At 34.5% G+C, this 72,089-nt stretch overlaps 1 protein-coding gene across 3 annotated transcripts; it reads left to right on the top strand.

Annotated features, from left to right (window-relative positions):
• The first annotated feature begins 40,066 nt into the window (after positions 1-40,066).
• On the top strand, positions 40,067-52,885 carry LOC149544897 (delta-1-pyrroline-5-carboxylate synthase-like). Of its 3 annotated transcripts, none has more exons than XM_089795451.1 (20): positions 40,067-40,256; positions 43,069-43,140; positions 43,242-43,345; positions 43,656-43,758; positions 44,006-44,167; positions 46,643-46,920; positions 47,599-47,749; positions 48,120-48,284; positions 48,813-48,890; positions 49,250-49,339; positions 49,527-49,613; positions 49,757-49,843; positions 49,937-50,033; positions 50,167-50,270; positions 50,377-50,452; positions 51,288-51,438; positions 51,654-51,722; positions 51,863-51,929; positions 52,033-52,103; positions 52,290-52,885. In XM_089795451.1, exons 1-20 carry the CDS (start codon positions 40,206-40,208, stop codon positions 52,462-52,464), a joined length of 2,238 nt encoding a protein of 745 aa, XP_089651577.1. In that variant the 5' UTR covers positions 40,067-40,205; the 3' UTR covers positions 52,465-52,885. The 3 variants fall into 3 exon arrangements, with proteins under 3 accessions (XP_089651577.1, XP_089651579.1, XP_089651578.1); XM_089795453.1 differs by lacking the exon at positions 40,067-40,256 and adding an exon at positions 41,376-41,463; XM_089795452.1 differs by lacking the exon at positions 40,067-40,256 and adding an exon at positions 41,633-41,872.
• The last annotated feature ends 19,204 nt before the right edge of the window (positions 52,886-72,089 follow it).

The following is a 72,089-nucleotide window of genomic DNA, read 5'->3' as shown; positions in this document are numbered from 1 at the left end:
GTTTCACAAACTTCAAATCATTGAAGTTTGAAACAAGAACATAACATGAGAAAATGCAGATTGAGGAACTGGTATTGAGTAAAATAGGAAAATGGAAATACTCTCCAGAAAAGATTGCCTCTCAGATCCCTAAAGAGCTATTGGAGAGGTTGCAACCAAGATGGAAAATTGCAATCAAGACTGTCAAGGATATCTTTGAGCAAACCCTAAAAAATCTCCTGTCGAGTCTCACTGATGCAGAAGTGAAGAAATCATTGAAAGATCATGAAGGTAATATGATGATTAGATTCCACACTTGTTTGATACTAATCAAAGACATTGAGCATGTTGTAAATGATGCAACAAACATGTGGAAACATATCTATCATCTACATAAATCCAGTGAGGATATTGTTGAAATCAAGGACAATGACAGCAGTGATGATGATGATATTGAAGATATTCTAGGGGAATTGCATTCAATGATGATAAATGTTGAGGAAGAAGACAAGGAAGATGAAATGGAAGCTGAACAAGCTAAGGAAGAAGATGATCCTGTAAAAATTGCAGCCAAAGTCATTGCATCTCTTCCTCACTCTCCACCTAAAGTAGCCACATCAACTATGGAGATAGCTTCTACTGGTGAGATTGTGTGCACAATAGCTTCATCAATTGCTCAATCTTCACCTGTCTCCTCTCATATCCAGGTACCATCTATGCAAGTGTCTACCACTTCATTAATCGAGCTGCAACCATCTTCATTGACCGAGTCATCATCAGCTACAGTAGTAAGTTCATCAAGCATATCAACTTCTACTACAGAGTTTACAGTAAGTGTACCCACTGGTACTTCAATTTTGACAATTTCATCTGCTCTAATTTTTGCATCTGTTAGTTCTCCCATTCCAACTTGTACATCAATCTTGGGAGGAACATCAATTTTTGATACTGTTAGCACTTCTCTCAGTCTTCCTCTAGTCAGTCCTATTCCAGTTTTGTCAGCCAGTCCAGCCTCATCAACTATTGTTTCAGTTTCAAAGGGAAAAGGTGAAGTCACTACAGGAAAAGCAAAGAGATACATGTTTTCCAGCAAGGCAGTGGATGAGGAAATAGACTTGGATAAGGACATTTTCATTCCTAAGATAGATCTAGATAATGCATCAGTCGATGAAATGAGATTGATCAGCCAACTATTAGATCAGAAGGAAAGGCAAAAGCAACTGAGGCATGAAAGAGACCAAGAATATAGTATTATTGAAAGTGCTAAGAATATTCTAACAAAGGCTATAGGTGTTGAAGTAGATTCTACTCAACACATTTTGATTCAGTTAGAAGAGGCTGTACATAAATTCAATGAGGATACCTCCAACCAAGAAAAATTGATTGAGAAGGCAGAGAAGAAATTTGACAATAAGGTGCTTGAGCACATTGCTCAGCATATTGCATTGAAACGGGTAGAATTGTCTACAATTTTGAGTGATTTTGAACATTCTTTTAACAATGTAACTTCACTTTTTGGAAAACTTTGTGATGTTACCGAATATACTAAGGAAATCAAAGAAAAGTTGAATAAAATTGATGAGGATATGAAGGTCAGTGCCCAAATGTTGCAGCTTGACCACAATTCAAGTTCATCCCATCATCTTAGAATAATATTTTTGTCAGAAAAATAGGCAGAATTGTTGAGAGAGGAAGCAAGGATCAGGAGTACTCTGATTGACATCCAAAATATGATCCTTCCTATCATGGACACAATGCAGAAGCATATTGCCCATTCCAAAACATTGATTCATGACAAAAACTTCTCAATTGTAGATCATATGATTGAACTCTCTGCAAAAGTTCAAATAGCACTCTTCACCAGCAAACTTTTGCAAGAAAATTGGGATAAGACATTGGCTCTTATTCTCAAGGTACATTCTGAGTTTGGAATCTCTATGTAAATATGTATTGTTTAATTTGGCATTATTGTCAAAAAAGGGGAGATAGAACATTCCAAGAGATAATTGTGCAAGAAATATGTATAATGACTTGTAAATACTATGCATATTGTATGGGGGAGATACATGTAAGAAAGATATGTGTAATAAGACTTGCAAAGATCAATTTTGAAAATTCAAAACTATATGTCAATTTTTGCACATAAACTTTGAACCATAATTATTTTTGTCACTAATGTCAATGGGTAGATTGTTGGCATAAAGTTATTTGCCATTAGTGACAACACTCATCTCACAGTTCTAACTGAGCACTGAAGACACAGTTCAAATCGAGCATCGAAGATACAGTCCAAACCGAGTGAAGAAGCACTTAGTGTTAACCGAGTGAAGATGCACTTAGTGTTAACCGAGTGAAGATGCACTTAGCATTAACCGAGTGAGGAAGCACTCAGTGATGACCGAGTGAGGAAGGACTCAGTGATAACCGAGCTCAGGAGGTTAACGAAGAAGTTAGTTTCTACCAAGTGACACTATATCTACCGAGTCACCAATGGTTACCGAGTTCCAGGCAATGTTGTATGACTAGTATGAACCGAGCCCCTACCTCTACCGAGTGCATGACAATGCCGAGTAACGTAGTGGATGCTGCATATCAGAAGGTCATCAAGTCTGTCTGAAGAACCCAAGTTTATTTTACTATTTGGCCGACTCAGTTATATTTTGTTTAGTTATGTTTGGCCGACCTTGCATGGATAATTATTGGAATGGTATATATATGTAATGTATTATATCATTCAATAGATAGATACAAGAAAGATATACAAGATATAGAATATTGCACAAAAGAGGGACATAAGATATGATATGCGAATTCATCAGTAGTAAAGAATACTCAGCAAGGTCTATAAGAAGCAAAAATGATTTCATCAATCACATAAGGTGATCTACAATAAAGAATCCAGTCAAGTTGTAAGTTGATCTATTGGTTCATCCTAATAGGTGAATCATTCTTGTAAATCCTTTAATAGGGTAGACTTAACCGTCTTTATTCAAATCTCCTAACAGAGTGCATACTTGTAAAGTATGTTTGTAAATCCTCTAACAAGGTGGATCTAGCAATCCTCTGTGCTCCTAACAGGGCAGATCACCAAAAGTGATCATTGTAAGCCTTAACCGGCCAACTTCATAGTGCAGTAACGAAGCTTTGTGGGTATCATCCCCACCCCAGTTTTACTTTCTATCTTGGAAGGTTTCTGGGTCACCAAATCTCTGTGCATATATGGTTTAAATGTTTAATAGTTCTTTTATGCAACAGGCTAGATGAGTGAATGTTGTATATGGTTATTCTAAATTGACTTAAAAGTTTTATTGTTATTGATTCACCCCTCCCCTCTTAGTAACCTATTATATCTTGAATATTTCCAACCGAACTTAATATTTTAATTAGCATATAATATTACATATTGACTATTGATGCCAAATACAATCACCTAAAGAACCATCACTATGATATTATGCAACCTTAAGACAATATACAACCCCTCCCAATCTCTAGAAAAAATAAAAAGTTGTTATGTTGTCATTATCCTTTATGTTAGACTTTAGAATTCTCTCCCCTGCGTTATTTTTCTCTCTACAAATGAAATCCTTATAGTAATATTTGATCTTCCTACCTAGAGAGCTCATCTATATTGTATTACAAAAATCTCCATTAGTTTAAAACATAGCAACTTAATTACTAAAACTACCTTGCAAAGTAAATACCAATATTCAATATAAGTAATTTTCCCATTATAAAATTTTACAAGATGATGGAAATTGTTTCATACACACACATAATATATTTTTTACTATTTATCATATAAATGATTACATAAAGCTAGAATTCCTACCAGTAGCTTGTGATAATCTCATGACTAAGGATTACAATCAATAACTAGTTGCTATAATATAATAAAAAGTCACAACTCCAAGACCGCTCAATCTATTTGGTAATACCTATTTAAAAATTATTGTTCAATATTACAAAAAAGGTCACCATCACCCTTCCATTAACAAACATATATACTACTTTCCTATAATATACTATAACAAACTAAGTGATAAAAAATCTCAAACTTCATTAATTGCTATGATAGGGCCTCTTATTTCTGAAGAGCTATTTAAGTGGTATTATCTAAAGGAAAACTTCTCACATTACTCTAAAAGGATTTAGTCCCCAAATTTGCATTCCTTATGCCAATGAGGGTTCACATCAGTTGGAGAAGATGAATTGCCTCCTCCATTGTTGCAATAAGTTTGCCTTGCCCTTCCCCTTCTCTTCTCACATTAGGGTTTGATTCTTTAGCAACCTTGCTTCATTTCCTTGTGGTTCTTTCCTCCCTAATTATTACCAAAGGGAGGACTTGTATATTTTCCACCTCTAAGATTAAAAATGTCACAAAAGATCCAAAGAATTATTCAGCAAGGTAGTTCTCCCACAGTCATTTCCTAAGGTATCTTTCAAATGAAACTATTTCAATTAAAATTTGATGTTTCTAACAATATTTGTCTTATGTTCCTCAGCTACCCTAGTGCTTTAAATTATCGAAATTGAAGGTTTAGCAACTCCCTCCTTAATTTTGAGCTCCTCCCTAGGCCTTTTTAGATCTTGATAATATTCTAAGTAGGGTATCATAGAATTTCATCCATATTCTTGATCCAAGTATGCTTAAATTCTTCATAAGTTCTTTACATTGAAGATCCTTCTACATAGTTGTTCAACTTAAAAGTTTGAAAATCCTACAACCAACATAATAGAAATAATTAGTTTATATTAAATATTAATATTATACGATTAATATTAATATTATATATATATATATATATATATATATATATATATATATATATATATATATATATATATATATATATATATATATATATATATATATATATATATATATATATATTACAATACATCTTAAGCCAAAATATTATATTCAATGCCAAATTATCTAACTCTAATCCTAAAATACCCACTTATAAATTTCAATATAATGCATTTATAATGAAGACATTTAAGAAACCTTATCTTTTTATATTGAAAAATTAAAAAAATAAAATATTATTTATTATAGTACTAATATTATATTTTGATTATGTTAGTTACATTATGTCATACTATTTTATTATTATTTTGGTTTGTAAAAGTTTTAAGTTATTAATGTTAAACATATATCAAGGTTGACTTGGCCTAGGGGTAGTTATATCTAATGAACCAACTTCCCTGAATATTACATCAAAAAGACTCATTAACATGTTGATATGCATGAAAGTCTATGCCACATAGAGTAAGGCTATCTAGATCAAGATTTACCAACAACGTCATCTTTGATCTTATTACTTGTTGCTCCCATCATTTGAGAATGGAGGATCATGTCAAATGACTCCTTCCTTACTTTGTTCTTGTTTTCCCTTTTCACCTGATGCTAACCATCTTCCATCCTTGCAAGATCATTTTGATAACCCAAATATTGGACCTATGCTATCTTTTATTAATCAATTGAACAACACTCCACATGTTGAGGTTCTCCATCCACATAAATAAGATCCACATCCCCATCTTGAAACCACATTGATCTATTTTTCTCCCATCCAACCCTTTGAGTCTCAATCACTATCAACACTAGAAATATTGACAAGCATCAAATTTTGAATCAAAACCTCATATTCTCGTTGTACACCATCCCCAATTAGAACCTTAAAATAGTTCTTTTTATACTTGAAACCTTCTTCTTCATTGTATACTAAAGATTAAAAAAATCTTTCCATCATGAAGCCTTCTCTTTCAACATGTGTTCAACAAACCGAGAAGCCATATTCCATGTTTGAAGATAAAATCTACATCTACAAGCAACTCCATTATAGTACAAGGGTTGTACCCAACAACCTTTGGAAGTCTTAATCAAAATATCTTTTGGGAGGCCTTTAAAAATGTCCACTTCCACCAAAATCTAAGTAAATGTTGAGTGAAGGAGGTTTGAAGATTCTTTATTGATCATCAAAAGACACCTATAGAATTCTCAATTATCTCAAAGCATGAATCAAAATAGAAAATTAAAGGAAGGTTAGGTGACCCAACCCAAAGTAGGATTTTATAAAAATCTTCAATAGTAGGGCTAAACTTAGGACATGAGGACTTTAGGATTAGGGAAAATTTGTCCTCCCTATTTTAATTGAAATCACAAAGTATATTTTTCCTATTCTAAATGTTATAAAAAAACCATAATGAAGAAATCTCTAGCAACCAAATAAACTTGGATCACCTATAGAATTCCCAATTACCTCAAAGCATGAATCAAACCAAAAACTTAAAAGAAGGTTAGGTGATCCAACCCAAAGCAAGATTTTATCAAAGTCATCAATAGTAGGGCTAAACTTATGACATGAGGACTTTAGCATTAGGGAAAAACTATCCTCCCAATTTCAATGAAAATCACAAAGTATCTTTTTCCTATTCTAAATGTTATAAAAAAATCATAATGAAGAAACCTCTAGCAATCGAATAAACTTGGGCACACCCATCTCAGACAAGCTCTTGGTTCTTTATTACCAACTTGTAAAGATCCCATAAAATCAACAACCAGCTCCTAAATGACCAATCAAACCTATCTATGAGAAAACAAAGAAATTATAAGAAACTTCCTTCTCTACCTCCTTTAAATCCATGGAAATAACTCTCCTAAAGGTTAAAGAAAAACCACACAAAACTTCCCTCTTCTCTTGTTAAAACCCTAAGCCCTGCTTGGTTATGGGTGTAGAAACTCATGCGGACTCAATCAAATCTCATCATTAATCTCATCATCCACCATTGACCCTCCCTTACACCTTACAACATGTAGTGTTGACCCCACGTGCACCCTTGGCATGAAGAATGAAAGAAACATTATGTGTTGTCACTGATGGTCAAAAGTATATGATTGGAAAAATGTGTGGCAACCATTCAAAGGAAGAAGAAAAAGGAATCCCATAGTTACCAGTCACAAGACTCAATGACATACATTCTGGCACACTAATGCAGAGGGCTTAGGATCCTATCCAATAACCACTCCTAATTAGGATTTTAACCTTGAATCATCAATTGATTCTTGTTTCTTGTCTTTCCACCAATCCAAGCCTCCAATAATTTTCCTCCAACTTACCTCCTACATATAGTTGGTTTGGTGTAGACCTAATCTCCTTTCTAGGCACTAGTCCTACTAGTCCTTCTTTGCCTAGAACCCTAACCCTCACTTAGGATCTTGTAATTCCTCTATCTTGGAGTCTACTAATGATGTAGATACCCTTCATAACCTTCCTGACCTCATTCAATACTTTTGGTCACAACAAAACCCAAAGAAAGCTCAATTTCTTCACTTATGGCTAATTAGGCCTAATGGCTTCTAGGTCTAATAACCTTGTTTTGATCCCATTCTCAAAATTATTCTAAATAACCACTAGAAAAAACTTAGGAATCTAGTATCTATCTCCTATCACACCAAGATTCCATATTTTTAGAGCTTCAAGACACCCATAACCCTATTTACTCTTAAGCCCTAATTCCTAGCCTTTGTTTCAGGCCTACGGTCCAATTAGCAATCAAAAATCTCCCAAGCTCCATAAAATTAAATTAAAACCTCCATCCCAATTGCACATTCAAACTAACATCCTAGGGCTTCTAGGAACTCCATTTTTTAGACCCAACATGATAATGGGTGTGCTCTAGAACATCTCTTACAAAATTGTCCAGGCTCACATACTCCTAGTAGTCAGCCTAGGGCATCACCTCATGGATTGGAAACTAACCATAAAAGTGAGAAAAAAAGAAAAAATGCTATGTCCACAATCTAACCTATCACCCCACCCAATTTCATGCATTTTCCACCATGGATGATTAGGTTAGAGGCATTTTTGTACAAATACCCTGTGGAGGCAATGTTCAGGCCAACCAACAAGAAAATGTTGTAACTGAAGAACCTAATGACTTCAACACAAAATTGAATATAGAAAAGAACCAGGAAAGACTAATCTAACAAAAACATAAACTTATTCTACTGTGCCAATCTGCACACTGTCATACTACACCATAAAACCATGGAAAACTCTACAAAAATGTCCATACAATAGTCCCACACGTGCATAAACTGATGGTAATTCTTCCAAACTTTCAAAATATGATCTACCATGATCATATACAATAGCATGGGTAGTTACAACCTCCAAAACTACTAATTCTAGTTTCTTGCAAAAATTGTGAAAATTGCCCAAGCAACTTTTGAGCAACTTTGCAACTTTTGCTCATTGGCCCTTTTGGTCAAATGGGTTCACCTAGAACCTTTCTAGGACCCTATATAAGAAATATAGGACCTATATAGACCATAAAATCCCTTATTTTCCCATCCATAATCTCATTTTACCTATTGAGAAACTTTTGGCTCAATGAGCAACTTTTGAGCAACCTAAGACCTAGTGAGCAACTTGGCTCTTACATTTGGATGAGTTGCACTCCAAGGACTCTTGGAGATTATTTAACACATTCACACACATAAATAACCTATAATAACACCAAAAATAAAAATTATGAAGGTTCCCTTCACCATACTCCCCTAGGACAAAGAACTCAAGTCCCTTGAGTTAAAAGGTCTTCAATGGTGATCCCATGCTCCAGTATGTCTGCTTTAGTCATCCAAGTGGCCTTAGAATCTGGTATTCCTTTCCACTTCACCAAGTAGGTCTTGTAGGTACCCTTCCTAGTCCTCTTGATCACCTTAGAATCCATAATTATATCTAGTTGTAAAGGTTGGGGTGTTGGAAAATCTTGTACCCAATCAAGTCCTTCCAAATCTGCAAGATGTGGTGTTCAACATCAACATGAGTACCCTTGTAAGGAAACAAGTCACACACATTGAAAATAGGTGATATGCCTAAGTTAGGAGGAAGTTAAAATTCATAGGCATTGTTTCCATATTTGTGTAGGATTTTCAAAGGTCCTATCTTCTTCATCAACAACTTGGTTGGATGTCCTTTTAGTAGCCTATCTTTCCTAAGATAGGCAAGTACTAGATCTCCCATTTTGAACTGTAAGTCTCTCCTTGTCTTATTTGCCTTGGTCTTATACCTTTCCACCTAACTCTATAATGTCTTCCTAACTTTCTCATGCAACTCCTTCATCTATTCTACAAATGACTCTCTTTGTGAACTCCTTTTGTCATGTAGGCTGAGATCCCTCAACTCCAAGATCCCCCTAGGATGAGTCTCATACACAATTTTAAATGGGCTCTTTCCAGTGCTCCTATCAATGGAGTCATTATAATAAAACTTTGCCTTCCCTATTATATTATCCCATGATTGACCATGTTGCTTGGTCAAACACCTCAATAAGTTGCCCAAAGATTTGTTCACTACCTCTATTTGTCCATTAGATTGAGGATGGTAAGATTAATAAAAGGACAAATTAGTTCCCAACATCTTCCAAAGGGTCCTCCAAAAGTGTCCTATGAACTTAGTGTCCCTATCACTCACAATGTTGAGTGGAAAACCATGGATCCTTACTATATCCTTGAAGAATAGACCTACTATATGTGAAGCACCCTTTGTTTGTTTGCATGGGATGAAATGTGTCATCTTGCCAAAACAATCTATAACCAAAAACACACTATCATGCCCTCTAGTTGTTTTAGGAAGTCCCAAAACAAAGTCCATACTCAAGCACTCCCATGGCCTTTGTGGTATGGTGAGTGGTTGGTATAAACCTACATTACTACTATGTCCTTTAGCCCTCTGAAATACATGATTTTTCTCCACAAACTTCCTTACATCAGTCTGCAATATAGGCCAATGATAGTACCTAGAAACTTTATCAAGTGTTTCGTCTACCCCAAAATATCCTCCCAAGATGCCTTGATGCTTCTCCTTGATGATGTTCTCTCTCATGGAACATTGGGGAATGCAAAATAGATGTCCCTTAAATAAAAAACCCTCTTGCAGCATATACTCAGTGTAATCAGTTTTAAAACCTGGGTAAAATTTTACACATATCTCATAGGCTTCTTTGACATCTTTGTCCTCCTTGTAGAGGTCTCTCAGGTCCCCTATTCTGACACTTTGTAATTTGATCTCTTGTATGGCTAGAACTCTTCTATTGAGAGCATCAACAACTTTATTGCTCGCACCTTTCTTGTGCTTGATCACAAAGGTGAATGCATACAAATATTCCACCCACTTGAGGTGTCTTTGATTTAATTTATCCTACCCATTCAAAAAACTAAGGGCATGGTTGTCTGTATAAACCAAAAATTCTTAGGAGGTAATGCCTTCATTTCTTCAAGGCTTGCACCATTGCATACAACTCCAAATCATAGGTGGAGTACTTTTGTTTGGCTGAATTTAGCTTCTCTGAAAAGAATGCCACAGGATGTCCTTATTGGCTTAGTACTGCTCCAATAGCTAGCTTACTAGCATCACACTCCACCACAAATAATTGATTAAAGCTAGGAATCCTAAGGGTAGGAAATTATTCTATCCTCTTCTTCAACATTTCAAATCCCCAATGTGTTGCATCTATCCATTTGAACTAACATTTCACCCCTCCTTTGATGGTGTTTAGTATAGGTGCACATATATGATTGAAACCTCTTACAAACTTCCTACAATAGGATGCCAACCCATGAAAACTTCTAACATCCTCTATAAATTTTGGAGTTTTCTACTCTAATATGGATTTGACCTTATCAGGATCCATCTTGATACATCCATTGGCAACAACAAAACCAAGGTACACTAGTTCAGTTTTTAGGAACTCATATTTTCCTTGATTAATCATCAACTTCTCCTAATGTAGCCTCCTCAATACCATCTCCAAGTGGTTCATATGCTCCTCTTTGGACTTGCTAAAGATTAAAATTTCCTCCAAATACACAATAAAAAACTTACCTATGAAATCTGCTAGCACCTCATTCATTAGTCTCATGAAGGTACTTGGGGCATTTGTTAAGCAAAAGGGCATTACCAGCCATTCATGCAACCCTTCATTTGTCTTGGAGGTTTTCTTCCATTCATCACCAAGCCTCACTCTAATTTGATGATACCCTGACTTTAAATTCACCTTGGAGAAGTAGTAAGAGCCTCCCAAATTATCTAGCAAATATTTGATCCTTGGCATAGGGAACCTATATTTTATGGTGATCTTATTGATTTTCCTAGAGTTTGTACACATCCTCCATTTTCCATCTTTCTTAGGTGCAAGGAATGTAGGGACTACACAAGGACTCAAACTTTTCCTTATGAGTCCTTTCTCCAAAAATCTTGAATGTGCTTTTCTATCTCTACATTTTGGCTTGGTGTCATTTTGTAGGCTACTTTATTAGGTAGGTTCTCCCCTGGTATTAGATCTATCTGATGACACCTTGTATGGTGTGGTGTGGGGTATTCTTCCAAGCTTCAACTTGTTCACCATTTCAATTGAGACTATGTTTTGAGTGGAGCCATAATTCACTATCACCTTGAAAATCTTTCCATATGACCTACAAGTAGTCCTAAATAGGCTCTTTCTCTAAGGTGCCTCTACCACATTTGGCATATTCAATAAGGTCCTTCTTAACATGAAGTTCTCACCATCTAGTACTGGCCCTACTTTTGAAATGGGTGATGTGACACTTTGAGTGTCATCTTCTTGCACTAATTGGGTTCTCCTTTCTCCCATAGATGAAGAGGAAACCCTCTTAGGACATCTGCCCATAGTATGGCCCACTTGGTTACAATTGTAACATCTTCTAGTGAAAATAGTGTTGCCCCTTCCTTGTGACTAAAATCTTCCTCTAGGTGGTCCCCTACCCCTGAATCCTCCTCTTTGAGATGACTCCCTATATTGATTATTTCCACTATTGTCAACAAACTGAGCTTCATCAGTCTTATTAGGACGTTTTCCTCTTCCAAAGATACCTCTACCTATAAACCCTCTATTATTTCATCTTCCTCTTTGGTATAACTCATTCTTCCTTTTAGCTTTATCCTCTACTCTCAATGCCATTTGAAAGATTTATGCATATTTTCAGGAGCCATCATGATGATCTTATCTTGGATCCCTTGTCTTAGGCCATTAAAGTACCTTGCTGCCTTTTCCATCTCTTCTTCTTGTCTTCTAGCTTTGGGACTCAATCTATTAAACTCTTTAGTATAGGCACTTATCATCAGGTCTCTTTGTCTTAGATTCTGCACCTTTTAATACAACTAGATCTCATATTCAGTGGGCAAGAATTGTACCTTTATTCTGATTTTCATTCTTTCCCATGATACTATCTTCTTCTTCACTACTACTACCCTATCATCTTGCATCATGTTCCACCATACTAGGGTTGATCCCTTAAGCCTAGCTTTAGCATAGCTAACTCTATTCTCCTCTTATACCTCCTTGTAATCAAACTAGTTATTAATGGCTTCCAACCAATCTAGCAATTCCTCCCCATTCAAACTACCACTATAGTAAGGAATATGCTCCATATTATCTTTTTTAAGAGACTTGAATGCATCCAAAATCACCTTCTTATCCTGATCCACCTTAGGATCCTTACTGTCAGATGTCTCCCCTGTGAGGCTTTCATCTTCCTCATCACCCTCATCTCCCCATTTTGTGATTTTCTTCTTGATTTGTGTGTTTGCCTGATTGGATTTGGCCAATAGATCCTTGACCAAATTCACTATGGCACCCTTTCTCATTGCCTTGGGTGGCATATTGTTAACATCTTGGCTTCCTTCCTTGTTGTCTAATAGAAAACCAAACTGAAAGTAGGCTCTCATACCACTCTAACGTAGAGGGATTAGGATCCTATCCAAAAACCACTCCTAATTAGAGTTTTAACCTTGAATCTTTCAATGATTCTTGTTTCTTTTATTTCCACCAATCCAAACCTCCAAGACTTTTCCTCAAACTTACCTCCTAGGTATAGTTGGTCTAGTGTAGATCTAATCTCCTTTCTAGGCACTAGTCCTACTAGAACCCTAACCCTCACTTAGGATCTTGTACTTCCTCTACCTTTGAGTCTTTTGATGATGTAGATGCCCTCCATAACCTTCTTGACATCATTCAACGCTTTTGGTCACAAAAAAACCCAAAGAAAGTTCAATTTCTTCACTTAGGGCTTACTAGGCCTAATGGCTTCTAGGTCTACTAACCCTATTTTTCTCCCATTCTCCAAATTCTTCTAAAAAACCCATAGAAAAAACTTAGGAATATAGTATCTATCTCCTAGCATACCTAAATTCTAGATTTTCAGAGCTTCAAGATACTCATAACCCTATTAACTCTTAAGCCCTAGTTCCTAGCCTTTGTTTTAGGCCTCTAGTCTAGTTAGCAATCAAAAATCTCCCAAGCTCTGAAAAATTCAAGTCAAACCTCCATCCCACTTTAAAATTCAAACTAACATCCTAAGATTTCTAGGAACTCCATTTGTTAGACCCAACATGATCATGGGTGTGCTTTGCAACATCTCTTACAAAATTGTCCAGGCTCACATACTCCTAGCAATAAACCTAGGGCATCACCTCATGTATTGAAAACTAAACATAAAATTGAAAAAAAAAGAAAAAAACTATGTACATAATCTAACCTATCATGCTACTTCATTTCATGCATTTTCCACCATGGGTGATTAGGTTAGAATCATTTTTGTACAAACAACCCTGTGAAGGCAATGTTCAAGCTAGTCAGCAAGAATATTTTGTAACTAAAGAACCTAATAACTTCAACAAAAAATTGAATATGGAAAATAATTAGGAAATAATAATCTAAAATTATATAAATTTATTCTACTATGCCAATTTGTACACTATCGTACTACACCATAAAACCATGGAAAACTCTGCAAAAATGTTTGTACAATAGTCCCACACATGCATAAACTTATGGTAATTCTTCCAACCCTTCAAAATATAGTCTACCATGCTCATATACCCAAGTATGGGTAGTTAGAACCTCCAAAACTACTAATTGCAATTTCTTGCAAAAATTGCAAAAGTTGCTCAAGCAACTTTTGAGCAACTTTTTCTCTTTGGCCCTTTTGGTCAAATGGGTTCACCTAAAACCATTTTAGGACCCTAGATAAGAAACTTAGGACCTATTTGTACCTTAAAAATCCTTATTTTTCCATCCCTAATCTCACTTGACCTATTGAGCAACTTTTGGCTCAATGAGCAACTTTTGAGCAACCTAAGACCTAGTGAGCAACTTGGCTCTTACATTTGGATGAGTTGCACTCCAAGGACTCTTGGAGATTATTTAACACACTTAGACACCTAAATAACCTCTAATTACACCAAAAATAAAAATTAGGGAGATTTCCTATGCCACACACCCATGTTGACACAGGAATTTGGATGTGGACAACAGTTGATCTAAGTCATCAACATGATAAATCACCATCAATGTCACATAAGGTTAAAGAAAAACTACACCAGAAGGAAAGGATGATAGTCTACCATTGGCTCAAAAAAGGAACGACAATGGTACAAGTCTAGATCCTAGGAGTAGGGTTCACGAGTCTTCTATGAATGAACCAAGCAAGAAATTTAAAATTTGAATCCAAGAAGGCGTTATTCAGTCATGGGTAACTATGCCCTAACATTGATAGAAGAATTTAAAAAAAGAAAAAAGAAAAAAAGGATATATGAGTGAGAGTTGTTGATATAGTCACAACTGTAGAAGGAGAGAACCAAGAGAAAAAAGGAGAGAGGAATATAAGAGAAGCAAGTGTAATAGAGTGAAGAGAGAACAAGTACAGGTTGTTGGAGACAACCAAGGGAAATGTGAGAACATAGCACTCACCAAGTAAGAGGAAATATTAGAGTATCTTCAAGGAATAGAACAAAGATCTACATGGAAAGACAATGGTACTCTTGAATGCCAAAACACTTAGAATTCTTTTTTAACATTGCATCTATTTGTAATCTCTTAACAGGGACAACTTCATTAGGAATATTATTGTATAAATCCTTTAACAAGGAGTCTCTCAAGGCTTGTAAATCCTCTAACTAGGTAGCTTTCACAAGATTTTGGAACCTTAATAGGTTGCAGGCATTCCTAATAGGATTCATTTTCAGAAGAAGCATTCGTAGCTTTTAACTAGGCACTTCTTTACATGCATTATAAGGGCTAGTTGGTATGTTATCCCCACTATGGTTTTCATCCTTACATCAAGGATTTCCATGTGTTAGGATTAATGAGACATAAATAATCATTACATGCAAATATAACCAGTATCAAAAGAAAAAAATCACACAAATGATAACACAAGACACAAATGTTTAACTTGGTTCACCCAATCCCTTGGCCACATCCCCCAAAAAGGGAGTCCAAATTTCTTATTATCTAGTTATTACAACCTAATTGTAATCCACAATCCCTTAAAACTCAATACTATTGCAAGAAGCTACAATCTCATCATACATTATGAAATCCGTAACCCTAAGTCATTTTATACAAGATTTTTGCCGCTTACAAAATTAGGGCTAGAATAAGTTGTCAGATTGAAAAATAACAGTTGGTGCCTTTTATAATAATAAAGTTGGTCAAGCTTTTGGGGGAGCTTTCCCCAAAAACCCTTGTGGGGCCTCGACCCCACCCTATATTGTGATAGGGAATGCACTTGGGACTCTGCCCTATGACCCTGCAAAGGGGTGTTTCTCATTAACCCTGTCCTAGGGATGCTTCTCCCAAGCCCCTAGAGTAAAATCTAGGGGGAAACTGCACCAAATAAAGCGGGGAAAAAATTAACCTCTGAGTCTGATTAGGCTCCACATCACAACACCACATACAAAATACTTGTGTTATTTGGATGAGTTCTTTTGTATGTGAGCTTACTTATTTTTATGTTGCTACATTTATCATAATATTAGTTGACAAGTGTGTAGTAGCAAGGTTAGTTGAGAAGGTTAGAAGAGTAAACAAGTTTTGTGGGTGGTATTGATTCATCCCCCCTCTTAGTACTTGTTGTGACCAACAATTGGTATCATAGTACATATTCCTATTGCAACAAGTCTAACATCTTGAGGGATGATCTAATGGCATTAGTATGAAGACAACTAGAGGAAGCCTTGGAAACCATTGAGGACTTGAAAGAAAAGAGAAGAAAATCCTTGGCTAAGAGAAATAAGATGATGTTGAAGCTTAGAAAAACTCAATAAGTCATTGAATGACAACATAGTGGCTCTAAAGAGTCAAAGGAAGCCATCTCTAACTTAATAACTGAAATAGGATAGCTAAAAGAAATTTTCACTTAGCTAAGCAAGGAGAAATATGAGCTAATGAGAGAAGTTACCAAAGCTCAGGTTTAATGAGATGCTACCATCGTAACAAGAGATGAAGCCATTGTAGCATCAAGAAGGGTAGGTGAGCTGAAAATTAAGGAGAGTAGTCATCCCAATATGGACCAACTTATTGAAATAATTGAGGAAGCGCTCAAGCTTACTAAAGAATTAAGAAGTACAAATGAATGAAATGGAAAGTTGAGGAGACTCATTAAGAAATTCGAGAAGATTGATGAGCAACTAAAAGCTTAAAGAAGGAACAAAAGTACAACCAATCTTGGTTACCTAGGTGAAAACAAAACTAAGGCAAGAGATACTTCTACAGTGAAGAACTCAAATAGTGGAAGATCAAGAAGCATGTATCCAAAAGGTAAGGGTATTGCTAAACTAACCTAGGGTACTACTAAACTAACCTATAGTTTTTGTGGTAAGAAAGGACACACATCTAGCATGTGCTAGTTTAAGAAGATTAAACATGTTCATTTGTGTACCCATGAAGGGTCCTGCAACAATTTTCATCTCAGTTTCCATAAAACACAACTTATTTATCATTTTAATGAGAAAAGAATAGATGGATGTTGATATTATTGCAACAAGTATGAGCATAGGGAAGAAGATTGCAAAACAAGAGCCCAAGGCAACCAATGGTCTCCAAAGGCACTGAGTCTCATTGGAAGGGATTGGTTTCCCCTACTAGTCTATACAACCTATGAAAACGAAGTTCATCTTAAAACTCAATAAAAGTTGAGGATGAATGAAAGGAACAATACTAGATCATGGAAAGGAACATGAATGACTTTTTATATCTGCCACAAAACATGTCATCTTGTAAGGGACTGTAGATGTAGTAGAAGACAAGGGAGCAAGTCCTTGGTCAGAAAGGAGAAGGTCATTATCACAGAATAGTTGAAAAGCCACCAAATGGAAGAAGAAGAACAAAGTGCCTAAAACAAAAACATAATAGGTTGAAATCTCATTGGCCAGTGGTGAGACCTCAAAAAATGACTAAGCCCACAAATCTTAGGGGGGTTAGATGATAAAGAAAATAATAAGAAATAAGTCCCCTAATTTAAAACAATAGTCATACAAATGAAAAGAAAAGTTGTTGATGCTAAAAAGAAGTTTAACCTATTGATGGAAGGACAAGACAGTGATAAGTAACCATTGTGAATGACTCGAAGAATTAATGATATGTCACTAGGTAGGTGAAAAATTTTAGTTGACCATTATAACTCTAATATTACAATCTTGTGACATAAATATAAGGATGCGAATCATTCAACACTTTCCCTTGCGAAATCACTTGTGCCCTCATATTACAAAGCCCTGAGAGCTCAAAACTGAACTTTGCGAGAATATCCTCTGCGAGAAAAATCCCTCACAATGATCATCAAAGAATCTTAAAATGAGAAAAAGAAATGGTAGAAGAGATCAACAAGGTGTTCCTATTTGAAAATAGGCAAAATAGTCATCCAGAGTATCAAGAAATCATAACAAAAGAGAAGGATGTTGAAGAAGAAATTACACTATCATCTTTGCATGATGATGTCTTGCTCACAGAAGATGTGATGTCTTGCTCATAGAAGAAGTGAGTGCATACCTGGAAATTGAGATACAATATATCAATGACAAAGAGATAAGAGACATTTATGATACATATTTCTCAAAAGGAGCCCTAAAAGAAGAGCACAGAGATCTGGTGGATTCTACATTATGCAGAATGGTGAAGATACCCAACTTCTTCCATAAGGAATGGGAAATATTTGTTCTTTGTAGAATTAATGAATAATTTGTATGGTTGGACAAATTGTACAAGATTAAAAAATTCCTAATTAATAAGATAACTAGGCTCAATGCATCCACCATTGATTTTTCAATTTATGTTGTCTCAGCAAGGCAAGAAACTTCATTGACTATAGGAAAGATAACACGTGATGGAATGAATTGCACTATAAGTGGCATTCCAAGCCCTAAATTGAGGTTCACGATCATGGTGTTATGTTGTCAAATGTGATACACTAGTAAGAACAACAATGTTCTAGGTAAAACTTCTTATAGAGTAGTTTAGATCATCCACAAAAAATCAATGGTTGATCTCTATGAATACCTACATAGGTAGATAATGGAGAATATTGGGAAGATAATGAATGGTCATAAAAATAAGACTTTGAGGTTTGGATTCCTACTTGCATGTACCTTTTTCCATCTAAGGGGAGAATTCTCTAGATCACCAAGCATCAAGTGGAGCAAAGACTGATCGATCACAACTCAGACTAGAGAATTATACAAGAGGTTAGAAGGAAAAGGAAATGCTATGTTGTGGGAATACTTAAAAAGATTCCAATAGGAAATTAACTAGAGCAAGAGAATATTGACAATTCTGGTGGAAAGATACAAGGACAAAGTCTACTTTTTAGAAAGCACAAACAAGTGGATTGTGTGCTCAGCTCAACCAAAAGATTTATGGTTGACACCTTTCAAGTATGAAGTAAATGATGAGGAGGCCAAATGCTACATAGAAAAACTATTAGCCTCTGATGAAATATCAATCCTACCAAGGTTTGGTACTTGTACATAAATAAGAAAAAGGTTAATTTTGGAACAAAAGGCACAACAAAAGATCACTTTACATAGAGTAACCTGGAGTTAGGAACACAAGCCATTTAAAGTAGTGTTATCCAAGACAATGGAAAACAAGGTTATGAAAGAATAATTGGGAACAAGTCCCCCTCACACAAATCAAGCATCAAAGAGGAGAGAATCATCCCCAAATCAACTCGAGGCTGAGGAAATAGATTATGAAGATGATGATGCTGGAGCAACAATGGTCATAGAAGCCATTAAGGAAGAAGGAACATAACCATCACTAGCAATTAAGAAAGTTAAGAAGAAGTCTAAACCAATTCACATCAGTGAGATTGTTAATTCCATTGTAAAGAATAGTGATTATACTATTCTTAAGAATAGATTTACAAAACTCACAAAGGAAAATAAGATAAAAGAAATCAATTTTGTGTTAACTAGTTTAAGGACAAAAAAAAATGACTATATGATGTTGGGTTACAACTACCCAAATATTTGACAAAGATACTAAATGATAAATGGAGTATTGGAGTAAAAGACTATGAGAAAATGATGGCAGATCTCTTAATCAAGAATAGACCAAATATGAATGAGCCTAAAAAGAAAGTACTAATAGAAGCTTACAAAGGAAGATACAACAACACAACAGGCATAATAGACCTCATAACTGGTCAAATGAACCAAGCGAGAGAAAGCATTAGTAAACATCTAAAAGAGTTGACTCTAGACATTGATGTCTACTTGAAGAGGAATTAGATACCAGGAAGTGGAATAAAACCAACCAGTCTAAAGAATATAGGAATAGAAAAATTTAAGCCATAGGAGGCATAGGCCAAATAAATACTTGAATAAATAGGAAGAAAAGAGGAAGGGAGATAGGAAACTCCTAGTCCTCAAAGGGAGGAAGATGTATTAGAAGGAGACAAACCAAAAATGATCAAAGTAACTCAAGAGAAGTCAACTACACCTAAGAGAATTGACACAAACATGACTAAAGAAAAGAAAGATGATCAAGCAAGTTTAGGAGCCACAAGATATGACTCAACAATAGATAGACAAGACTATCATGACTACAACCATATCTATTGAATCATCACCAGAGAAGGAGGAAGATAATAAAAGTGAATCACTTGTTCTAGTACAGATACTAGATGATGATTATTTGGAAGAGAAGTCCCCAAAAATAGAAGAGGATGTGGAATCACCATCTATGCAAGGTGAAGAAGAAGCAAAACTAAAAAAAGAAGGACAAGGAGCTACAACCAACCTCGCATCATCAAGATCAAGAGTATTTGAGAGTAGGATACATGAGCACAAGAGTAGAAAGAGAGCACCAAGCATATCTAGAACAAATGGAGGAGTGCAAGAGAGAAAGAAGAGAAGGCCAACAAGACACATGAAAACATCATCATCCTCATCATTGTCACAATCTTCTAGATCATAAGACGAAGGAGAATTTTATGAAAGGGATGCTGGAGCGATGAAAGGCAAGGAAGAACTTGATGAACTCATAGCTACAAAGAAAGGAAATATAAAATACATGGATCTAGAAGAGATCAATGAGTATAAATGACACTTGAAGAAGCAACAAGAGCTCAAGAAGAAAAAATGGGCTAGTACATTGGTAATCATGAGAAAAATAAGTGTAGAACTAGTCTTAGATGTTAAATATGTCTTTTATATAGATCCCATCACTAATACATTTGGCATCGATTTGCGATGGCTATGTGTCGTAATTATGACAGCAATGTGTCGCCACTACGACAGTAATAGACGTCATTGTTTTTTAGTTGCAAATTACGACGTCTATCCTAATCTGTCGCAATTACGAACCTCTCCATCGCTATGCAACCACTTTATTGTGACATCAACCCCATCGCAATGCTTGTTCCGAATGTCACAATTGCCACATACACCATGACCATTACAACGGGGTCGCTGTGGTGACGACACCAACTACCATCACCATGTGTGGCGACAGGGTCACTGTGGTGACGACGCTGACTGTCATCGCCACGCGAGTGGCGGATGTTGCAATAGCAACGTCTACCACAAGCATTGCAATGAGGTTGTTGTGGTGGCGATGCCAACTGCCATCGCAAATGCTGATGACAAATGGCATCACCGCCACAGTGACCCCATCGCAATGCCAGTTCATCGTGAAAACTAGGTATACAGCCTAATGTTTCAAACGATGATTTTAACCTCTATATGGTCCAACTGGTAACAGAACTCCATGCAATATGTAACTTGTGGACCACATTTTTTTGTTTGACAGTTCTGCATTCAGCGTGCTGCTTCAACCACAAACATATTTCCAAGTTTGACAAGTAGAAATATATCTCCATTTCTTACATTTATTTGATGAATTTCGAAAGTATAAGGAAATATTGGCTGCAAGGATCTAACACTAAATCATTGAAAAAGTTTGAAGTAATGCATCTTTTCATGATATTTTGACTTCATTATCAACTTTCTGCAGTGTTTTGCCATGTTTTCTGAATGGTTGCCACCAATGTGATTTTCTCTCTATTTTATAGGTTTTGCCCCAACATTGGTTTGGCATTGAGCTGGACAAAAAACTCTATCTTGCATTGTGCTATAGTTTCTCTTGATTTGTTCTCGTGAATGAATTCCCTTTACCAACAATCTTGGCTTTTCTATTTGAAAGTGATTAAAAAGTATTGCTCTGTCGATTGGAATATTTTCCATAAGAGTCATCTATGCCATCTTCATCCTATACTTGTTTAACCTTTTTCCTTTTGCCACGATCATATTCTTCATCCCTGCATAAACCACACAAGATTATGGAAACACAATAGCATAGATATATATATAATTGATTATTGTCCATAGAAACACTTTATGCACGAATAGACTGCTATGCCAAGTCCCATGATGCAATTGTATTTGTACAAAGATAACCTACCATTCATCTAAGACATAACCAACATGGTTTGCATGTTTGTCTGTAGTTCTGCTACTTTTTACCAAGCCATCATCAATACTATCCCAACATGGAACTGCACAATAGCCACAGTAAACCATCGTCAAAAAAGATTAAATACCCAACACATAAACAGAGGATGAACATTGAGCTTAATTGAGCTACATTACATAGAATAAAATAAAATTGTGACTATACCTGTTGGCCCATGTAATCTAGCCTTTAGAAAAGATGGTTCAAAATCTTTTATAGATAGAGCCCCATCTTGTTGGCATGTTTCTCCTCTATCTGTAAAGCTATTATTTGACTGACGGGGAGCAGACAAGTTTTTCTCTGTGCTAATTTTAGAGTCTTGCTCAACATCAGAATATTGTCTAGCTTTACTTAAACCAAGTCCGCTAGGAACTTCTCTTTGTTTCTTTAGCTTAGTACCATTTCCACTAGAAAGCTGCCTGTTTACAAGGGGTATTGGAGTATCACAAAATTTAGCAATGTTACACCCATTCTAGACCACACCAGTTGTAATTTTTGATGTCTCAGTTTGCTACATAGAAACACAGAGAGCAGACAAGTTTTTCTCTGTGCTAATGTTAGAGTCTTGCTCAATATCAAAATATTGTCTAGCTTTACTTAAACCAAGTTTGCTAGGAACTTCTCTTTGTTTCTTTAGCTTAGTACCATTTCCTCTAGAAAGCTGCCTGTAATTTTAGATGTCTTGGTTTGCTGCACAGAAACACAACCATTTATTTTGTTTGACAGACCCTTTCCACAGGATTCTTGTGGATACTTAGAAGTGACTTAACATGCAAAACTTTTCGCAGCTGGATACTCTTTTCCAGAAGGCATTTTTGTAGAGCATTTCTGCTTAAGAAAAATGTTAGCCTTCTTAAGCAGTAACTTCGTGCATTTCTTCCGTTCATTGAATTGTTTCTTCCTCAAAATATGCATTGATCTTAGAAGAAAATGCCTCCTAAAAGACAATGCTTGTAAAAATTGATGACATGGAAGATGCTTCATAAGCTTCAATTTGTTTCTACTAACGAGGTAATGGTTGTCCTCATGGTGTTTTTGGTACTTTTCGCTGGAAATACATTTAGTTTCTTGACTATATTTCTGCAACCTATGTGGATGCATAGCTTTTACACATGACCCATTCATTTCCCTTCCCTTACAGAGAAAAGTACCATTTTTGCCTCCTTGCCAAAAGGAACATATAAAGATTCATTAGGACTAAAAGCAATTTTCTTAAAACAAACATATACACTGCAATATTAATACAAAAAACAAGCACCTGAAATAAGGAACCATCTTCCAGGGATAGGAGCTTAGCAGTCTCACTCTCATTATCTATAGAATTGTGGACCACACTACCATTCTCTAGATGCTCACCAGCTACAAGTTTACCATTTGAATCATTTTTTGGAAGTTTAGTAGCATGATGTCGAGTAATAATACCTGTCAAACCATTTGTAGAATGTTTGACATTCTCATGACTGTTACCATTAATTTTTGAATAAGCTTCAAAATTTCTACCAATATAGTTCTCATTATCATTGGTCACATCACAATTTCGAGAATGTCTAACAACCATATCATTAAAATTATCCACAGAATCAGTTTCCTTTATTTTAGATTCCTACTTCTTAACATTATTACTAGACCCATTCGATGTGCATCCATTACTTATGATATGACTTGAGAAGACATTATTTTTTTGAATACCATTAGTTCTTGGAGGCACCATCTGTAATGTAGCATCATGATCTGTCGATGATCTGGATTTACTGCATGACTGGCTAGAACTTGTGTTCTTTTCTAGACTTTCTGAAATGAAATTGACATTTGAAATTTTTTCTACCTGTTGGGGTATCTTGTTTACACCTGCAACACTAAAAGAGATTGTTATCGTTTGGAAAGAATGCATGTTTTCTGTCACCTAGGGGGCATATGAATCTTATAACTAGTTTTCCTTTGGATGTCCAATGTTCAATGACAACCTCTTCTTTAGTTTAGAGCCATTATACTGAGATTTAGACCCACCTATTGTTTGAATGCTAGTTTTCTTATCTGGTATATAGAATAGCATGTAAGCTTTCTGGGAAAGCACACTTTTCTCACTGACTGAATAGACCTAGAGTACAAAATGTCATAAGAATAACTTCAATCAGTCTAAGAAACTTTAGTATAATTAGTGTTATCGTATAAAGAAAAGGTTCTACATAAAATTGTAGTTCTTTTGTGTATTCTGTTATACACAAATTATAATGAGCTTGCTCCACAAAATTAAACATGTCTTCACAACTATAGCAAATGTATACCCGATTATCATCTAAAGCATGCTAGATGCCTGTGGATGAATGAATAAAGTAGAAATAATGACCAGAATGTGTGCTCCAACCATCATGAACAAGAACACCATAAAGAGTGTACTTAAAATTGCCCTCCTGTGATTGATCAATAGACAGAGAAACTAGAATATCATTCAAATGTGCAAAATTTATTATAAAACTAGTAGATATTAACAAAACTATATTATTAGATTCCACTGAAAATGTGATCCACTGGTAAATAATATTGTAAGGGCTACTTACATGTGAACTGCTAACAAATGGTTTGAGATCCAACATACAACCAAAGTCTACTTTTTTGTCAAATTTTCCTCCAGAACCATTTAACACAAGAAAAAAGAAAGTTACACAATAATATTTTGTTCAAACAAATTCACAACCATTTGTAGTCATTCCAGGTAAGATGGAATTCAGTCACGATACACAACTAAATAAATGTAAAGTGAATTTTCTTTATGATACCATTAAAAGGATACTAAACACTGGTTGCCTGCAGAAAAAACCAATCTGAAAGACATGTCACAACATAATTAATGAATCAAAAGAAATTCTCTGTTCAGAAGAATTAAAATAGAATATAAAGATGTTTTCAAATATGTATATGGACAATAACCAGCGTATCACCAACAGCTAACATGGCTCCAATTTCACTTGGAAAAAATGTTAGCCCAAAATCAGAACTTGAGAGTGACCAGTTCTTTGAAAAACCATCAAAAAACTCTTTCTAAAAGTGTTAGAATTGTCTAAATTACAAATTCTGGCAAGGAAGAAAAAGATTCTGAATCTGACAGCTTGTGTCCTGTCTCTGCACTGAAAAAAATCATTTTAATCTAGATATGCATGATCATAGTATAGTCAATCTTTCCACTTTACCCAAATTATTGCTCTTATATCAGCTGATAAGGTTGAAACATCAATGAATAATAATATCCCAAATATTAATGAAAATATGCAGGGCATCAGTTAAGAGATTACACAACAAAAGAGATGTTTATGGGCCAAGATGACCACATCCAATACATAGAAATAGAATAATTTCCCTTGAAGTATGATCACACCAAACACTACTGTTCAGGAAGCAATCACTTGTCGCATATTTCTCTCTTGAGATTCAACCCACATAGGATACTCTCCTCATATCCCTCACAATGATATGCACTTACCATGTATAATTTACTCTAAAGATAATTGTAAATTTGTAGTAATACACATGATCATCGCACAGGACAACTCATTGCACAATATAACTAATTTCAGAAGTTCCCTTCTCGCATTCATTATAATGATATTCATATAGTGTATGTACTTTATAATCACCACCTGGAGTGACTCATTACGCAATATAACAAGTTCCAAGTAACATCTTGGCATCCTTGGCAATGATATGCATATGCTATATATGCTTTCTTCTAATGATAATTGGTGGGTAAACCCATTATTACCACTCAGGTCTAGTTGCCCAAAAAAACTAATTCTACAAGTTACCCATTTGAACAAATACAACTAACATGGGGGATTAAACACTACATATCATCTACTCTATCACCTTGTATACATCATAATACGATATTCATGGGTACAACATAGTGAGAATGGTTCTATGTATAAATCTTTCAATCAACCATGCAAAATCATCTAATGAGTTGCAGTAAATAAGTCAAGATTGAGGACAAAATTAGGTGAAAGATTATCGAGATAGAAAAAAACATGCATTAGTAAATATAATCAATCATTTTCTAACATCTTTTTATTTTTTTTATCATGTAGTGTGTCATTCTATTTGTGCATGATTATGATTGGTGAAAACAAAGTGAATATTGTTACCAGTCACAAAAATTGTTTCCAGTGTTGAACTAGAATATACAACAAACTATGTGACTTGACTTCTATTAGTATATAAAGCTTTCACAAAGCTTCCTCTTATCATATGTAATATGTTAGGATACAGAGCAATCCAGATTAATCATTTAAGAAACAAAATGGCTAAAGAGATGAAATTCAACTGCTTCAAAAATTTAGCTGGGCATATAACAAATGTAATGTTGTAATATAGAATTGAGTCGGCCTGGCATAATGAAAAAAGAATTGGCAAATAATATAAGCCTGTAATTCTAAAAAAAAAGTGCAATTTCTGGGATATTTTAATAGCCTTTTACTAATTTTGATAAGTACACGCATAAAACTGAAATTATAAAAACAAAAATATGTTAGTTCAACCTGAGAAATGAAATTAACCTGGCGTCAGAGTAAATAATTGTTTAGAAAATGTATAAAAATGCAATTCTACATCATGCATCTCATTCTGTAGAAGATCAATATCTCATATTTTGGTGTTGGTGGATAGACTTGTAGCATTCACTCAATCATGCATGAATTTCATAAATAAATAATCAACAAAGTCTATTTCCCCTCCATGAATTTTTTTGTCCTGGAACTTTTGATAAATTCGGGTAATGAAAATCTAGAGAAAATAAATGTTGTTTCACATGCAAAAATGAATGCTTAGTGTTCTTTTAATAAATTAATATCTTCCATGACCTATATTTAAATATTTTGATATCTTAAAAATGTGGCTAACTTTCGTGACTAAAAAACTATATGGACCATATTCATTGTAAACACTGCTTTAAATCAATCAAGAGTAGTGCTCCTCACTATAATTCTATTTCTTTTGAACATACCATTTTATATTAAAATAGAAAGCAATAACATGGTATTTAGAATTGGTTGATGGCCTGTACATATCATTAAATTCTAAATTCCTACTACACTATTTATTGGATTCGCTTCTCAGAGGACAAGAGAGACTCCTGTGCACCAACTAAATTATCAATACTATACCTTAGAACCTCAAAATCATGCCTAACTTTGCAGAGCTCCTACTTATTTTTTGTTGCATGTTGTCTTTGTCTTGATGTTTCCTATTCCATATATTCAAGCTTCTATTGCATTTCCTTGAGGACACCACTGGTACCCCTAGCGACCTTCTCCATTTCTTCTACTTGTGCCCACATGCTCTCAATCTGTAGTGCCTTTTGCTTCACTTGATCCTGACTAGTAGAAGCTTTTTGCTTCTCCACAACAATCTCTGTCTCAGCTATAATAGTTCTTTTAAGAAGCACCTCCATCACGTCAGTCACTAGTATCACAGTTGTTGCTATTCGCTCCATGTACTCTTCATCACTTTGTTCTTTAGGTCCTACCATGTCGTCTTTACCTTTTGAAATAGAGTTTTCCTCAGTTTCCTTGGCCTTGGAGCTTTCAAATAGAGATAGATTAACATCTTTGCACCACTCGGACATGGGAACACCTTTTTTGTCAACAAATCCCACACTTTCTTGACATTTAATCCCACAATATATGTACCCAAAACATGGCATAGACATAATCCTTGCTTATGACAGCAAATTATCTGCAGTCTTGACACGTCGACGGAGAAGATCAACTTCCTTCTTCTGTCTCTTCTCAGCATTCAAAAGACATTCTTTGACAATTAACAATTCTGATACTAAAAGGTCCTCTCGATCCTGATCTTGGGTAACCTCCTCCTGACAAATATCCTCCATCTGGCTAATTTGGGCCTTCAATAACTTTTTCTCACCATCTTCATTCATTTTTTATTTGGTTTCCCTTACAATGTTTTCAAAACAGGACTCTATATATGAAAGTTTAGCCTGAATCACCACAAAAATGATATCAGACACTACCAGGCGACTGCTTTGATGGCTAAATTACATGCAAAAGTTACAAATAGGCATTTCATTCCCCCATAGAACTGATTCAAATAAAAGGTGTACTTGCCCTGGGGCATCATGTATTGTCCATGCAAGTATTACATGGAATTGAAATTGTCTTTTTCTTATTGGTCTAGACACTTCATACATAGTGACACCATTCCATAACTCCACCAACTCGTCGATAAGAGGCTCAATATATACATTCATATCTTTAACTTGATATTTACCTACTTGAATGAATAGTAACATTACATAATTATTGTGACCATTTTACTGCAAGATTTGTAAGTACATGTAAATTAATAACTATCAAATGATAAGATAACTGGAACAATCATTGCCAACATAATGTGCTCCCTCTTTATTGACATCCATGGAGGAATGTTATTGTTGATAACAAAAACAGGCCACACCAAGTAAACAGATCTCATCTCTCCAAATGGATTGACACCGTCCGCTACCAATGAAAGCCTGAGATTACGAGGTTCTTCTTTGAAGTGTTGCCACTTTTCCTCTATGTGCATAAATGCTGAACTATCTACAGGGATTCGAATAATGTCATCTTGACTTCTATTGTGTGCATGATAATCCATAAATTGAGCTAAGCTACTACACCTGAATAATTGTTGCATCCATGGAATAATGGGGATGTAACGAAGAACCTTTTGAGGCACCTTTTTTGTTAGTTGATATGTTCGATATCTACTCGTATGACATACAGGGCATTGTGTTGCAAATTCATGTTCTTTATAATATATAATATGATTAGTGGGAAAAGCATGTATTGATTGATACTTCATTCCAATATCTTTCATAACAGTAGATAATTCTTGATATGAGCGAGGAAGAATATTTGATGATGGTAACAAAAACTTGCCTATCAATCTACAACAAAAAATATAAGTTGTTAATATAAACAATATTAGTGGTACATTATTCACCCTTTGTTAACTATAAAGACATATATGACATACCTTAACATACGTGACATCGTTATGTTGGATAAACCATTCATAACCTTCAAGTTCAAAAACAACAATACAACAGAGAGAAGAGTTGTTTGGGAGTCTTTGTATAGGGGCTTGTATGCCTTCTCAAGTAGAGGTACATTGAGGCTATCATCATCATCATGATCAAATATGTTTGGACTAAATGTATCATGGATCAATGTATTTATACCATCATCTTCAATTGTGTTTTCTAGCGCATGATCGTCATCTTCCATGGGATCATTATTTTCACCTTGGATATTCGCACCTCCATGTTCCTCCACTTCGAAAACCATATTCTTTGAATTGTTGTGGTTCATATCATGTACTTCCCTGGGGAGATCAACCTATATAAAATTGATTAACATAAATAAACCATGATCATCAACTAATCATCAAGTGATTTCATATGTATATAAATTGTTAAAATGATATAATGAACAACTTACCAGTGGATGATAGTCATGCCCCCCTTCAATGTGACCATTCTCCCTACAATGTCTCTTAACTGTTTTGATTAGAAATCTTCTACGGTTTAAGCCCTTACAAATTTTGCAAGGACAATAACATTTTCCATCACCTTTTCTTTTCAAGTTAGACCACAATCTATCGATTGTCTCCCTATTTTGTTCTTCACTTATATTATCTGACATGATCGTTCTTCGTAGAAAGCAAAAATCGGGCTATGAAAACTTTGGTCTACAACTTTCACAAACTAAGAAAAATTGTCAAAAGTACACAAATCTTCTTAAACCTAGCTAAATACTTTAATATTTTAAAAATACTTTCTTTGACTTTATTCCTAAGACATTTAACCCAATCACCTTTTATAACATTCAGTCAATTGCTCTAGGCAAATTTGTGGATAAGATTATTTGTAAAACATTGACCAACCACCTGAAGGTCTTATTTCAAGAGACCTTACAACATTAAGCCACTAAAAGAAATTTTAAAACATATAAGCTAAAAGTCTAGTTACAATATACATTAGATTAAAAAATATACAATTTTCATACCCGAGCGCGCGGCTATATAACTCGTGCAACGACCTTCTTACTTAGTTGTAGAAGCTCTCCAACAATCAAATTATACAAGCTACAAGGCCTAACAACAATTTCAAAACATATAAGCTACAAGGCAAGACATATTACATGACATGGCAAAAGGAACAAAATTTACAAGCTTTAGCAAGACATATTAAACAACATCATAGTGCTAGAGAGATCACAATTATATGAGTCAAAACATAGTCATGAAAAAGCACATAAATTAGTTATTATGTGCAATTAAAAGATATATAGTTAGATAGGGACATCCATAGGGCATATTGAAGAAATGAAATGGTCATATAGATTTCATATAGGATTTTGAAGATGATAGTGTTCTAAGGCAAAGAATCAGGAATCTACCTCTAGTCAAACAAATTAGAGGTTCAGTAGTTTCTTTAAATCCTGCATATATGGCCTTCAATATAGCACTTCTCTCCAGCTTGCTTGTCACAATAGAAGAAAAGATGAAATTGAAATGAAAGCCAAAAATGTTACAAAGAGAATGCGCTTTTTTATATTGATTGTTTTTCATGATATTATAGAACTTCGTATCTATAAATGCTAGCAAGGTATTGAAGTGGGTGGCCTTCAAACTAGCCTTGGCCAGCACATGAAACACCATTTCATAACAATATTTTTATAATAATCACATTAAGCTTATCTATGTAGTTACTAAACCAGCTATTACAAATGAGACACCAGATATAGATTACAGTGTGACCAAATCGAGCACCATATCCATAAATAAAAGGTTAGAATGTTCTAATATAGAAGAGAGCATAATATATACCAACATCAATGTAATCTGTACAAGAGATATTAATTACTATGCAACATATGACATTAGACACAAGAACAAGAATCTGCATTGTCATCTGGCTTCAGAAACTGTGAAGTTGTTCATCAAGGTTATTCCAAAGCTGCAATGTTTTTTATTGGCAAAACTAGGGATGCAGTGCAGGCTTTCTATGGTAGACTAGGGTTTCACGGTTGGAGATTCATGGCATAGAGCTAACCATACACACCAAATAGAGAAAATAGTACACAAAAAGATAGTTGGGACTATTAAAACTAGAGCCAAAAATTAATAAAGAAACACTGCAACCAGTATACCCTGGGAATATCTATTTGGAGTTGAAGAAGGAGTTCACTCTTTATGTAGTCCTAAATATGTGAAGAAGATGAAAGAAAGAAAGAAAATATTTATTAAAACAAAAATGTATTAGCACATGTAAGGTACAAGGTACAACTACCATTATATTAAAGTTTTTAGTTTTTTTTTGGCATTTTTTTCAAAGGGAGAGAAGATCTAAACATGAAATATGTAGGTATGGAAGGAAGGAAGATCGTGATATAAGAGAACATTTGAACATGAGCTAAGAAAGAGCTAAAATATACATATGCATTGTTGACAAGGGATAGAAATGAATGAGTATATAACAAGGAGAAAATAATCAGTAAAGGAAAGGAAGTGAAGATCTGATACTACAAATTTGATGTGATCAGTCATAGGTGATTTTTCTCTTAATAGGGTTTTCATGTTAAAAATTATTGTGTTTAAATGTGTGGATTATTGTGTTACATGTTATTTTATTCTTATTTTTTGTATTCTTCTTGTTGATGTAACTCAGTACATGAAGTATATACTTAAAAGTTTATTACTCTGATACTTGGTGAAAGCTAACAATTTACTAGTGAAGGATGAATTAGATATTATTATGAAGTTTTAATATAGTTACCAAGTTGATATAGGAAATGTTTAAGTTTGTAAGATGATGAGAGTTTTTTAAGGCCCTATTCAATAGCTGAGGAAAATTGAGCCCCCCTCCCTCCTTAGTTATTTAACAAAAAACATGTCAAGGTGTCCAACAAAGGATCATGGGAAAGAATGGGATGCATTAATACCATAGGAACAATATGCCTATAATGAATGGACAAATAGGAGAAATGGTATTAGTCCTTTTAAGATAGTATATCAAAAAATATAGAGGATATTTTAAATTGAGGGATATGAAGAGTATGGATAAGAGGAGTTCTCATGCTGAAGATATAGTAGAAGCAATGAGAGAGGTTCATGAAAAGGTGAGAGCTAATTTATGGAAGTGTTTACAACCGACCAAAATGTTAGGAGAAAAGTAATACAACAATGATACACTTGAATAGGGAGAGAATTTCCAAAGATAGTTAGGGTAAGATTATAATGGGAAATACTAGTCACTACAGGATCTTGGGAAAGTATGGAGAAATTTTTTACAAGTTGTTGTAACCACCTTATATAGGTCTTTCTCCTATATTCAATATCTAAGATTTGACATGTTCAAAGATTTTATGGATGAAGGTGTTAAACAAACATATTCAACTCTAAATGACGAAGACTAGGTGTTTGAATTACCATTGACAAAGGAAACATAGATTAAAGCTATTGTGGATAATAGAGAATCCAAAATGACAAGGCACAAGGTGTAATGGGAAAAAATAATTGATAATGGATCAGACTATAAAACTTGGAAGCCACATGGATGCTAGAGGAAGAAATTAGGAAGAAATGTATTGATTTGGATCAATTTTTCTCTAAGAGGACTTTAGACTTCTTCTCTTCGGGAGTATCATGCAAGAACACCTCAAGCTTAGATTAAAGGGCAAAACTAATTAAGTTCCTAGTAGGGCATAATAAGTATAATAAATTACATTGATAATTTAGACCAATGATGTAATGGAAAACAATATTTTTAAGCCAAAGTTTAAATAATATTGTAATGAGCAAACAAAGGGACCCAAATTGATACATGAAGTTTGGCAATCAATGCAAACAAGGTTTCCTGCATAATCCTTACTTTGATCAGTAAAAAAGAAGTCTAATTTCTGTGTCCTTTTCTAGCAATATTGGTACCCATCTGATGATCCATTTTTTGTAGATGATAGAGGGTCAAGTCTACTTTATTTTGGTTTGTGAAGCACTCAATTTCATTATGTGGATGAAAAGATATTCAACTTTTTGTGTAAGTTGTCCAAACCCTTACTAGGGTAATCTGTAACTTTGTACAAATAAATCTATAATATAAAATGTGGACCAAGACCCCAAATTCAAATAGATGGTGGGGAAAAAGGGGTATTATATTCCCTCTTCTTTGTAGGAACCCATGGACAAGAATCCATGTGCATTTGATCAAACAAAACCATGAAAAGTTGTCTTAGATTGCATAAAACAGAGATATGATAAATCAGTCATGATTTTGCTCACATGGGGAATTTATTGAAAAAAAATGCCAAATACACATTACAACTATGGATGATCGGTGGGGTCTCTTTTTTGCTGGTGACATTTTGGTTATGGGAGCCAAGTTTAATCCCATTTTGAAGGGTTGGGGATCCTTTAAAAAAAATTGTGTTATTTAGGAGATCCTCTAAAAATCCCATTATGGTTGTGGGATCCAAAATAAATCCCATGGAGGTTTGGGAAGTCTTCTTAAACCCTAGAGTTTCAGATCACTTTCTAATGATCATTTCTATGAGGTATGTGATTTTTAAAAGACTTGGGAATCCTATCAAAATAATTGTGAAATCCAATTCAAATTTTGGGAGCATTCCAAAACCCCAAAGTTTTAGTTGGATTTTCGATGATTGATCTTCTAAGGTTGTGGGTGATGATGTTTTTGAGAGCCATGTTAAAACCCATAGTAGTGGCTATGGGAGCCAAGTCAAAACCCAATGATGAGGTTCAAGGAGCCTTTCTAAACCCCATGGGTCTTCTTGATAGATAGAATCATTATGTTATGTGTGGCTTTAACCTTGTGCTAACTTTTGGGCAAGTGGATCTTTGTTTAACTTTATTTTAGTTGTCAATTGTTTTCTTGTTTTGGGTTGTTGTCTTGTAATACTTTTTCTATTGTAGCTATTTATTTTAGTGGGGTACCACGTCCCCTTAAACATTTTATTGTAAAGGGTTTTGGATCCCCTTCAAAGACAAGTTTTTCCCTAATAAAAAATATTCCTTAATGTTCCAACTCATCCACTTGAGTTATCCTACATTTGAGATTCAAACATAATCAACTAATTACCATGGAGACTTGGTTCTAATGACTACATATCCATCATGTATTGATTTGCATCTATAGACTAACTTTCAAAGTGTGGAAATCCTTATTTTTGTAAGGATCAATAATTACTTTAGTGTAGATTAGGCTTTTATTTGTGAAGAGTACATTTAGTCCATGATTATTATTTATGTAGAAAATAATTATTCTTAAATATTTTCTATCCTCTATTAGTAAAATCAATATCATTGTTATAGATAGCTTGATTAAAATAATGTAAAGGTTTGGGAAATGTAAATTTATTATTCAAACTCATGCTCTCTTTTAATTTTATTTTTTGGTTGGTAATGGTATATATTTATATTAAACATTAAAAAAGAAGTACAAAATTGGGATACCAAGATAGTCCCATCATCTGATAAGTAAGATCCCCAGAGTGACAACCACCTATCCTTGAAGATTCTACCCTTTACATGTCATGAGGAAAAAGGATCACCGGGTGATCAAAATAGGACAACCATGGCATAGAAAAGATAAAGAAAGAGACAAGAGCCCCAAACATCATTACATGAACTAATGCTTTATCTCCTCCTTGGTGAAGTTGATGATGACATGGTCATCAATGAGGAATTTTCCAAGATGGAATGAGATAGATGTACATGTACACACTAGAAAATGGGTTAGTTAGTGGACCCCCACTCACACTATCAAAAGCCCTACCAGAATGAATCAAACCATGCTCCACACCCTACTAAAAACTGACCGTCAACACATAACCACTCTCAATAGCTTCCATTACCACCTTTCTCTACTTACTATCTCAAGATAGGATTTGGCAATGAATCAAGAGGTGATCATCAACATCCTCCAGAGTATTAGACTTCATTGGTGTCCTTTTTTGTTGTTGAACCACTTGAATTTCAAGAAAATCCCTATCCAGGCTTAAAGTTTGCAAGAAGAGGAGTTTTGGTATTATGATGAAGACTTGGTCTATGTGAAATGAGATTCCAAGACATGGGATTTAAACCCTTTAGAAGGATTGAGAAGGCCACATAATTGCAAGACCCATTTCAATCAATTAAGTATGGCATGGGCACCAATAATTAACACATTTTCAATCACGCAACCTCTATTTTTCTAAAAGTAGTATGAATCTAGAATTACAATATGGGATGAGAAGATAACATACACTTTAATAATTTCTCTCATGCCTCAAATGCTGCAAGAATATCTACAGCAATGCAACCCTTGCTCCAACAAACTTTGTAGGCTACAACTCTCGCATGAGGAGCTCCTCCCTTTGCAACCCCTTCAACATATCCATACAAACTCGCATGTTTCAAAAAATTCCTAGATGACGTGGACAGACTGTGAGATCCGTGCCCTTCTACGTCTCATGGTGTAGCAAGATCTCCATTTTCGAAATGCCCATCTCTAGCTTCATGTCCCGCGTAGAAGTATCTGGTACCAATTAATTTCTTGGTCCACAATAATATTTATCAAAACACATGTGCAACAAAAAGAGAAGCAACAATGCCAAAACATTTGTGTGCAAGGGCATTTTTTAAACGTAGATAAGCAAAAATTTCAAGCACATTAATGGTGAATTTTTGAAATGTTGGTGTTGATGTAGATACCTATTGCAGTCAGCTACAGTGAAGTTCATGCCACTTTGATAGAAACCCTTCCATACAGATAATACCTCGGCCCTGGGAGATCTGGTTCACAATTTTTCTTCAGCTACTCTTAAACATTATGTATATAAGCTTAAACATTGTGACCAATGTGCCTTTTTTTTTTTTCCTTATAACCCAAAAATGTCGCAATTGTGACGTTATAAAAAATTAATGTTGCAATTGCGATGTTGTCGGGTTATAATTGAAAAAAAAATGCCAAATACACATTACATCTGCCCGTCATCACAAATTGGCGTCGCAAATCCACCCCTAATGTATTAGTGCATCAACCAACTCTCCACATTGGTTGATAAGGTGAAAAATGACCAAGGAAGTGTAGAGGTATTGGTCATGAGGGAGCTTGAGAAGAAACAAGTAAACACCTTGTAGGATTTGATTGGATAACACCAAGCCACACTATAGGAAGCCAAAGAAAAACTAAAAGAGACTTTATAGGCTCTAGCACTAGTCATGAAGAAGTCATCACATCTATGTGCACTTGCACCCAATCTGGACCAAAAATTATAGCAAGTTCAATAGGAGCTACAAAATATGAAAGATAGCTACAATATAGTCACTAACTCTACAACTAACTAGTTGTCTAGAACTCAAAGACATTATATCTCATCCATTAACTCAAGAATGAATAGGAAAAGAAGGCTATCACATTGATAGAAGTATAGTGCAACCTATCCCCAATGAAAAGCATCATCCAAACACACATTGGAAATGCTAACACAGTGCCCAACAAACTCCCAATAAATAAAATAAGTGAATCAAAAACACTTTTGGGCGAACTAAAGAGTGAGATCACTTCTCTCACACATTTGAAGGTATCTCGAGATGCCCATTTTGCTACCATATAGAGTCAATATCAAGACATATTCAACAACCTATAACCACACCATTGCATTGTTTGTAATTGATGAAAAAAAGAGGGAGAATATCAAAGGGGAAAACATAAAAAATGGGAGAATACCCAAAGGGGGAGAATATCGAAGGGGAGACTATCCACAAGGGAGAATATGAACAAAAGGAAGCACATGAGCAACAACATAAGGGAATGAAAATAAGAGTAACACAAGTGACATGAAGAAAGTAAGGCACATTTTAAGGGGAGCATCCAACATATTTTTCCCAAGTCCATCTATCAACACCATCAATCAGTGTAGGCGAAGGTATGGTAAAGGAACTTCACAAAAGTAGAGTAAGAAGAATGGTGGTAAATGATGTTTTTCCATCAATACCAAAGGGGGAGATTGTTGACCCAACATGCACCATTGGCACAAAGAATGAAAGAAACATTATGTGTTGTCATTGATGGCCCAAAGTATCTGATTGACAAAATGTGTGACAACTAGTTAGAGGAAGAAGAAGGAGAAGGAATCCCATAGTTACCGGTCACAAGATCACTAACATACATTCAGGCACACCCACGTTGGCATAGGAAGTTAGATGTGGACAACAGTTGATCCAAGTCATCAATGCGACATAAGGTTATAACAGAATGATGTAAGAAGACAAGGATGATAGACCACCATTGGATCACAAAAGGACTGACAATGCTACAAGTCTAGACCTTAATAGTAGGGTTCACAAATCTTTTGTGAGTGGAGCAAGCATGGAATTTGAAATTTGAAATAAAGAATGTGCAGGAAAATTTGGTCACGGGTAACTATGCATTGATATCAATAGAAGAATGTATAAAACAAAAGAAACAAAAAAGGATATATGAGAGATAGTTGTCGATATAGTCACTATTGTAGAAGGAGATAACTGTGAGAAAAAAGGAGAGAGTAATATAAGAGAAGCAAATGCAATGAAATGAAGAGAGAACAACTACAAGCTATTGTGGGCAACCAAGGGAAAGGTGAGAACAAAGCACTCACCAAGTAAGAGGAAAGATCAGAGTATTTTCAAGGAATAAAACATAGATCTACATGGTAAGATAGTACTACTTTTAAAGGTCGAAACACTTAAAATGCTTTCTTAAGATTGCATCTATTCATAAACTCCTAATAGGGCCGACTTCATTATGAATCTTATTGTACAAGTTCTTTAACAAGGTGTCTCTCAGAAGAAGGCTTGTAAATCCTCTAACCAAGTAGCTTTCACAGGCTTTTGTAACCCTAATAGGTTGTAGACATTCCTAATAGGATGTGCTTTCAAAAGAAGCATTTGTAGCTCTTAATTGGGCATCCCTTTACATGCATTATAAGGGCTAATGGGTATATTGTCCCCACCATGGTTTTCATCCTCACATAGAGGTTTTCCACATACAAAATACTTGTGTTATGTGGATGAATGCTTTTGTGTGTGAGCTTACTTATTTTTATGTTACTACATTTATCATAATATTAGATGCCAAGTGTATAGTAACAAGGTTAGCTAGAAAGTTAGAAACTTAACTAGTTTTGTAGGCGGTGCTAATTCACCCCCTCTTGCGTACTTGTTGGGACCAACATGCAGATGTTCTATTGTTACTATTCCCTCTACTTCAACACCATCCATGCCAAAAGAAGGATCTTAACACCTTATACTCTCACCAAATTGCCACTCCATCGATTTCCAATGAGGGAGAATCTTCCCATCCTAGTTTCTATGTATTTGTTGTGACTTCCCCTCTCCACAACATCCCTAGGACAATCTAGCCAAAAAATGAAAGGTGGAATAAACCTTGAACTTAAAAAAACATGTAACAACTCCATGTCTCCATAATTTAATGATAAAACTATTGAGCATTGGTTTTAAGCTCCACATGTAAGAAGCCCCACTATTTCACCATGGGTGAAGGTAAAGGCTCTTTGTGTTAGATTGTGGCGACTAATTAGGGAAGTACTATACATACTCCATAATTCCTCAGCGGGGTTTGGGGGCGAAGCCCCCAAGAAATTTTTTTTGGGGCCTTATTTTATCAGGATTTTGGGGTGACATGTAATTATTAATTATAACCCTAAAGCGATAAAAATACTTGTAGAAAAGGGCTTAGGGTTAGGGATTGTTTTAGTGAGGGTGATGTGAAAATTGGTTCTTGCGGTGGTATTGAGCTGTAAGGGATTACAAATTGTAATTAGGTTGTAATCACTAGATTGTAATAATATTGGACTTGTTGTTTGGTGGACGTAGCCCAGGGTTTAGGTGAACCACGTTAAATCTTGGTGTCTTGTGTTCTTTTCTGTGTGATCTATTATTTTCTGATATTGTTTATATTTGCATGTAATTGTTATTTCTGTCCATGGTTAAATCCTAACACTTTGTTGTTGACACAATAGGGAGCAACCTCAAAAGAAATCAAACCTTGGTTGCCGGTACCACAAAGAAGAAGCCTCACCATTTCATTAATGCTATTTTGTATCGTTAATGTATTGTATTGTATTGATATTATTACAATATTATTAGTTTATTATATTATAATTATTTTTATAACAATATTGTATTCTTAATATTTAACTATATTATCAACAAAATTATCCCAAGCTATAATGTGTTATGTTCAAATTTGATTATGTATATGTGTGTCTATACACACAAATATATAAACACACACACACACACACACACACACACACACACACACACACACACACACACACACACACACATTTTTCGTCTAGCTAATAACTATGATAATTTTTTTTTAAAAATAATTTGAAAACAATAAATGGATTGTATCCTAATAAAAAGATGTGAACATCTACAACTAGTAAAGAAATGTATTTTTACAAAGTAAAGATCTTTGTTTTCCTTTATGCAACTCTAAGACTTTAGAGGGGGAGTTCTCCACCCCAAAAAACATACAAATAAAACACATACACATACATATACGTATACATATTTTTACTTTTATTTTGAATTTAGCAATCTACTATTCTCGACATTTGTACTTGTAAAAATGAAAATTCAATGAAATTTAAGATTAAAAAATTAAAATGTGTTTGACAAGAAAGAACTTGTTTTCAACCCACTAATAAATATAATAAAAATAATAGAAATTTAACAAAATAAATCATAATAAATGTATACAAACATATCAATGATGCAACTACTAAAAAATATAATTTTACTAAATAAGAATAAAAAAATTTAGATGGAGATTTCCTTAACCAAAAAACTGATCCATCACACTAATAGAAATTGGAAAATATGTAATACACTTGAATCCTATAAAGAAAATACAAAATACTTAGAAACCAAGTCCTTCCAAACCCCTCCTCTCCCATCACATGCTTGCCTCCCCAAGTTCCATTAAATTGGAACCATAACCCTTCATTTATTTTTCAAATTTAATTAAAAATAAAACCAACCCTGCTATCTCTTGTTAGAACTCCGCCGCAAATAAGGCAAACCCCGAAAAAATAAACCCGATTTATTTGATAATCTGTCTCATTCTCATTGGCAGACGGGGACTCCATTGTTGCCAACGCAATATAAATACCCCACAATCTGCCCCTACTGTACTCTCACATGTGTGCGTCTTTTGCCTCGAAATACATTTCACCGACAAGTATCAGAAACCAGGTATCAGAATTTTTTTCTTCTGATACTTGACTCGCAGCATCTTTTCAGATTTTTCCGCCCAAACCCTAATTTTTATTGCAGCCATGGATACCTCTCGAGCTTTCATCAAGGATGTCAAGCGAGTTGTAATAAAGGTGACAAATAGTTGTGAGATTGTTCATTGTTCTTTACATTTTTTTTTCTTCCTTACCTTTATGCTTGGATTTATATATATTGAAAACATCAGCACTGTCTGTCACATTTTGGTTTCAGTTCTGTTTAAAACTTTCGCTTTCGGAAGTCAATTTTAACGAGTATGATTTGTCCGTCGAAGGGATTGTTTTAGGTAATTGCCTAAACCGGCGCAAGTTTTCTGTCAAAAATATTCTGTAGGGATTCGTACACGCACTTCAAGATTTATGGAATATATTTGAAGCTCTCTGGAATGAATCTGGACCTTGCACTTTTGGAGGTTAACTTTAATGAGCACTGTATTTTAGCCCTGTATTTGCTTGTGCCTAGGTGACGCGAATGTTTGAGCCATTTGCCTGTTTTCACCGAGTTTAATTTATTTCGCTGTAATTGACGGGAATAGCTGAACCATTTTTAATTAATCAAGTTTTCTGTGAATTGTAAATTTTGGTCTGTCGACGGGAATATCTGATGCTTTGCTTTGGTTCTGGGGAAAATTTATACTAGCTGACGGGATCATTCAACCCTTGTGTTAACTCTGAATTTGGTAGAGTTTTAAGTTTTTATAGCTGACGGGAACGTTTTTAACTCTTTGACATAAATTAGCCTACCGTCGTCAGTTGACGGGTATGATTAAACCCTTTGTGGGTTTTAATATGCGAATCTAAAGTTCTACTTGCTGACGGGAATATTTCAACTCCTCTGTTGCGATGCTTAGGTGCGTCTAAGTTCTGCCGTCAACTAACGAGAGCATCTGAACTTCCTTTTATAGGAATCCGAGAGTTCACAATAAATCGCGTCGATGCTTTCGGCTCTGTTTCTGATGTTTATTGAAAGCAGAAAGATGATTTGATTCGGTCTTTTTATTTCGATTTTTTGAGGTTACATCACGTTTTATGTAAAAACTCGATGTCGTTTGCTGACGTTTTGTTTCTAATAGAACCGCTGCGGTTTGCGGACGTGATGTCTTTTTTATTTTGAAATTCATTGTTGTGAATTGTTTACCTTTAAAGTCTGACAATCTGATCTAGCGGTGGAGGATCCGGTAACCGGTTGACTTGTGCTAAATTGTTCTCTGTTATATTTTGACGTTGGTCTTTCGCTTTTTTGAGGCCCTACTTTAGTCCGAAAACCGACGCCGTCTGTTGGATTATTGTTTTTAATACGTTTGTAAGTTTCGATTATTGTGGATGCATGGATTTTTATTTTTTATATATTTCTGTTATCAAAACCCTACCGGGAACTTCTTGATAGGTACTACCTAAGTATTTTGGACATCGATTATTGTGATTACTTGAAAGTTGAAAGTTAAAGTAATAATTTAAATCATTTATTTCCGAACGGGTCCCTCGTGTACTTGCCGCTCCTGTGAATTTTTAGGGGACCTAAATTTGACGGTTAATCCTTTCTGTCAAGCAATCCTTTGTGAAGGTTATCCATTCAAAGTAGTGTGATTATTTCAATATATATCATATATATGTGTAGGACCACAACTAGCTTATATATATTTTATATATATAAAATAAGCGGAGAGATATCCTTCTGAGGCACCATCATCACATATTTATGTGTCTAAGAGGTGTGAGGAAATGATTCAAGACTCTTGATTTGCCTCATTTTAACTTCCATTTCCTCTCTGTAATGTTCATGATTTTAATTATAATTATATTTAGTCTATTTCTATTTTATTTTTACGCTAATTTTTTTTCAAAATGGAAAATGTTTACATTGAAGATTGCTGCCACTGTAGAAAGCCTCTCGGCTTAATTATATAGAAATGTTGGACAATGTTTCCAAAATCTCCCTTCGTATGATACAGTCGTCCTAAAGTTTTGATTCTATTTTATGGTAAAAATGCTTAAATTTGGTCATATGACCGTATCTCATCCTACAGATTGTTTTGATTTATGGATGTTGAATAATTTGCTACAGAGTGAAATAGCTGATGTATCACATGAATTCCAAGATATCTGGAATGAATTTATGCCATACAGTGCTGGGTATGGGAGCCCCTTTAGTGAACATTATTCTAAAAAATCAAAATCATTCTCTTTCTGTGCCTGTCCAGAGTAAGGCATGCTTATGTTACTAGTATTTTGATCTTGTGGATGTTATCAAAATCAAAGCCGTTTCATTTGATCTTTTTGGATTTATGGGCACTTGGCTCGAGTGTGCATTTATCTGCATTCATTTATAAATGTGTACTATGTATATATGCACACACACATTCATAGGCAGGTGAGAGGTGCTTTGTGTGTGGGACTGGGTGGGGGGTCCCCTACTATTCTAATGGGCAGGTTGGGGGGAAGTCAAAGGGCTATGCGGGGTGGGTGCCCGGATGCCTGCTGTTGGTTCCCGATCCAATGCCTAATAAAACTCCCCTTCTCTCATCTGCATTACCAGTCCTCCCTCCCCCACCATCCATTGGCATTGAGCCACAGGCAGGCCCCATAAACCATATCAGGGTGCAAAGGTTTGGATGGCCGAGGTTGATCAATGACCTAGGGGACTAGGCCATTGATCACATGATAAAATATCTCCTCCTAGCAAGAGATTGTATAGTTCAATTCCCAAATCACGCTAATGAATTGATTATATTTGGATCAAGTATTGGCTTTTAGGATGATTGCATGTCATAAATCTGACATTATGATTAAGGCTTAAGCTGTAAGCTTACCACTTTCAGTCTGGATGAGTTCATACCCCTACCCCCAAAATGCATGGGGGGATATTGACCAAAAGAATTTGAGTTCTTAGACTTGCTTGGGTGTGCAGGTTGGAACTGCTGTTGTCTCCCGATCAGATGGCAGACTTGCGCTTGGTCGTCTTGGTTGCTTGTGTGAGCAGGTAGTATTGCAGCAACATACAATCTGATCATACATGTCTAGAATTTGACTTAAACAATTTGATATCCAAAGTATTATTACAGCTTACTCAATTCTTTTCAGGTCAAAGAAATGATTTCTGAGGGCTTTGAAGTTGTTCTTGTCACTTCTGGTGCAGTTGGAGTTGGAAGACAGAGACTTCGCTATCGACAATTGATCAATAGCAGGTTTTCTTTTTAATCAAGTCTCTATAGATGCTGATGCTTTCTTACATTTATGCACTAAACCAAGGTTATGAGCCCTTTTTTTATTCGGGTCATATGCCATTTTCTACCTTAACAAATGCATCCAAAAATGTACTATTGGCATTTAAAATTGATCTTGTTTTGCTTACATTTTGAATAAATTTCTTTCTAGCATGCTTCTTGTTACATTTTCAAAAACTGAGATAAGTAAAACCACATAATTTCTGCTGTATATCATCAAGTTTATAATATAGTCTACTGCAATTATTTTTCCATCTCTTCCGTTTGGCAGCTTTGCGGATTTGCAGAAGCCTCAGGATGAACTTGATGGAAAGCCATGTGCCGCAGTTGGTCAGAGTGGTTTAATGGCTCTCTATGATAGTATGTTCAGCCAGGTAAGCATGAAGTTATTGTTATCACTGCCAGGAACTACCATTTCTGTATGATGTACATTCTTACTGATGACAATGTTTGATGTACATTCTTACTGATGACAATGCATTTAAATAATTATGTTTATTATGAACATCAGTAGATGTCATGGACAAAGTGAAATACACTGAGATTAAATTCTAGAGAAATTCAAGCCCGGGAATTATTGGTTTCAATTTTATGATAAATCAGTATTGGTTGGCTTTGCAGCTGGATGTGGCATCCTCCCAACTGCTTGTGACTGATAATGACTTCAAAGACCCAGATTTACGGACTCAACTCAGTGAAACTGTAAACTCATTGCTAGATCTTCATGTGGTTCCCATTTTCAATGAAAATGATGCAATCAGCACTAGGAAAGCTCCATATGAGGTATAATACTAACATTTGTGTTGAACGCTTAGAGCTACTCATCCTAAAATGTCTCCATTTTGCAACAGCCAGATATTTGGGTGTTAGGCATAATTTTTATTTGAGAAGAATTAGTTTTTCATTTGGTGTCCTCTTTTTGCAATATCTGCAACTAATTGGAGAGTGCATTGTGAAAAAACTGAAAGTTTTGAAGGCAAACTTCTCCATGTGTATTTTGTTGTCTTTTGCACATCTTTACAGGTGTCTGGATCTATAGTATTAAAAGTTTCAACAGGTAAAGTTATATATTTGCTACAATAGGGAATAGATGGAAATGAGTTGTCTTAGCATGAATTTTTTTACAGATAATTACCAGGTTCAATGTTTCTGGACTATTGCTAGATGTGTATAGAGCTAACAAACAGTAGAATTACAATGGAAAATATCAATTTAAAAAGCACTTTTTACCAAAGCATGGGCTGTAACTTGCATCACAATATGAAAACAGAGATTACATATAGGACAAAAATAATGTCTGTCAGTGTTCCTTAAGGATGCATTTTCACTCCCAAAAATAAACTTGGCTTCCAGGATGGGGATGAGACACTTCCCACTGCACCTCTACCAACACTGTCCATCCACTGCCATCCCTAAATGCAAACTGCATCAAACAGTAAAATCTGAATCCTTTTTTCAAAGTTTCCGACAAAACTTTCTAATTCACCATTAAAGCTCTTTACCAGTCATAAATGAACAAGTTTATCTCACACCACAATTCCTTTTTCAATATTGCCAACAAAGCTCTCCAAATCACTATTAAAACTTGAGCTTCCAGGAGGGGGATGAGATGCTCCCCAATGCACCTCCACCAACACTTCATCAATTGCCATCCCTAAATGCAAACTGCATCAAACAGTAAAATCTAAATCTTTTTTCAAAACTTCCAACAAAACTCTTTAAATTAACAATTAAAGCTCTTTGCCAGTCAGCAATGAACAAGCTTTCCTCACACCACAATTCCTTTTTCAAAATTGCTAACAAAGCTCAACAGATCACTATTAGAACTTGCGCTTCCAGGATGGGGATGACGTGCTCCTCACTGCACCTCCATCAACATTGTCCATCCACCACCACCCCCAAAAACAAAGTGCATCAAACACTAAGACCTGAATCCTTTTTTCAAAATTGCCTACAAAGCTCTTTAAATCACGATTAAAGCTCTTTGCCAGTCGGCAATGGACAAGCTTTCTTCACACCACAATCCGTACCCTTCCTTGTTGAGTTTTTACAGTGTTTATGACCTTATATTTTCTTGGTTGACGAGGATCTTCCTATTCGAGGTTTGGCAGAGAAAATGTTAAATCCCTGAGATTTCAATTGCCATGATTATAATAGGTAGCGAGCAGATGACAAGGAGCCAGTAAAGAGGAGTAGAGAAAGGAGGAAAACTTTGGCAAAAGGAAAAGGTTAATTGAGCAGGAGAGAATGGAAAAAAGTAAAGTCAAAATGGAAAAAACTGCTGAATAGTTTTTAGATAATGATTTTTGGCTTTGGAAAAAATAATTCAGTCCCATTATATGCACATCCCTCTGCAGGAAATTTGTATGCATTATTAAGAGTGAAAGAAGAAATAATTTTTTTTTGGCTCTTCATAAAATATGAAGTTTTTGGCTCCCTCTCTTCTGCAACTTTAAAGGAAAACCAAAAAAATACATGAGGAGATTCTTCCAGGTAGACGAAAAGTTTATTTAGGGGCCAATTTAGACTACGAACATAGCATCAGGATCAACTAAATAAATTTATTGATTTAAAAACGAAAGCTATTATAGTTAGATTTATTGGGATTTGGCTTTCAACATATAGAATATAAGAGTGGGATAGGGAAGAATTGGAAGGAATGCCTAAGCTGAGAATAAGCTATTTAGTGAGAGCTTTCTTGCAAATTACATTTCAATCCAAAGCTATGGGAATAAAATATCCAAAGAATGTCTTTAGTAAAACAAAGGCCAAAGGCTCCAACAACACCATTTATTCATTCATCTACAACATATTAATTATTACATTCAATAGCTTTGTACAGCTCTTCATGTTTAAACCTACCAACCACCACTTAACAACTAACTAGAAACTGATTTCTATTAACTGAAGTGGTTATTACATAAGCACTTACATTATTCAATAACCTCTGTTATGCACTGTTAACTAATGCCTCCCTTTAGTGCTAGTTATGAGTTTTTATTCAGTGATGTATGAATTTTTATTCAGTGGTTGCATTTATAATTGTATGACTGTCCATTGCGTTTTGATTGTTACAGTCTGGATTATATTGCGAGTCATACTTAGCATTATTGAATAGAAAGCTCAACTGGTACCTTGATGATAGAAATTCTACATTTATTTATTTTATTTTTTGTTTATAAGCTATTTTATTAGGACTTTTCTCTGTCATCATCATACATAGTCATTGAACGTGTTTCATTTTCTTCATTTTTTCAGGATTCCTCTGGGATTTTCTGGGATAATGACAGTTTGGCTGCTCTCTTAGCACTTGAGCTGAAAGCTGATCTTCTGATTCTTCTAAGTGATGTTGATGGGCTTTATAGTGGACCTCCATGTGATCCTCGATCAAAGCTTATTCATTTGTACATAAGAGAAAAGCATAATGAGGAAATCACCTTTGGTGAAAAGTCCAGGGTAGGACGAGGTGGCATGACAGCAAAGGTAAAAGCTGCTGATGCTGCAGCATGTGCTGGGATCCCTGTGGTAATCACTAGGTATGCCTCCCTTAGATATTCTTATTTATTATATTGTTAATAAATATTTCTTTAAATGATCTTTTTACATGCTGAAATTGTTTGTATTATGTCTCATGTCTTCATCTTTTGGCTGTTCAATTTACTAGATTTGTGCTCAATATTTTATTTTTCCCAAAGAAAGCCATGAAGCATCAATTCACCTAAAGAAAGTCACCTTTAGGCCTACAAAAACAGTCTTGGGTGGAAATGTCAGAGCTTTATTTTGTAGATTTAAGAGATATAGGGTGGAAATAAACCTAGGAGTCATATCTAAAGGTTACTAAAGAAAATTTGTAGCCAATATTACTCTCAAATTAATCTAGCCAAATAAGGTGAGCTTTGTGAATCCCAAATTGAAGTAACACAATTTTGCTTTCTAAAGGGTCTAAATGAAGCTGCAAATACTCTAGATATTTTTGGATTTGTTTTCTAGCTTGGACATGGAGACTTGTGGTAATGTAGGCAATAATCTTTGTTACTCATGAGTTTGGGGAAATCAGCTTTTGCATTCTCTACACACTTGCATTTTTTGAGGGTTGGAACTTAACTCAATTTAACTGTATTGTAACATAAAAAGATATATAGATGGTAGATTTAATTATTTTAGCTGTTTATTATTTGGATTTTGTAAAGTCTTACATTTTTGTACATATGCAGTGGGTTCTCCACAGATGGTATTGTAGGAGTTCTGAAAGGTGACCATATAGGCACACTTTTCCACAAGGATGCTCACTTATGGTTACCAAAAAAAGATGTCAGTGCCCGTAAGATGGCAGTTGCTGCAAGAGATGCTAGCCGGCATTTGCAGGTTATGCCTATGTGATTTTGTAATTTAGTTTTTATATAATTTCTCCTTGAATCATAATAGAACAGATTGTTAATTGCATTATAATAAATTAAAATTTAGTATTAATGTTTATATTTTGCCTTTTTGTTGCAGGTCATGCCTATGTGATTTTGTAATTTAGTTTTTATATAATTTCTCCTTGAATCATAATATAGAACAGATTGTTAATGGCATTATAATAAATTAGCATTTAGTATCAATGTGTATATTTTGCATTTTTGTTTTCTCTGTTTGCGTCAATGTAATTTGTTTGTTTGATTTTTTAATATACAATTCTTTTTCTGATGATTAGTACGATTACCTTGTCATTAAATATTTCCAACAATTGCAGGGTCTTTCCACTGTTGAACGACAGAAGATTCTACGAGATGTAGCTGATGCTTTGGAAGCAAATGAGGGTTTGATCAGAATGGAGAATGAAGTTGATATAGAAGTGGCACAAGTAGCTGGCATTCCAGAGTCCTTAATTTCCCGTTTAACACTTAAATCTGGGAAGGTAATTCAACTCTTAATTTGTGATTGCTTTGTGTGTCATGGTATTGTAGATATGCTTAAGAATTGTCTCCCTGTGTCTTCCTTGGTTAGTGGGGAAATTTGAAGGCCATCCTCAGCCCCTGGCTATATTGGACAGTTTATGGCTAGGGATGTCTAATGGTCATCACATTCAGTAGCATTTATGCAATTGTCCCATATGCATCAAAATTGCTTTGAAATTGTAAGAGCTCGAAGAAATCCCATAAACAAGCCAAATAAGTTGCTTGAAGTTTTCTGGAAGTCGCCTCAGAAGAAACTGAGACGAATGTCAGATTATGACTGCACAAATATATATTGTAACTCAAAATTTTTGGCAATAAAGAGGCCAATGAACATATACAGCTATAGCCTATAATTGATCATTTGTGTTTCACATTCTCAGCTTATGTGTGATCTGTATAGCATTATGTATTTAATTTGCATTAGCACTTCTTGAAAGAACAATATTTATCACCCATATGTTATTCTAATAAGTGATATTGGATTGCAGATATCTTCTTTAGCCAAGTCCATACGAGTTCTTGCAGACATGGATGAGCCAATCGGACAAGTTCAGAAAAGAACAGAGGTATATTAGAAAACACAGTTTCTAATGTAACCCGTTTTATAAATACTGATATCCCAAGAGATCTTGGAATAACCTTAGAGAGTTAGATTTGCTTGAATAAAGTATTTTTTTTGTTGAAACCTAGTTTTAATTGCTAATTATGGACCACTCAGTGTGCTTCAAAATGTCGATCAAAGAAACATACACAGTAAAAATCAGAAGTTTTTAAATCTCAATCAAAGATGTTAAGCTGTATTTTTGGCATTTTAGGTTGGCATCTGGATTCATAAATATTAAAAATAATGCAGTTTCCATGGTTTATAACTCTGATGTAACCTTTCTCAGCCTAAGTTGTTTAATAATTAAAAGTTTGAATGCAGCTGGCAGATGGGCTTATTTTAGAGAAAACTACCAGCCCCTTGGGTGTGCTCCTAATTATTTTTGAGTCACGGCCTGATGCTTTAGTTCAGGTATAATTGCTCAGAATGACTTTATTTCTGTAATGAGACTAGTTTGCTATTTGGGAGTTTTTATTTTTGTAATGCGACCAGTTTGTTATTTGAGGAAAATCATTCAAAATTTGGCTTGTGTATGGCTATTAGTACATTTTCTCTTGTTACATGATCTATGTAATTATTGATTTCTCAATGTTTATAGATTGCTTCCTTGGCAATTCGAAGTGGGAATGGCCTTCTCTTGAAGGGTGGCAAAGAAGCAGTTCGAACAAATGCCATTTTGCATAAGGTACATGTCAAATTCAATTGGAACTATTCATCTTTGGCCACTAAAGATAAGAGACATCCAATTCAATTTATGGGATGTATAAGTAGCTTGTCTAATGCATCCTGAAATGAACAATAACTTGGTTTTAACTTTTATCTCAAAAGGTTATTACCGATGCAATTCCTGAATCTGTGGGAAAGAATCTTATTGGCCTTGTAACATCAAGAGATGAAATTCCAGATCTGCTAAAGGTGTAATTTGTAGTATTTTATTTTTCTTTTCAAATTTAACTTTCCAATGAAGGCTTTTTAACTAAGCTTGAACATTCACTTTTTCATTTACAGCTGGATGACGTTATAGATCTTGTCATTCCAAGGGGCAGCAATAAACTGGTTTCACAAATCAAGGATTCAACAAAAATTCCTGTGCTTGGTCATGCTGGTATCGTATATCTTTTGTTTCCATATTCTTATGCACATGGCAGTGTAATCTAAATTAGTGCTTATGGTATGCCCTCTATCTAATTGAAATTCTAGTAAGCTTACTGAAAGTTGGTGGCTTTTATTGCTTCCAGATGGTGTCTGTCATGTGTATGTTGATAAAACAGTAAATTTGGATTTGGCAAAAAATATTATATTGGATGCTAAGACAGACTATCCTGCTGCTTGTAATGCAATGGTAAGGATATCAGTAAAATTTTCTATCAACAAAGTGCATGCAATGCCACTATGATTTTTTACTGCCATCTATATACTGTCTAATTAATATTCGGCACCATTTCCAGGAAACACTTCTTGTAAATGAAGAGCTACTAAAAACTGGGGATCTTGATGAGCTCGTTTTAGCACTACAGACTGCAGGTAAATTCTTATTAAACATAGATATGATGTGTAGAAGTTAACATGGGTTGGTTCACTGAACTTATAAAACATAGTTGTGGAAAATAAAGTGATTCTGCTGGCAGTTATTCGTTCTTATTAGAAAATGTCAGATAATTTTAAGCATGAGAATGGGAAGAGAACATCAAATAACACATCACAGGAAAGGGCCTGTGGATCAAGATCATGTAGCTTAAAAAGTTTGTTTCATTGGATCTGTAAATAAAGAATGTTTGTCTCTAGAATGACAAAGCTGGTCATGTATACACTAAGGATGCTATTAGTACATTATATGTCACGCTCTCACCTAGAGTACCATAATTACAATACTCAGACTTTGCCTGCACTCACAAGATATGCTTGACCTGGAATAGGACTTAAACACCCAAACTTGCAAAGAGTTATCATTCTGTTTTTGTGAATATGTATGAAAGCTATTGCTTATAGTTTTCAACTTGGATGTGGTCCTTTATTTTGTTGGCAACAGTGACTGTAACAGCCAATAAGTAAATAAAATATAATCCTAATCTGTGTGGTTAGTGATATGTATGTCTAGGAAGGACCTTAAAGGTTCTAATCCTGTTGCTTCTTAGTATAAATACATAGAAATTATAAAAGTGCTGTAAATTACAGTCTATAGATTTGTCAAGATGAATGTTTTATATCCAATTTTCCAAAACATGTTTAGCAATTTATGAATTATGGTCAACCTACAAGTACTGGCTGTTGGGAAGCCCGTTATGTACTGGAAAATGTAGATTATTATATTCTCATCTGTTTTGTTTTGTCTTTCTTCAAATATCAACAATCTCTGCAGGTGTAAAACTCTACAGTGGTCCAAGAGTTAGTAATCTTCTGCAAATTCCAAGTGCTCCTTCCCTCCATCATGAATACAGTTCCATGGCCTGCACTTTGGAGATAGTTAAAGATGTCTATGCAGCCATAGATTATATACACGAACATGGGAGGTATATTTAGTAACTTATAGATACTATAATTATACATTAATGGTATTACTTTATTTACCACAATGTGCTTTCTGATTATTATATCCCACCAAAATTTCCACTTAGTTAATTACGATTTATATGTCTGTTTTCTTAAGTGAGTGGATAATGGCATGTTTTTTGTAGTCGTTTGCTAATTCAAACTAAATAATAATTACAATATTTGTGTTTTTCAGTGCCCACACAGATTGCATTGTGACTGAAGATACTGATGTTGCAGAAGTATTTTTGCATCGGCTAGATAGGTTTGTCAATTATATAGTTTTAGAAGATTTTCTATGGAATATCTATTGAAAATCTGAATATCTGATGTTTAATCTATTTGCCATGTTAGTGTGGAAAGAGTTGCATATAAATTTTCCTAAATCACTTTTGTTTTGGACAGTGCTGCAGTATTTCATAATGCAAGTACACGGTTCTGTGATGGAGCTCGGTTTGGTCTTGGTGCCGAGGTGAAGTAGACTACCATTATTTTAGTTGCAGTAAAAAATAGTTCCTTGTATACCAAGTCTAGTATTGGTTGACAGAAAATTTCTATTTTGTGGAATTGAGCAGGTTGGAATCAGTACCAGTAGAATCCATGCACGGGGACCTGTTGGTGTTGAAGGGCTCCTCACAACACGATGGTAACCACTTAGCTTGGAATAAGTATTTGATAACATTTGTTTACTTTTGGTGTATACTGTAAACTAATTAGATTGTTGGAAGCTCAATATTGGTCATGTCTTGTTTAAGATTTGGTTTGCTAAAGCAGCATAAGAATGTACATTATTCATTTCGGAAGGATCATATTGTTGACGTGTGCTTTCCAGGCTACTGAGAGGTCATGGGCATACTGTGGATGGTGATCGTGGTGTGACTTTCACCCACAAGGAGCTTCCACTTGAGCCCCAGTATAAGGATTTAAAGCTTAATAAAATTTTAAGCAATGGTGTTCATGTCCCTCATCATCATGGAAATCATGGTCTACTAGCTAACGGCTTCTGAAAACCTAGAAAGCCTAGAATGGTAGTACTTTTTTCTACTTTGGTAAAAAACTTTATTTCCAGGCGACAGTACACAGCTTATGAACACAGAGTATTGAGGAGTATATCCAGTATAGTTTGTATCGTATCCTAGCTTCCTGGTTTATGATTATTCTTTATGCTGAGCTGCACCTTGTGATATATCTAATTATTATATCAACAATATTTTGTATAAATATATTCTTGTAAATGGTTTTGGCTTTTGACAAACAGTCATTGTCATTCAATTTTGATATTAGATATTGTTTGGTATCAGGTTATTTCAGTCTATAATGTACACAGATATTTCCGCTAATGGGTTCTTAAAACTGTTTGTAAGCTCTTGACAAAAAAATCTTTTGATGACAAAAGGTCTTTAATGCCAACAGATATCTTATTCGGCAGAGATGGTGTTTAATCTGATTTTGCCTTTAATCTGTCGATTTATGAATCACTGGAATGCTTCCAAACTAATTGAAATAGTGGTAGTAAAAACACATTTGCAGTTGTAAGAAAAACAAATTTAGATAAATACAAATGTGTACATGTCTTGTCTGTATTGTGATTCTTTAGAGATGTAGAAGTAAAGCTGGTTTATCAGGGTTCAGGTTTAGAGCTCTATATTTAGCTCTGTTTTGGGAGAGAGAAGTAACATTACTTTTCCAGTGCATCATTCAATCCATTTTTTGGCTCATCTGATTGTGTAATTTTCAGTCAAAACACACTGCAATTCAGTATACAGTTCTTGATGATTTTAAGAAGCAAGAGTCTATCTTTCACACAATTTTTTTAAAGACACAATACTTTATTCTTAAAAGACGTGTAAAGCCAAAAGATGTTGAACCAATTTAGAAACACACAGAGAATAGAGCCAACAACAGCTTACGGGAAAACAAAAGCCAAACAATGAACAATAAGACAATCTCGAGAGAAAAAAAAGGACAAGATCCAGTGTTTTTAGAAACAGGACATGATTAACCCATACAAATTGTTGTCAAAATCTTACAACGAAGTACCATGGAAGAGGGAAACATGCGATTCTGAAATAACTGTAGAAAGAGGAATCAACCACAAGAATTATGGGTCGATGACCCACCAAAGGGGCCAAGAATAGACACTTTTTAAAATAAAAGAGGAATGGAATATTGCAACAAACAAATTTTTCTAACCAATTTAAAACACCTAATTAACAAAAAAATGATTCCATTTCACATGGCAATGACTTCCATTAATTAAATCTAACTAGAAAAAAAGTAACTATTGCATATTTTATTTGCAATTTATATTCCATTGATGTAGCGAAATAAATAGATGAAATGCATTGCTAACATCTTAATCATTTCTAACTGATAACATGTTCAGCTGAAAGTAAAGTAGCAACTATCTTATTTCTAACTGATAACATGTTCAGCTGAAAGTAAAGTAACAACTATCTTCTTTATCAACTAATATACTCATTCAATCTATGCTTATAAAAATCTAAACTATTTATTTATTCTTCCATGAATCTAAAGGTAAAAGTGCAAAAGAAACATGCAAAAATAATGGAGAAAAATTCTTTGTGATGTTGTTCAAGCCTTGACATTGGTGAGAGGAGAAGCATTGACATAAGTTTAACCTCCCAACTGCGGACCATATTTATCCCCACACATCCTAACTTAATAGAACGACTCTCCCTACTTTGGGATTGGGCTTGAGATGTTCTTAAGTCTAGCCATCCGAGTTACTCGGTGGTTTGAATGCTCCATTAGTCATTCTTAAATAACTGAATATTATGGACAAACAAAAAGATCTCATGATTCGCACATATGCCTATAACTACTTTGGCCAAGGATTTTAAATTAGGTTTGTAACCTTGATCTCAACCACTCGACTCGATAACAAATTTCATCATCAAGACATGTATGAGCTATTATGTGTTTTTCATTTCATGGTTATTTATATTTGATTCCATTCTTGGTTCTTGCAGGTTATCTTCAACTCTTCACCATTCATGGCTTCTTTGTCGGTGAATCCTAGGTGTGTGAAAAGTTTAAACCATTTTATTTTATTTACACATCTTCACCCGTCACGGCTTCTTTGCCGATGAATTCCTCGTTGTTTGATCATTATGATATCATTTACATCTCTGAAGGTTGTTGGGAAAAGATGATATTCACATGCATAGATATTGTTTTATGCAACTCAATTGAGTTCTCTATCCTCCAAATCCAAAATTTAAGTAATCTCAAGGTTATTCGATTTAAATCAAAGAACAAGATATCGGTCTGTTTATAAAACTGACTATGGATGGGAGTTATGTATTCGACTACACTTTTTATTCATTTCTCTGTTCATAATATTCAACAATATCAAAGTATTTAATGGTAAACGAATCCTACAAAGGCACTGATGATATTTAGAAAGAAGAGTATGAAAGTTGATTGAATTTAAGTTTAACAAGGAATTACGTGACCTGATTGCAAGCTCGGGTTTCTCCTTCCGTCGGCTGATTTTCTTGACCTCCCACTGTATATGCTTTGTTCTGAATTTCCAACATTGTCATACTAGAGGGAATTAGAAGAATGATTTGGATTTTAGAGCTAAGAAGGGTTTTATTCTGAGAATGTTGTTCATTGGGCTTAGTAACAAGACATAGCAGATTGGGAGGAGAGTAGAGAAAACACAGGTAGTCTTAGGTCATACTTGTCAACCCTGATGACTGGACCAATCAACCATCCCCTTTCGATGATCTCGTTTAGCAATGCTTCCCCTCTCTTCAGTCTTCTTCCTGCAATCACCCAAGCAAAACATTCTTGCCAAAACATTAATTCAAAAATATATTGATCGTTAATTCCAATCAAACAATTATCAATCATCTGATGACAGTTATAGGTTGCTTGATTATTTTCATCAATGTCTATAATAACTAACTCATTTCACATGATCATGAAAGAAATAATTCGTTATCAGTTGGTACAACGTATATAATTAACTAACTTTTTTCACATGGTTAGGAAAAGAAATATTCTGTTAACAATTGATACAATGTATATAATTAATTAACTTGTTTCACATGATTAGGAAATAAATGATTCGTTAAACCAACAACTATGATCAAATTTTAAAAATTAGGGCAAAATTTGGAATGTAACATACCCACCCCCTTAGATTTTTCATCGTCCTCGATGAACATAAAAACAAAACTTAAGTAATACTTAGTCAATTTATACAAGAAAAGAAATATTTAGTTTTCAGTTTTTAGAGAAAAGATAGTGGTATCTTTGAAAAATGTCATGATAATCCTCCCAAGTGGCATTATCCTCAGTATACTGGTCCCACTGGACCTTGCACTGAGTCACTTCCTAATTTCGTAAGCATAACTTATGCACTTCGAGTATTCTGAGTGGTCTTACCTCAACCATCCCTGGTTCTCGCACCTACAATAATTTTCAATCAATCATATGTTCATGGTGGGTAATATACTTTTTAAGATATGACACATGAAAGATGTCATGCATCCTAGCAAGGGCTGGTGGTAAAGCAATCCTATAAGGTACTGGGTTCACGACTTCCAGGACTTCAAAGGGTCCCACATATCTCGGGGCTAATTTAGCATTTTTACCAAACTTGATAGTATTCTTCTGAGGTTTAACCCTTAGTAATACCTTGTTCCCTACTAAGAATTCTCTAGGTGTTCTTTTCGCATCAACATAACTTTTATGTCTATCGTTAGCCTCTTTTAACATTTGACGAATCTGGATTACTTGCTCTTCCATCTCTTGAAGCATTTCAAGTCCAACAATGATTCTATCCTCCAACCGATTCCAACTCATTGGAGTTCTACATTGACTACCATACAAGGCTTCAAAGGGACCCATTTTAATGGTGGACTGATAGGAGTTGTTATATGCAAATTCTACCAAAGGTAAGTATGTTTCCCATTGGTACAGTTGGTCCATACAGTATACCCTCAAGAGATCTTCTAATACCTGATTCACTCATTTTGTTTGACCATCTGTCTCAGGATGATAAGCCGAACTGATGTTTAATTTAGTACCCAAGGTTGTAAATAATGTTTGCCAGAATGTGGAAGTTATCCTAGCATCCCTATTTGAATAATTTCCTTTGGAATTCCATGCAACCTAAAAATCTCTTTCATGAACTTATGGGCAATCTCTGGTGCTCCATTAGTTAAATTTCTTGGTATAGAATGAGCAACCTTTGTCAATCTATCAACCATGACCAAAATAGTGTTGTGTCGATTTCATGTCATAGGTAATCCCTGTACGAAATCCATAGATATTACCTGCCATTTCCACTCATGTACTTCATTAGGGTGTAACAGACCTGTTGGGTACTGATGTTCTACTTTTACTCTCTGGCATTCCAAACTACCTATGACAAACTCAGTTATCTCCCTTTTCATCCCTTTCTAGAAATATAGGGGTTTTATATCAGACAACATTTTTGTCACTCCCAAATGTCCAAAATATGGGGTTGAATGGAATTCTCCTAAAATTGGTCTTTGGAGTTCAGGGTCGCTGGGTACATAGATCTTGTGGTGATATCTTAGTAATCCATCCTCTTCTAAGCTAAACTCAGAATACTTGAGATTTTGTGGGTCTCTGATAAGAGCTAGGCTGATTTCTGCATTAAATTCATCTCGTTCTAAGTGTTGTAAAATCTGATCCCTTAACCTGGAGTTTACAATAATTATTGTGAAGATGTGTCTTCTCTGACTTTATTCTCTTTGCCTTTAATGTAACTTATATCGAATTCATAATCTACTAAGAATTCCAACCACCTCCTTTGTCTAACATTAAGATTCAGTTGGGTGAAAATATACTTCAAACCATGATGATTAGATCTAAGTTCGAAAGGTTTTTTGATTAAGTAATGTCTCCACATTTGCAAGGCATGCACAATGACTGCTAATTCAAGATCATGGGGTGCATAATTCTGTTCATAGTTTTTCAGTTTTCTAGATTCATAAGCAATAACTTGTTCATCCTGCATTAACACACCTCCTAATCCTTCTCCGTCAGGTACCCTTAATATAGGTGCTTTAGTTAGTTTTCCCTTCAAAAACTCAGAGGCTGATTGACAATTCTCTATCTAGACAAATTTCTTGCCCTTCCTTTGAAGTGAGGTGATCGAATGGGTTATCCTAGAAAAATTTCTAACAAACTTTTTAGAATCCCGCTAATCCCATAAAGCTCCTAACTTCAGATACATTTCTAGGTATTTTAATTGCTTTTATCTTTGATGGATCTATTGCTATACCCTTAGCTGATACAATCTACTCTAGATACTGAATTTCCTTTTGATAGAAAGTGCACTTAGATAATTTTTCACATAGTTTATGTTCTCTTAATCTTTGCATAACTATTTCCAAGTGCCTTTGATATTCTTCCTCGTTCTTAGAATATATTAAGATGTCATCTATAAAGACCAATACAAACTTATCCAGACAATCCTGAAATATGCTAATCATTAAATTCATAAAGTTGTTGGGGGTATTGGTTAACCTAAATGGCAACATTATAAACTCGTAATGTTCGTACTTGGTTCTAAATGCAGTTTTGTGTATATCCTCGTCCTTTATTCAAAGCTGATGGTATCCTGACCTCAAGTCAATTTTTGAAAACACTGTCGCACCCTTCATTTGATCAAAAAGATCATCTATCCTCGGCAATGGGTACTAGTTTTTGATAGTGACTTTATTGAGCATTCTATAATCTATGCATAATCTCATTGTTCCATCCTTCTTCCTCACAAATAGCATTGGGGCTCCCCATGGTGAGACATTGGGCCAAATCAATTTCTTATCTAGCATATCCTGAAGTTGGATCTGTAATTCCATTAATTTTGTAGTTGTCATCCTATATGGTGCCTGAGATATGGGTTCTACTCCTGGTATCAAATCTATGGTAAAATCAAATGCTTGGGAAGGGGGTAGTTTAGGAAGTTCTTTAGGGAACAAGTCTTGATAATTCTTTAAATAGGGGTATTTTTTCTCAAAGGATTCTTTTAACTTTTCTATGATTTCCCCATCTTCATAAATGTATTCATCTCCATAATTGGTGGTTTTAGGTTCCCTTGTGTCCTCAATCCTAACTACAAAAATCTCACAGCTCTTTCTCCCATATCTTTTAAGTTGCATTGCAGAAATCTGTTTTCATCTATTTCACACTTAATCCCTATAATGCTTGTTGATCTACCTTGATCATCCACACAATTTACAGTTTTGGCAAGACAATCTACTTTGGCCTTATGTTCATTGAGCCAATTGATTCCTATGATAATGCCATATGACCCAAGAAGTGCTACATATAAGTTCAATTCTGTTGAAAAATTTGGGAAGTCAACTTGAGCTTCAAATATGCTCTACTCTACCTCAGCCTTTGACTGATTCAAATAATTGACTATCCATGATTTTTCTATAAAACTAGATCTTTTTGGAAACCTACTTAATAGTCTAGGTGATATAAACCATTCAGAAGCTCCAGTATCAATTAAAATGGACACAAGGTTTCTGTAGATCTTACCTGTAGTTTCAATGGGGCCTATCTATTGTCAAGGGCTGCATGAATTCTCTGTTGAAAGACTTGTTGTTGTTGTAGTAGAGGTGGTCGTTGTGGCTAGTTGGTGTTGGGTTTATTGGGGCATCTGTTAGCATAATGATATCCTCCATAGGTAAAGCATCCTCCAAATGGTCCCTTCTTTTCATTATTCTTGTTATTCTTATTGGCATTGGAATTGCTTTTGACATCCTTAACCTCATTACCTTTTGACTCTGGTTTTCTGTGCTTGTAATGTTTAAATTGTCTTTTCTGAGGTCCATATTCAACATCCTTTGAATTCCAAGTTGTCTTTCTCTTGTTGTCTCAGATGGAGTCATCCTTCCTGATCTCATGTTCTTGCTGAACAACCTTCTCTAGAGCTTCTTCCATCGTTCAAGGAGTGAGAACATCAATAGCTCCTCCTATCCTATTGTTCAAATCCATGATGTATTTCCTCACCTTCAAATTGGTGTCCTACTGATATGGTGGCACGTATTTTAACAATCAAGTGAGCTTCTCCTAGTACTTATGTACTGACATGTCTCCTTGTTTTAAGTTTTGAAAGTTTAAAAGCTTTTGATCATAAAAGGTTTGAGGTAGCCAATGGTTTCAAAAAATGTTCACAAATTTTTCCTAGGTGATCTTAGTGGTCTTTATGTTCTATTCAACTTTGGTGTTTCCCCACCAGGTTGTAGCTTTTTCTGTAAAATGATATATTCCCCAAACTACTTTTGATATTTTAGAGAAATTTCTAATTTTGAAGTACTGTTCCATCTCAGTTAACCAAGCTTCTGCTTCATCCCCGAACTTAGAACTAGAAAACTTTGGTGGTTTTATTTTCTTAATGTCTGCTAACAAATCAACCACTATCTCTTTCTTCTTTTGTTTTTTTGATTGCTTGGGAGAGGAGGTTTTTTTATGCTCAGAGACTTCTGTCTCGCTCTAGGAGGTGGTGAGGTTTGAGTTTTCTCGTAGTTCTTACCTATCTGTGTTGCCATTTCACTCATTCTTTTTTCCATGTTTTCTAACTTCAGTTGCATTTCTTGCAAGTTATGAAGTAGCAAATCATTAGAAGATTGGGTGTTCTCATGAATTATGTCTTCATTTACTATATTCTCGTTGCTGTTCATTTTATGTTTATGGTTCTCACTTGTTAATTTACAATTGCATCAATTAAGTGGAAGAAGAAGATATTTTACAAAAAGAAGTCTTGCAAACACATGAATTGCAAATAAATTAATTTAATTTAATATTTTGTTGCTTCACTTAGAGCAACCTTATTTACAAAAATTTCCTCTATTGAGGATGTTTACATCAAATTAACATTTACTCTTGCTTTGCAACACTTAATTTTGGTTCAGATTGGTACATATCCTGCACCATCAGGATCTATGAAATTGTAAAAGGGGATTGTTCTGCTGAGCATACCAGCTTTGGATTATCTTGTTTCTATATGTTGCTTTGCTAGCAGGAGTCCACTTGACTCTTTCTTTCTTCATCCATTGAATTGCCCGGTTCAGAGTTTTGTTATCTCGGGGTATGGAACAACAAGTGTAATCATATTTAGTCATGTTTTTAATGAGATAGGGAAAGATGGGGTGTTTTATGTATTTCCATCCTATAGTCAGTCTAAAATCTTTTAGGTTTCAAGAAGGTAGGGTGCCCTAGGTTCAGTGTCAAACCCAGCGGTCTAATACCAAATGTAACAAACGAATTTTCCTAACCAATTTAAAACACCTAATTAACAAAAAATTGATTCCATTTCACATGTTAATGACTTCCATTAACTAAATCTAATTAGAAAAAAAAGTATCTGTTTCCTATTCTTTTTGCAATTAATATTCAACTGATGTACCAAAATAAATAAATGAAATGCATTGCTAACATCTTAATCATTTCTAACCCATAACTTGTTTAGCTGAAAGTAAAGTAACAACTATCTGTTTTATCAACTAATATATTCATTCAATCTATGCTTTTAGAAATTTAAACTATCTATTTATTCTTCTATGGATCTAAAGGTAAAAGTGCAAAAGAAACATACAAAAATAATGGAAAAAAATCCTTTGTGATGTTGTTCAAGCCTCAACATTGGTGAGAGGAGAAGCATTGACATAGGCTTAACCTCCCAACCACAGACTATACTTATCCCCACACATCCTAACTTAATAGAATGGCCCTCCCTACCTCAGGATCGGGATTGAGATGTTCTTAAGTCCAGCCATCCAAGCTACCTAGTGGTTTGAGTGCCCCATCAGTTATTCCTAAATAACTAAAGCTATGGACAAACAAAAAGATCTCATGACTGACACATATGCCTATAACTACCTTGGCCAAGGATTTCAAATTGGGTTCGTAAACCTGATCTCCACCTCTCGACTTGACAATAGATTTTATCATCAGGACATGCATGAGCTATTATTTGTTTTTCATTTCATGGTTTTTATATCTGATTCCATTCTTGGTTCTTGTAGGTTATCTCCACCTCTTCACCATTCATGGCTTCTTTGCCGGTGAATCCTAGGTGCTTGAAAAGTTTAAACCATTCTATGTTATTTACACCTCTTCACCCTTTATGGCTTCTTTGCTAGTGAATTCCTGAATGTTTGATCATTATGCTATTATTTACATCTTTGAAGATTGTTGGGAAAAGATGATATTCACATGTATAGATATTGTTTTATGCAACTCAATTGAGTTCTCTATCCTCCAAATCCAAAATTTAAGTAATCTCAAGGTTATTCGATTTAAATCAAAGAACAAGATATTAGTCTGTTTATAAAACTGACTATGGATGGGAGTTATGTATCTAACTACACTTTTTATTCATTTCTCTATTCATAATATTCAACAACATCAAAGTATTTAAGGGTAAACGAATCCTATAAAGGCACTGATGATATTAAAAAAGAAGAGTATGAAAGCCGATTGAATTTCAGTTTAATAAGGAATTATGTGACCTCATTGCAAGCTCGGGTTTCTCCTTCTGTTGACTGGTATTCTTGACCTCTTGCTATATATGCTTTGTTCTGAATTTCCAACACTGTTAGACTTAGAGGGAATCAGAAGAATGATTCAGATTTTAGAGCTCAGAAGGGTTTTATTTTGAGAATGTTGTTCACTGGGCTTAGTAACAAGATGTAGCACATTTGGAGGAGAGTAGAGAAAATGTAGAAAGGAAGTAGGGTGTCTCAAATCGATTCATTACATTCTTTTTAATGGTCAGCCATGACCTTTTGGCTACCATCGATTATTAAGAAGGCTATTCAAATACTTCATAAATTTGAATTTAAAAAGGAGAGAACAAAGAGGGAAAATAATTATAAAGTTGAAGAATTTAAATTTTATTTTATTATTATTATATGCTCTTATATACATTCACATATGTATATCGATGAGGTGACATCATTAGATTATATAATTATAATTTATTGGTGCCACTTCATTTATGTGTGTGTGTGTGTGTGTGTGTGTGTGTGTGTGTGTGTGTGTGTGTGTGTGTGTGTGTGTGTGTGTATTTAAGCATTTATAATAATGATTAAATAAGAAAATTCAACAATAAATCTTCAAAGGTATGAATTATATTTAATTTAGATTATTTTAAGTTTTTAGTATATTGCTTTCATAATAACTCATGCAGTCCCATAATGTAACCTATGGTCAAGTCTTCGTATCCTTTCCAAGGTAGTCTTAGGTCATACTTGTCAGTCCTGATGACTGGACCAATCAACTATCCCCTTCCGATGATCCCATTTAGCAATGCTTCCCATCTCTTCAGTCTTCTTCCTACAATCACCCAAGCAAATCATTCTCGCCAAAACATTAATTCAAAAATATATTGCTTGTTAATTTCAATCAAACAATTGTCAATTATCTAATGACAATTATAGGTTGCTTGATTATTTTCATCAATGTCTATAATGACTAACTCATTTCACATGATCATGAAAGAAATAATTCGTTATTAGTTGGTACAACGTATATAATTAACTAACTCATTTCACATGGTCAAAAAAAAAAATATTCTGTTAACAATTGATACAATGTATATAATTAACTAACTTTTTTCACACGATCAGGAAAGAAATGATTCATTAAACCAATGACTATGATCAAATTAAAAAAATTAGGGCAAAATTTGGGATGTAACAAACATGTAACCTGAGAACACACAAGCAAAGAAAAGTTGGTTTATGACATCATCATCCTTGACCAAAGATGTTATTATAGGATCTATCATGATTTTACTTTTGTTAAAATGTCCCTCCTCAGTTACTATGGAGTAGCTCCTATTTGCTAACATATCTGCAACCTTATTAGATTCTTTCAAGCATTGAAGGAGATTGTAACAATTAATAGAGGACACATATAATGCTACACTTCTTGTGGGATGTATTGAATATTCTAGTTTGAGGTGTTCTACTTCTCATAGCATTACTTTCAAACTTCATTTATAGTTTCAGACCCACTTCTAAAGCCCTTGCTTAAATTATGTTGTTTTGATAGAAATTTAGTGGTCAAAGTTGTTTTTGCCATACTCTTGGAATTTCTAAGAATACAATCCACTCATGGGGAATCTTTTGATTCCCTATTAAAGTTTAGTTTGAGAAAGTTACTATTCAGGGATTTCCACTTGATCTCCTTTCTATTCAACATTTTTTAGGTGTGTTGTTCAACAAACTTCCTTCGAATGAAAGAGCTATGATTTTCCATTTCAGTAGGACCCTATCAATCTCGAAATGAGAAATAAGAGTCACTTTTTTGTGTTCAATGATACAAGCATTTAATGATTCTAATATTGAATTTTTAATGTTAACGAGAACAACATCCAAATTATTTTTCTCTTTCCTAGAGATGCATTTATTTCTTTCCCAATAGATATTCTAGATGAGGATACCAGTTGCAACTTTTCAAGTGACAACGAAGAATTATTTTGGAGAAGAAGAGGTCAAGAGTCAAAAGTTTATAGAAAATTTGATTGTAGTGGAGCACTTCTATGTAACTTACTTTTCAACCATATCCAACATGCCCTTGGGAATGAACAATTCAAGAGTATGCAATTTTTTGTTATAATATTGGGAATGAACAATTGAAGAGTATCTATTTTTTTTTTTCTTGTAAAGTGCACAATCATAGGAGGGTGGGGGGCGGGGTTATACCTAGGCAAGAAATTCTTATCACTAGTTAAAATTCTATCTTTTAGAGCTAGCCAAGAAAAAGCAGGGGCTTTTGCTAGACCTCCATAAAACCAACAAAATGAAGCCCTTTCTCATGGAAGATCTCCATAAAACCAACAAATTGAGAAGAAGCAACTCTCCTTTAATACCTATCTAAGATCCTCAATGATATTGTACCCTTGTTTGATTGAATATTCACCCAAAGGGGAAGAGAACCAAAGGAAACAATCTTGAGAGTAATTAAGGTGCAAGAATATCCTTTTGAGTTCCATTTTGTTCCATTTGTAATGATATTGTACCCTTGTTTGATTGAATATTCACCCAAAGGGGAAGAGAACCAAAGGAAACAATCTTGGCAGTAATAAGGTGCAAGAATATCCTTTTGAATTCCATTTGTAATATGTTTCTTTGATTTCTAGTAATAGGAATTCGAGAGAATCTTCCAATACACACACTTCAACCTATAATTTTCTTCTATGAAGAAATATTCCTCACATTGGAACCCTAACTTTATTTAAGGAGAGCTTTCATTTTGATTTATTGTTCCTATGTTTGATTTAAGATCTTTTTATAATTAACCATGAAGGTCCACATTAGGTGTTTAGATGAAGGATTTGAACTATGAAGATTTTTTTGGTGGATTACAATCTGAGTATTGAAGAAATATTCCCTCACATTGACACCCCAACTTTATTTAAGGAGAGGTTTCATCTTGATTTATTGTTCCTACATTTGATTTCTTTCAATGTTCCACCTCATTTTATATTGTGTTTGGCAAGCATATTTAAGACCAGCTTTGCATCTAAGATAATATTTTTTCTTTCCAAATTATTTAGGATCTTTATTTCCTTTCTAGAGAAATTTCATGAGCTTGGATTCTATCTACTTCAGGTATTGAGAGGATCGACATTGTTGATTGTTAGTGGTGTGCACTAATGTGTTAGTGCAATCCTATTGGCACAGGCTAATCTCCCACAAAAAAGTACTAGAGACAAAAGAAAGTCAAACCTTTTTTTTTCTAGAATCACGAAAATATAGTGAATTTTCTCCAATTTTTTTTTGTTGCTTTCCACTACAAACTATGTAGATTATGAAAGATCAAATGCTGAATTCAATAAAAAAATCCATGATGTTTTTGACCTTTTGAGAATTGGTCAAGTGTACATTTTTTTATGGGAGGACAGTTGCATCCAATCCTATTGGCATACTGTGTTGTACTGTAGTATAATGTGCTCATGTGATTTCATCTCTAGATTAAGATGGCATGTACGAATACAAATCTATTGCATGTATACATAGGAAGCAACATCAAGACAAGGAAAAGGACAATAAATGTACGTACATATGTAGGTATGTACGTATGTAGGTAGGTATGTAGGTATGTAGGTATGTATGTATGTAGGTACACAAATACATATATATGTACGTACACTTGTACATATGTATGTAGGCACATATATGGATGTATGCATGTATGTATGCATGCATGCATACGTGCATATATGTATGAATATATGGATGCATGGATGCATACATACATGCATGCATGCATGTGTGTGGATGCATATATGCATGTATGTATGCATGTATTTACGTATGTATGCATGTATGTATGACATGCATACATACATACATGTGTGTAATAACAATTTGTTGAAGTATATGGTGAACTGATCTAAGCGTAATTTAGTGATTGTATAGAAGAACTTTTTACTTCAATGAGAAGTGTATTTCATTCATTTACATATGTAATTGTAATAGTTTGATTTTGTATTTATACTCCAACTATAAGTTGCCTTGCAACCATAATATTTGGTTTTGTTTTAGGTGGTGAACCCCTTTGATAGTGAGCAAACTAATAGTCACCTTGATAGTGAGCCACTTATGTATTCAATAACTAGTTAATATTTGAGAATTAATCCTCTTCACGATTTTCTCCATCTTGGGTTTTCATGATTAAAAAATATAGTATTATGTGGTGGTGTGTTATTTGGTTACCACACTTCCTTCTGCAAATTTAGCTATATAGGGTGGAAAACTATTTAGAAGTTTTAAAATTTTCAATGGAATACTCATTCATCTTCCCCTCTTACTATTCTAGATGTTCAACAATTGGTGTTAGAGCTAGTTTCTTTAGAAGAGTAACAACTTGAAGGAGATTTGGAATGTTGAACATACAATGCCTAGATCCACCATAAATGAGAAAAACCTTGTCCTTATTTGAATATATTGGATCTATTTAAGATGAAAACAAGGAGCTATTAAAAAATATTCAAATAAAAAATGATTGTATTTGAAATCCTAAAGATCATATTCAAAATTTCAAGCAAAGGTACAAAGAGTATAGTATTGAACTGAAGTTAGCAATTGATACTATTATTGATTTAAGAGTGAAAAGTTAATAAGTTGAAAAGACTAAGAAACATTCAAGTATTATGATCAAGTGAAAATATAATTAAAATAAGAAGTTGGGATAAGAGGTTGCATTTGTCAAAATAAATATAGATTAATCAAAGAAGAAAGAAGTCAAATTCAAAACAAGCTTGGAAAAGCTCAGAAAAGGACAAGACCTTCTTGAGGAAGAAAATCTTTGTGTGTATAGTCTTTAGTGGCCAGATGCTACAATTGAGACCTAGAAAGAAATTTGGTCTTTTAAGTTAATCATCTTATCAACACATCACACCTTTAGATTATGAATATTTAAATAGTTTTGAGAGTTCCTTAATGGATAAATTACACAAGAAGTATTTGGATTTGAAACAAAAAAAGTGAAAATATTATTGTTCCCTTAGTAAATCTAGGGGATATGTACACAAACAACATCACATTAATGAATCATTCTATCCTAAAGGCAAAGCATGCTACTGCATCTGATCCTAGCTTTATTGAAGATGAAGAAGCTTTACTTGCACATATTCACTTTTATGTAGATCTTTTGACTGATGTGATTCAACATTTAAAAAATAACAAGGATAGCTAGATTGTTGACCTCCATAAATTTAAGAAGCCATTCTTTGAAGGAACATCTAGTACATCTTGGATTTTTTTGAGCTTTTGAAAATTTGAATTTGTATATATATATATATATATATATATATATATATATATATATATATATATACAGGGAATTTTACCCTTTTTCATTGATGTCAAAAGGGGGAGTGAAAGATAGAAGAAGAAAAGTTTTTAAAAATGGCAAAAGATAAGGAATACTCATTATAGGGGAGTTTTGGAATTTTATAGTTTTGGCTTTTTGGAAATTTTGTTTACCATTAATGGCAAAGGGATAGTGTTGATTATTGTCATTCATGCTATTGCTTGGTTCAATACTCTTATCTCTAACCTATTTGTTGGTTCTAGAAGCAATGCTACTAGTACAAGTTTTAGTCTGTACCACGGTACACCAATGCTTTGGTCAATTACTTTTGGCATAGTGTGGTGTATCACAGTGTAAAGTAATAAATTTTTTTAATCTATAATTTGAGGTGACAAGTAAGGCTATAAATTTGGTGTATGTATATGTAGGAATTGACATCAACACAAGATGAAGATAATAATCTTGATATGATACATGATGTATGATAGTGATGTGTTAATGTTTTACCTTCTTAAAAAGCATGCACTTTCTTTGTAAGACCTTTATCCCTCCCTTTAATGATCTCCTAGGTCAATGAATGCACTTATGCTCAAAATATTTCATTTCGTTGAGTTTTTGCCCATTTCCACCTGTTCGTTTTCCATCCCTGAGATCCTAATGCACATATCAAGGTTTAGAAACCTTGAGGTCATGACCAAGGTCATCCCTTACCTCCCAAGTAAGGGATGATCTTGTCTATAAGCCCTTGGTAAGGGATGATGTTGTCCTTTACTCTAGGTGTTTTGGCTTGGATCGAAACTCAATGGTAGGTTTCTTAATTTATTTTTCCCTCCTAATGTAGTTGGCTCTTTCAATTTTAATTCTAAAATCACTATAAAAGAAGGATTACTCACTTCATTTGGCTATCCATTATATATGAACATCCACTGCACATGTGATCTATTGTGTACATTTATGATATCAATTTCAAGAGTTGTATTCATTCAAGTCATCATCTGTTCAAGCAAATGTTCAAGGTGCATCCAAGTGTTCAACCCTTCAAGCATTCAAGAGCACACTTACATTCATGGGTCTATGATTTGGTACTTGTAGATCTATTTAATTTGTGGAGACATCCTACACCCTAAATTTTCATTCTACATCTACATACAAACATTCATACATATTTGTGGATAACTGGTCTATATTTGTCCATGGAGATTTGATAAGTGACGAAAATATCTACATTCTTCATCGTTTTCATGATTTCTCATTTCAAGGTTGATTCCTCACCCAGAGCTTGACGAAGGAAAGCCTCTACACCCCTCCACCCCCAACAAAATACCATTTTTCTTGTGTATTAGTGTAGGTTTATAGGTTTTTAGAGAAACAAACTTGAATCTCAAAACTAGAAATTTAGGTTGTAGGAAGTGTATAGTGGTGAAATGGAAGAAATTTAATAGGTTTTAGACCTCCACTTCACTTGGTAAAGCATTCAAATGTATGTGTAAGGAAATGGAGAATCTCCAAATATGATTTGTTCTTGAATTAAAATTAGATTAGCGAGACCCAAATGAAGGAAGGGATGCCAATACTGATTTTGAATTGTGGAAAGGCATGCAATATGGGAAAATACTTTCTTTAGCCTATGTGTAACAATGTATATCTAAAAATAAACTAATCGATTAAGTAATGTAAATTTAGATGTCAAGTGTATACAATCAACTTAATTAAGATACAAAATTATGCTAAAATTATGAATGGAAATGAAAGATAGAAGATACACATTGAAATGTATAGTAGAAAGTATGTTTTTTCCTTGAAAAATGTGGATCCAAACCTATAATTTAAAATTTAATTATAGATCTCTTAACATATAAGATAAATTTATTAATGTTCAACAAGAGACCACAAGGGTCTATGGGACTGAAAAGCATACAAGATACAAGACCTCTAGTAGCAAGAACACCAAATGGTGCAAAGGAAAGAAAGAAAACAGGAAAAAAAAGACACAAGAAGCTAGGAGCACAAGATGAGGCGAGGACTAAGGGTCCTTCCTTGGTAAAAATAAGCCAAGCACTGAAGGATATGAACTAGGGCAAGAAGGTGCCCTAAATTGTCGTCAAGAAGAGTTGGAAGGTTGTCACTAATGCTATAATGAGTATAACAACTATTAGGTCTCACAGATCTAGAGTGGCTGGCAATGGTGGCATTGGAAGACCACTTTGTCCCCCATGTAGGAGATGAGGGAGAGAAAAAAGCAGTGATAAGATGAACTTGGGTCACTCTCTTTGGGAATAAGAGCTGTAAGATGTGGTCGCAGAGCTATGTAGTCTCTCTGATGTATAGTGCAAGGAATAAAAAACCCAAAATTTTTTTTGGCCGAGGTTCAGAGAGCTGGTCAACTTGGTGCAAATCCTTCTAGATCACTATCTTCCCTAGGCACTATAACAAGGTTGACTCAAATTTTTTGAAATCTTTTGGGGAATTATTTCCAAATCTAGAACAATTGTTTTTTTTATCTTGCTCCTACACACATAAAATTCGAGGTTTTGTTGTTGGGTGGATGAGGGATTTCCTTAGTGAATCCATAGATTGAGGAATCAACATTGAATTGAGAATGAAAATGTGTTTAAATGAAAATAGTAATGTAAGTATTCACCTTGTTTGTAAAATCCCTTGTCAGTAAGGATTTTCCCTTGTTTTATGTTTGTAGATGTTGAATTGGGTATGTAAATGTAGGATATCTCCATAAGTTACAATGGATCTATCATAACCAGATCATCGAGTCGTGGATGTAAATGTGCATCAATGAAGAAAATGATGAATGTATCAATGTAGATCTCCTCCCTTGATGACCAACAATACACTAGATCTTGAAGAGACAATACTCATAAAGAATCCTTGAATGCTTGATGAAAAGTCCTTTGCTTTAATGCTTGAAAAGTTTGAATGCCTTGAATGCCTTGAACTCCTTAAATGTTAACTATAAATATATCATGTAAGTTGAAGATTCAATCATGGTTACAACATGAAGCCTCCAAGCCTCCTTATATATATATATAAGTTTTTGGGATCAAAATTCCAAAGATAGATTGAAAGCAAGGATCAATAAGGTCTTGAATAAAATTCTTCAAAGCACACCTTTGAGTATCATGACCTAGTTGACAATGGTATTGACAAAAAACATTTGAATCAGACGACTTAGGTATTGATTTTCTTGTGTCAATAAGATAGAAAGTGTAGTGCCTACCCCTAGTTCACATTTCTGTTATCTTTGACGAACTCTTTTGGGCTAGTTTTATGCTTATGACTAGTGGCATTGTTTTAAGATTATCAGATATTGTTTACATTCAGTTAAACATATGATGAGGTTACTTGGTACCCTATATTTCATGTATTTATGATGACTATCATAATGTTTGTAGTTATTGATGATGATTAGTGAGATGGTTACTGTACACGTTTTCTTATGGATACTTACCCCATACTCGCATGTGTATGGTGTGCATGTTTGTTATCTTTATGTATGGCATTTTTGATGTGGATAAGGAAGGGAGTCGTAGTCACCTGCTAGTTAGGATCTACACGATGCACCACTTCCTACCATTGCCTGTTTAGCTTAGAATATTGTGTTTGTACATGCGTGGATTTTATGCAGGTTGTAGGTACCGGGTATCGACTTTCTTGAATTGCCAAGATGAGCACACCCTATCGCATTATCTCAATGGTAAGAGAGGGGAGATAAATCCTTAAGTCCAAATCTTAAACCCTTGAGCCATTTGTCCTAATTGAAAATTAGGACAAGTATCTAAGTCGAGAACCCTTCGAATGCGTCTAATGACATTAATTCGTGATTATAACCCTTTTTTTGATTTAGTATGTGTTTTGCTATGACGGGTTTTCGTATGTTGCTTTATGAGTCTTTGGTGTATTTTCTATTAATTAAGTCTAATTAAAAAGATTAAATTAATGATTTAATTTAATGGAAATTATTATGATACTTTAATATTTAAGTATATTTAATTAATTGAGAAATCAATTAAATAAAAAGAATTAAATTTGAAGATAAAAGTTTTAAGTATAAATTTAGAACGTGATAATATTTATTTAATTTAATAATAATATATTTAGAATTCATTTTTAAATAAATGCTAAATATTATTGTTATTTAAGTTAATAAATATTTTATCAATTAAGTTTCTAAAATAAATTAAAAGTGAAAAGATATTAAATTATTGAAAAAGATTTTGGTTCGCATGATTTGTGCATGAGATTAAAATAGAAGAAATCAATTAAAAAGATAAAACATGTGGACTTAATAAAGATATTTTAATTCATAAATATTGCATGAGATTAAAGTAATAAATAAATTAAAAATAGAAGTCGTGTGGAAATTAAATAAAATAATTTAATAATTCTTTTAAAATGCATGGAAAAGATTAAAGAAAAGATTAATAAAAGTTAATTTGGAGTTCAAGTCTTGTGAGCAAGGAGTCCTCTTGGGTGAATGCACAATTAGTGCCCCGATTTGAGGAGAAAATTCCTTATTACCAATTGAAGGTTCATTTTTGAAAAAACACAAATTTTGGGACAAGAATTTTGGAGAGGAATTTGGACGCATATTTTGGAAGTGAATTATTGAAGGGAAATTTTGGAAAACTGTTGGGGAGAGGTTTTTGGATAGAAGCGAATCTTTTGGGCATTGCAATTTTAGCATCAGAACTAGGTAGGTTCTTGAATTATGTTCACCGAGTTAGAATTATGATTATGAGATAATCTTGTCTTCTCCATGATTGTTGAAAACGAT

Source organism: Cupressus sempervirens, chromosome 8 (genome assembly GCF_028749045.1).
Source record: "Cupressus sempervirens isolate cs-2001-9-10 chromosome 8, ASM2874904v1, whole genome shotgun sequence".
Lineage (NCBI taxonomy): Eukaryota > Viridiplantae > Streptophyta > Pinopsida > Cupressales > Cupressaceae > Cupressus > Cupressus sempervirens.
This window is presented reverse-complemented; position numbering and strand designations above follow the sequence as displayed.

Excerpts from the sequence above, each read along its gene's own strand:
- LOC149544897 (XM_089795451.1), top strand. The coding sequence starts at position 40,206 with ATGGATACCTCTCGAGCTTTCATCAAGGATGTCAAGCGAGTTGTAATA. Across the intron at positions 43,759-44,005 it reads ATGATAGTATGTTCAGCCAG|CTGGATGTGGCATCCTCCCA; the intron begins GTAAGCATGAAG and ends TTGGCTTTGCAG. Across the intron at positions 51,439-51,653 it reads TATATACACGAACATGGGAG|TGCCCACACAGATTGCATTG; the intron begins GTATATTTAGTA and ends TGTGTTTTTCAG.